The sequence below is a fragment of the Dendrobates tinctorius genome, unplaced genomic scaffold (assembly GCF_039654945.1).
Source record: "Dendrobates tinctorius isolate UK_male_01 unplaced genomic scaffold, ASM3965494v1 ptg000049l, whole genome shotgun sequence".
Taxonomy (NCBI): Eukaryota; Metazoa; Chordata; class Amphibia; order Anura; family Dendrobatidae; genus Dendrobates; species Dendrobates tinctorius.
The window spans coordinates 26,715,696-26,787,784 of record NW_027361717.1 but is presented as its reverse complement, the minus strand read 5'-3'; the positions used below and the strand labels follow the sequence as shown (position 1 = coordinate 26,787,784).

Sequence of the window (72,089 nt, the reverse complement as noted above, 5' to 3'; positions counted from 1 at the left end):
GGCATGGGACTATGAGATGAAGGATGTACGATGGGTATATGGGCACTGGACTATGGGATGGAGGATATGTATGATGGGTATATAGGCACGGGCCTATGGGATCGTGGATATGTATGATGGGTATATGGGCACGGGACTATGGGATGGAGGATAATTATAATTTGCTATAACTAACCACAGTTAGTTACTATGCCCGGGCAGCGCCGGGCTCTTCAGCTAGTACATACATATAGACATACAGTACATACAACATAGAGTACATACTCACCATTACTTGTCACTTTGATCCCGTATGTAGTATATATGTATGTTGTATGTATGTATGTTGTATGAATGTTGTATATATGTAGTATGTATGTAGCATGTATGTAGTATGTATGTAGTATATATGTATGTTGCATGAATGTAGTATATATGTAGTATGTATGTATTATGTATGTAGTATGTATGTAGTATGCATATAGTATGTATGTAGTATGTATATATGTAGCATGTATGTCGTATGTATGTAGTATATATGTATGTTGTATGAATGTAGTATATATGTAGTATGTATGTAGTATGTATGTAGTATGTATATATGTAGCATGTATGTAGCATGTATGTAGCATGTATGTAGTATATATGTATGTTGTATGTATGTTGTATGTATGTTGTATGTATGTAGTTGTATATATATAGTATGTATGTAGCATGTATGTAGTATGTATGTTGTATGTATGTAGTATATATGCATGTTGCATGAATGTAGTATGTATGTAGTATGTATGTAGTATATATGTATGTTGTATGGATGTAGTATGTTTTTTTTTTTCACATTCAACACATTAGCCTGATGATGGGACTACTACTGTCCCATCATTGGCTAATGTGTCAATCACTGTCAGTGTAGCAGGCATCGCCCGATGGGACTTGTAGTCCCATCGGACGATGCCTGCACACACACAAGACCCCCGGCAGGCCCGCACAGACCACCGGCAGCCGGCACAAGCCCCCTGGCAGGCCCGTACAGACCCCCGGCAGGCCCACACAGACCCCCGGCAGGCCCGCACAGACCACTGGCAGCCGGCACAGGCACCCGGCAGTCGGCACAGACCCCCGAGAGGCCCGCACAGACCACCGGCAGCCGGCACAGGCACCCGGCAGGCCCGTACAGACCCACGACAGTCGGCACAGACCCCCCGCAGTCGGCACAGACCGCGCATCATGATGCGCACAGACCGCGCATCATGATGACGTCATTTCAGCAGCCAATCACAGCCATGCCAATAGTTAACATGCCTAACAGGATGTGCCCACACTTCTGAGGATTCCCATTGGCTGAATCAAATCGAGCAGGTTGATAGCTTTATGGGAACTTCCGATTCCGGTATCCGATACAAAAAAAGGATCGGAAGTCAGTATCGGAATTCCGATACAGCTAATATCTGCCGATACCCGATAATTGCGGTATCGGAAAGCTCAACACTACCTGTAAGGTGAAGTTGTGGCATCATAATTCGAACATGTGCCCTGCACTCGTGCTATTATCCGTACCTTTTCCACCCTTCTATGGGTAGTGTCTTCACTCTTCGCCCTTTTTCTGTGCAGGCACATGCAAGTCATTGCTACTGCGCATGTCTAATAATGTGAAACGACACAGGGAAAAGTATTGAAGACTCTTACAGAACATATAATTAAATACTTCATACAAAGGCCTTGTTAATGACAGCTTCAAGACACCTCCTGTATGGAGAAACTAGTTGCACACATTGCTCCGTTGTGATTTTTGCCCATTCTTCCACACAAACACTCTTCAAATCCTGTAGGCCCCATGGGATCATTCTTTGAACTCTGATCTTTAGTTCTTTCCATAAATTGTCTATTGGATACAGGTCAGATGATTGGCTTGGTCATTCTAGACGCTTTATTTTGTTTCTCATAAACCAATTGAGAGTTTCCTTGGCTGTGTGTTTGCGATCAATGTCTTGCTGAAATATCCACCCTTGTTTCATCTTCATCATCCTGGTGGATGGCACAAGATTTTTTTCAAGAATGTCTTGGTACATTTGTTCATTCATCCTTCCTTCAATTATGAAGTTTGCCAGTGCCATACGCTGAAAAACAGTCCCACACCATGATTTTTCCACCTCCAAACTTCACTGTTGGTATGTTGTTTTGGGGGTGATATGCAGTGCTTTTTGACTTCCAAACATGGTGTATATTATGACATCTAGAAAGTTCAATTTTGGTCTCTTCTGACTTCTCTTCTGACCTATTTCACAGGCTTGTCTAAATGTTGTTGAGCAAACTTTAAATGCGTTTGATCATGCTTTTTTTTTCAGAAATTGATTCTTGCTTGGTGAGTGTGCATTTGCTTACAAGCCATATAGCTTGAGTGTATTACTTATTGCTTTCTTTTATTGATTTGAAACAATTGTACCTACAGATTCCAGGCCTTCCTGTAGCTCTCCACAGGTGGTCCTTGGCTCTTGGACAACGCTTCACTTCAGATAATTCTTTTCCCTGCTCTGATATCTTGCAGGGAGCACCAAGTCATGGCCAGATTATGGTATAATGATGTTCTTTCCACTTACAGATTATGGTCCCAACAGTGCCCACTGGAACCTACACTCTTTTAGAAATTCTTCTGTTACCAACGCCATCTGTATGTTCTGCAGCATTAAGGTTGCAAAGGTCTTGAGACAGATCACTGGTTTTACCCATTATGAGATGTTTCTTGTGTGGCACCTTGGTAATGAATTATGAGATGTTTCTTGTGTGGCACCTTGGTAATGAGACACCTTTTTTATAGGCCATCAGTTGAACCAGCTGATATTATTTTTCTCTAAGAGGCAGGATTGCTTTCTAATTACTGATAGATTTCAGCTGATGTATGTCATGACTTTCCATAGATTTTTGCACATCTCTTTTTTCATGTTTTCAATACTTTTTCCCAGTGTTATTTCTCATTATTATACATATCGTGTATATACTCATGTATAAGCTGACCTGAGTATAAGCAGACCCCCTAATTTTGCCACAAAAAACTGGGAAAAGTTATTAACTCGTGTATAAGCCTAGGGTGGAAAATGCAGCAGCTACTGGTAAATTTCTAAAATAAATGTAGATACCAATAAAAGTAAAATTAATTGAGACATCAGTAGGTTAAATGTTTTTGAATATCCATATTGAATTAGGAGCCCCATATAATTCTCCATACAGTTCATGATGGCCCCATAAGATGCTCCATACAAAATACGTCCCATATAATGCTGCAGAAAGGTTAATAATGGCCCCATAAGATGATCCATAGAATAATATGCCCCATATGTTGCTCCATAAAGGTTATGTCCCCATAAGATATTCCATAGATTATGCCCCATATGCTGCTCCATAAGATGCCCCATAGAATAATATGCCAAATATAATGCTCCATAAAGTTCATGATAGCCCCATATGCTGCTCCTTTTAGGTTATGGCCCCATAAAATGCTCCATAGATTTTGCCCCATAAGGTGCTCCATAGAGTATGCCCCATATGCTACCCCATAAGATGCTCCATAGATTATGCCCCCATAAGATGCTCCATAGAATATGTCCCCACATGTCGCTGCTGCTGCAAATAAAAAAAATGACATACTCACCTCTCGTAGCTGGGGGCCAGGTGCCGTGTCACTGCTAGCTCAGGCCCCCGGCACCTGAGATATTCACCTGTCCCCGGTCCCCGGTCCCTGATTGGTTGCGGCCTGGCGGTGCCTGGCGGCCTCGACCAATCAGCGGCCCGCGATTTTGGTTACAGACAGACATGATAAGGCATTTATATATATACAGTTGTGGCCAAAAGTATTGACACCCCTGCAATTTTGTCAGATAATACTCAGTTTCTTCCTGAAAATGATTGCAAACACAAATTCTTTGGTATTATTATCTTCATTTAATTTGTCTTAAATGAAAAAACACAAAAAGAATTGTCCTAAAGCCAAATTGGGTATAATTCCACACCAAACATAAAAAAGAGGGTGGACAAAAGTATTGGCACTGTTCGAAAAATCATGTGATGCTTCTCTAATTTGTGTAATTAACAGCACCTGTAACTTACCTGTGGCATCTAACAGGTGTTGGCAATAACTAAATCACACTTGCAGCAAGTTGACATGGATTAAAGTTGACTCAACCTCTGTCCTGTGTCCTGGTGTGTACCACATTGAGCATGGAGAAAAGAAAGATGACCAAAGAACTGTCTGAGGACTTGAAAAACCAAATTGTGAGGAAGCATGAGCAATCTCAAGGCTACAAGTCCATCTCCAAAGACCTGAATGTTCCTGTGTCTACCATGCGCAGTGTCATCAAGAAGTTTAAAGCCCATGGCACTGTGGCTAACCTCCCTAGATGTGGATGGAAAAGAAAAATTGACAAGAGATTTCAATGCAAGATTGTGCAGATGTTGGATAAAGAACCTCAACTAACATCCAAACAAGTTCAAGCTGCCCTGCAGTCCGAGGGTACAACAGTGTCAACCCGTACTATCCGTCGGCGTCTGAATGAAAAGGGACTGTATGGTAGGAGACCCAGGAAGACCCCACTTCTTACCCCAAGACATAAAAAAGCCAGGCTGGAGTTTGCCAAAACTTACCTGAAAAAGCCTAAAACGTTTTGGAAGAATGTTCTCTGGTCAGATGAGACAAAAGTAGAGCTTTTTGGGCAAAGGCATCAACATAGAGTTTACAGGAGAAAAAAAGAAGCATTCAAAGAAAAAAATACGGTCCCTACAGTCAAACATGGCGGAGGTTCCCTGATGTTTTGGGGTTGCTTTGCTGCCTCTGGCACTGGACTGCTTGACCGTGTGCATGGCATTATGAAGTCTGAAGACTACCAACAAATTTTGCAGCATAATGTAGGGCTCAGTGTGAGAAAGCTGGGTCTCCCTCAGAGGTCATGGGTCTTCCAGCAGGACAATTACCCAAAACACACTTCAAAAAGCACTAGAAAATGGTTTGAGCGAAAGCACTGGAGACTTCTAAGGTGGCCAGCAATGAGTCCAGACCTGAATCCCATAGAACACCTGTGGAGAGATCTAAAAATGGCAGTTTGGAGAAGGCACCCTTCTAATATCAGGAACCTGGAGCATTTTGCCAAAGAAGAATGGTCTAAAATTCCAGCAGAGCATTGTAAGAAACTCATTGATGGTTATCGGAAGCGGTTGGTCGCAGTTATTTTGGCTAAAGGTTGTGCAACCAAGTATTAGGCTGAGGGTGCCAATACTTTTGTCTGGCCCATTTTTGGAGTTTTGTGTGAAATGATCAATGTTTTGCTTTTTGCTTCATTCTATTTTGTGTTTTTTCATTTAAGACAAATTAAATGAAGATAATAATACCAAAGAATTTGTGTTTGCAATCATTTTCAGGAAGAAACTGAGTATTATCTGACAAAATTGCAGGGGTGTCAATACTTTTGGCCACAACTGTACCAGGAAAGAGAGGCGTGAGGACCGTGCATGCCAGGATTGGGGGGTGAGAGGACCATGCATTCCAGGATTGGGGGGTCAGGGGACCATGCATACCAGGATAGGGGGTTGAGGGGTAGCATGCATATCAGGATTGGGGGCTGCATTATTGCATTATTATTAAATCTTCAAAAATAAACTGCATACATATTCTAGAATACCAGATGCGTTAGAATCGGGCCACCATCTAGTTCAAAAATAAAACTCGTCCCGCAAAAAACAAGACATTTTAGTGAAATAATAAAAAAGTTATGGCTCTGGGAAGAAGGGGAGCCAAAAACGAAAACACAAAAATGTTAAATCCCAAGTGAAAGGATTAAAGGGGTTATCCCACAAAAAATTAATTTACTCAACATTTTAATCAATAAATATTTGAATAACAATAAGTTACACACCTGAATGTGTTCAAAAATATGTCCCTGTGCTGAGATAATCTTATAAATGTGTCCTTACTGTGTACTGTGTAATGGCTGTGTCTGACTATTCATGAACATAATCTGATCATACCACCACCTGGGCAGGGGGGATGCAAAAGGGAGTATACAGACAGGACAGCCGTGGATCACAGCTGATTCTTTCTTTCAGGTAAAACTTTGCATAAAAACAGGCAGTGAAATGTTTTGAATCACAAAAAGGATGCTACATAGATGACATCCTCATCCTGTAGGCAGGTGATGGTCAGTCTTTTAAAGAATTTGTGTCACATCTGACTCGTAATACTATTGGTCTCAGATCTACCAGTGAGGTGAGTGGTCAAAATGTCTCTTTCCTAGATGTTAATATGTAAAGGGGTTCCGGGTGGCAGCCATAGGCAAGGTTCTCGTCTATCACGACTTGAATCTCTACAGGAAAATGGGGTCTTGATTTGGTGTGAGTGTGTGTGTGTGTGTGCCATGCTTCTACTATGGACACCTCCCAGTATTGCTATGCCACGCCTTGCATGTTGTCGGTTCCCATCCACTCCAAGATAAGGAAACCACACTGGTTCATAAAAACAGTTCTCTTTACGGATCCTGACCTTTGATATTTCATTTCACCATTTCCCTTAGTGACCTTTGAAAAACTTTGAGATTTGATGTGAGAATTGAGAATGAAATTGTAGAATAGTGATTGTTAAATCGAACATTGTGCACAATGTTCAAACATACAGATAATGTGAAGTGAAGGTGTGTTCAATGTTCAAATCCCATAAGTGATAGCATGTATTTTGACTACATGAATTCATAAAGTATTGAACAAGAAATTTCCAATGATACTTTAGATAGAAATTAAAATCATATTTTCAAAGTGACTCCTCCTTTTTGTTGGTTAAACCACTGAACAAGCAAACAGTCTCCATTTACACAGTTTTTGAGAATTCTTATGCTTATCTAAGTGATTTTATGCATGATGAATGAGCATTTTTGGATACACCTTTTAATCGCTCAATTCCAATTTTTTCAGTTCTGATCTGTGATTCTTAGTGATTCTGGGACTCTTTTCTTGAGACATATTGTACTTCATAATAGTGGTACAATTTGTTCACTAAGACTTGCGTTTGTTTGTGAAAATATTAAAAAGTTTGTAAAAATGTAGCAATTTTCACATTTTTCATATTAATGCCCTCAAACCAGAGACTAATGTCACACCAAATAGTTAATAAATAGCATTTCCCACATGTCTACTTCATATTAGCACAATTTTTGAAAACTCTATTTTTTTTTGTTAGGATGTTATAAGGGTTAAAAGTTGATCAGCAATTTCTCATTTTTGCAACAAAATTAACAAAACCATTTTTTAAGGACCACCTCACATTTGAAGTGACTTTGGGAGGCCTATATGACAGAAAATACAAAATAGTGAATACATTATAAAAAAAAAGTTCTCAAAACCACATTTATGAAGTTTATTAACCCTTCAGGTGCTTCACAGAAATTAATGCAATGTGAAAGAAAAAATTAATATTTTACTTTTTTTCACAAAAATGTTACTTTAGCCCCAATTTTTTTATTTTTACAATGTTAACAAGACAAAATGGACCCCACACTTTGCTGTGTAATTTATCCTGAGTATGTCAATAATCCATATGTGGGGAAAGCAACTGTTTAGGTGCAAGAAAGGCTCGGAAGGGAAGGAGCACCATTTGACTTTTTGAATGCAAAATTGGCTGGAATCGAGGGTAGACATCATGTCGTGTTTGGAGAGCCGCTGATGTGCCTACATACTGGAAATCCCCCACAAGTAACCCCATTTTGGAAAATAGATCCTCAAGGGATTTATTTAGATGCACCTGATGAAGTGGGATTTGGGGTGAAAAAAGTGATGAGCATACAAATTTGTCTAGACCACCATAAGATTTATTATTTCCTTGCTGAAAAATAATTTGAAAAAGCCCATTTCTGTGAGGCCTGTAGCGTCAAATTGGATTCCTGAGCTGCCAATGAAATCTGGAATAACAGGTTGAAAATTTTTAGGGGGTGGAGTCCACATGGGATAGATTACTGTAGGGGCTGCCTTGGTCCTAGGGCGCCTTGCTGGGGGTCCCTCCGCACTAGATGAGGAGCAGAAAGAGAAATAGAGAAATGTGGGCACGTCCTCATTGCCTGAATCCATGTCGTAGGCTAGGAAAATGTATGCCTCCTTGGTGAATAGCGTCTTCTTGACCAATGGACCATTTATAATTTATTCTTCAAAACACTGGGGATGTGTGTGCAAGTGGTGCTTTTACATGTGTATTGTTTGGGGCTTGTGTAATGGGTACTATTTATTGTAAAAAATAGAGTAAAAAAGTAAAAAAGAAAAATTTAGAAGAAACATTTAGAAGAAAAAATGAAAAGGGACTTTTTAATTTTTAGATATAGGTTGTGTGCAGTGTAGTCGCAGTGTGACATCCGATTTTTTTTTAGAAAAAAAATCCTATAGTAGTTAGCTTTATAGTAGGGAGGTAACTCAATAGGGGAGCTGATGTCCCAAGTAAGTGACGACTGATTTTCTTTTAGAAAAAAAATTAATAGCACAGAGTAGCTTTATAGGTAGGGAGGTAGCACAATAGGGGATCGTACGCCGAACGTCGCGAAGGGGATAACATTAGACTGATGGATTATCAACCAGTGTAAATGTAGATTTAAAGAGTTACCTATGATAGAGATTGGCAACATCTCTTTATACCAGAATTCCCAAAGCACGACTTGCAGAGGTGGAGGAAAGAAGAGACTGGTAAGAAATCTCACCTGCCGCTGGTTGTGTCCATCTTGTATGTTTGAGTTGCTTTTTCAGGGAACAAAGGTTGCTAGATATGCTACTTCTCTACCAGATGATATGGAAATTTGCTCTCCTAGGAAAGATATGGTATTCACAGAAAAATAAACTGAATATAATTTTTTCACAATAAACAGTACAATAAAAGGTGATAGAAAAAGCTAATAAATAAAAGATATATGTGCTCGCAGACTCAGTGCCATAGTGGTAAAACTCTGACAATTGCAGTATTTAGGTCAAAATGCTGGCAGAGAGCCATGGAATCTCTGTACGTGATCACGCTAATATAATACTACATACTATGAAGAGACAGTTTTGCATAAATGATTTCCAAGATTTTTATGCCATGAAGGCCAATATGTTGCTCGACATTATTTGTCCTTCAATTACCGACTAGACGTCACTGTTCTAAATTATTGTTTTTCAAAACATCTTTGTAGCTGAAGAGAGAAATGTTCAATTCATTAAACATACCAGTATATACCAATTAAGAAGATAATTATTAATTAGGCTAAGCAAAATCGGCAACAGATTATTATGTTGATTATTTCTTTATCACTACGAGCAAACCCCATTAAATTGCCTTCTTCTCTCTGTCAACTGCAATAAATGTAACTGTCCTGTCAGAGAATCGTCTCTAACAGCTGCTGTGGTGTCCTTTAACCACAGCAGTTGTCTCAAACGGAACCTGTCACCAGGTTTTCCCCATTTAAAGTACGGCGGCCACCATAAAGGTCTCTTTTACAGCATTCTAGATTGCTGTTAAAAGTCCCCAATCCCCTCTGCAGATCTCAAAATAGAGCTCTTATTATACTCACAGATGGAGCGGTCTGGTCCGATGGGCATCTCTAGTCTTGATCTGGCACCTCCTCTCTTCTTGCGATCACATCCTCCGTGTGGATGACGTGTCCTATTTCATACACACAGTGTCCCACAATAACACTCAGGTGCACTTCTCATAGAAAAAGGAGCACAGTACTGTAGTGTGCATGCGCTTGGTAAGGCGAAAAGGCGCTAATCGACCTTAGGTAAAGCCACCGTATGCGCACTCACGTACTTTGCTATGCCTCAGGCAAGGCAGAGAGTAGTGCGCCAAGTCAGGAGGTGGGACACTGTGTAGATAACATAGAATGTGTCATTCACATGATGCAGATAAGGAACACCGCTATCGTAGGAAGAAAGAAGACCAGATCAAGAGCAGACACACCCATCTGACTGCACTGCCTGTGACTATAATAAAAGCTCTTTTTTGGGATCGGTAGAGAGGATTGGGGACTTTTTTACAGCGTTCCAGAATGCTGTAAAAGAGCCCTTAATGGTGGTGGCTAGTGATGAGCGAGTATACTCGTTACTCGAGATTTCCCGAACATGCTCGGGTGATCTCCGAGTGTTTGGATGTGCCTGGAGATTTAGTTTCTGTCGCTATAGCTGCATGATTTGCGGCTGCTAGACAGCCTGAATACATGTGGAGATTTCCTAATAAGATGTCTCTGTGCGTGATTAGTAGATAAAAAATCCTTCAGAAAAGGCTAGCAATAGAAGTCATAGGGAACTCGTGGCGCCCCTGGAAGAAGAGAATTCAAAATGCGCATCGGGGTAATAGACGCGGCATTCCCCTGCTCACCTATAATGTAATGATTGCTTCCACGAGTTCCCTATAATTTTTATTGCTAGCCTTTTCTGAAGGATTTTTGATGCACTGAAGCACTTATGTAAAAAGTTACGTATAGTGAAAAAACTTTTTATGGAGTTGTTGAGGCTTGCTTCCATAGTAACTCTTATTGTGAGTATTACATAGGATTACATGAAGGTTATGGGTACTTACCAATTACTCACAGGCACAGAGACTCCTTATTTATTGTGAGCGTGATATATGAATAAATGAGGATACTTGTTATCTACTAATCACGCATAGAGACATCTTATTAATTTTAAGTGAAGTCTTTTGTTAATGGATAAATGATATCTGATAGCTGATCATGGTTGAGGGCTTCAATTTGAATACGTATGGAGATTTGCTCTAATGACAGTATTGATTATTTAAGGTACAATATCATGTGTCTGTGTTAGCATTCTCTGCATATGTTTATTGAGCAGTGGCGTGTTTTAGTCTTTTCTGGACATGAGGCATCTTTGTTGTGTTTTGTAAATTTGTGATCAATAAATATAATTTTGAAATATACACTCCTTTGCTCTTCATTCTATGATGGCATGGTAGTCTATCTATATATATATAGAGAGAGAGAAAGAGAGAGAGAGAGAGAGAGAGAGAGAGAGAGAGAGAGAAAGAAGAAACAGCACACTACTTATCGTCGGGTGCAAGGCCCCCAGGCAAGGAGTCCAATACTCGCCACAAAATCCAATAATTATTCAAAAATGAAGGCAGCACTCCATAGCATGTCTTGAAAAAAGTGGTGAATTTATTAAACCCACATATCAGGGCCACGTTTCGGCTCTAAGTGAGTGCTTGAGGAAGGCTCACTTAGAGTCGGAACGTGGCCTGTTATGAGTTCATTTTCTACTTCACCTCTGATGTCTGATGAACTCCCTCTGCTGGTGAAAGGAGGTAGTGAAATTGATCTGGATGGGAAGAACCTGTCATCTGAACAGGTGGAGTGTGATTGGACATCCGGAATTTCTGAGTGGATATAAGGCAGCCGACGCCCTGCAGGGTTGCTGGTGATCCTTTCTGCTCTGAGCTCTGGCATCCAGTTTAGTTCCTGTCTACTAAAAGCTAAGTTTTTTTGCTCTGCTATTTTTCCATGAGATTTTGTCTGTTTACTTAGTGTTTGTGTTCAGCCTGCCCTGGTTGGGACGGGCTGAACTCCATTTTTGTCTCTGATCAGTTGATCTCTTTGAATATACCTGATCTTCAGAATATACCTGAGTGCTGATATAGTGATTTTGAAGTCTAGTGACTTCAGGGCCTTTTCTATCAGACGTGTTGGACATTATTTTTGGCAGGGTTTTTTGCATGATTGCAGCCAGCATCTTTTCTGTCCTTTCCTATCTAGTTAGTTGGGCCCCATCATTTGCTCAGCCTGTCTTTCTGTCTGTGTTTGTGTTTTCATCTGTTTTTCACCGACAATACATGTTGGGGGCTGTCTATTGCTTTGGGGGCTGCTCTGGGGCAGTTTAGATTTCCCCTTTCTTTCTTTAGGCTTATTTAGCTCTCCGGCTGTGACGAGGGATCTAGGGCACCGTAGCAACCCCCCACGGCTTGTGGTGAATAGGATCAGGGGTCTGCAATCCACTAGCTACCAACCTCTCCGGTTTTCTGGAATTAGCTTGTGTTTTTGTTTTTTCCTCCTCCGGTGACTCATTCATAACAGTGGCCCTGATATGTGGGTTTAATAAATTCACCACCTTTTTCAAGACATGCTATGGAGTGCTGCTTTCATTTTTGAATGATATATATATATATATATATATATATATATATATATATATATAGTTATTAAACCTTCAAAAATTCCCATAAATCATGGAATGACAATCAATAACAAAACTCTATACAACTATATGAAACACAACACCCTTTAGGCTACTTAAAGCAGAAAGGATCCACAAGTTTTTTGTTAGAATAAGATCAGTATATTTTATTCAATCCAAATAAATTACAATTGTCCGACAGAGCAATTCAATACGCAGGCAAAATATTATGAGGGCTCGATTAAATCCAATATAAGGCCATAATATCCATACAACATATTGACAGGCATAAAGAAAAAATAAATGACTTAGGCAGCATTAATATTCCATGCTCATGTATCCCACCGGTTAAAAAACCTGGTTTCCAATTAATCCAATGTGGTTGATAATAATGAAAAATTAATATTGTGCTATTTTATCAAGTTCCGGCTCTAAGTGAGCGCTTGAGGAAGGCTCACTTAGAGCCGGAACGTGGCCCTGATATGTGGGCTTAATAAATTCACCACCTTTTTCAAGACATGCTATGGAGTGCTGCCTTCATTTTTGAATGATAGATAGATAGATAGTTAGACATAGGATTATTTGCTTCTTAACCCTCCGTCAGGAACAATGGATCTGACAGGCGCAGCTCTTCTACTTTCATTTCTCCCTTCTCACCAGATTTTCAGGAAACCCCCTCCCTATAGATAGTCTCCTGGCTCTAGCTGCTGTGTGAAACCTGATACCACAGTTGGACTGCAGAGCTTCAGGAAGGAAGATATAGCTGTGCTGGCTTCTCAGGCTCATTGGTCCCAAACACATCACACTTTATAAGGTTGGTATGTAATGTTTTTAGTCATTACTATTGTTTATTTAGCTTGTTTTATGAATGGATAGAGAAAGGTTTGTGGATATTTCATATAAAAAAGGCAGATTTTCTTACAAATGAAAATGTACTGCTCAGGAGTTTTGAAATTTGTGTATATCAAAGTTATTACTTTTATGTTGAGTAAATGGGTTTGTTTTGCACCTGATAATGTGTAGTCTCTTTTATTACATCCCTATGAAGGTCTCTGATCACTTTTAGATCACTGAAATTGAGAAAATTAGATATTCTAGGCATTTTTCTAGCCTGCGCTTGACAGGCACATTGTTCCATTACGCGTTAGTGCGAATATTGTTCCTGACGGAGGGTTAAACGTTGTGTACAGTTCTTTTTTACAATGCTATTTTAACATGAGTTTTTACATAGAGAGAACTGCTCTATGTAAAAGCTCATGTTAAAATCGCATTGCATACAGATTGCATACGCATGTCATATGGATGTTCCGTGGAAAAATCGCATGACACTCGCACAGCACTCGTCCGCTTTTTCAGTCCAGAAATCGGACTTTTTTTTTCTCAGAAATGGCTATGAGCCCTGAGTGGCCGCTGCTCACTGTTGGCAGGCGTACAATGCCAGGCCCTCATAGTATAGCAGCTAAGAATTCATATATATTTATATATTGTAATAAGAATTTATGAGCCACTGTTTATTGACAATCCATTAACCCCTTACCTACAATTGACGTAATATTCCGTCCATGTGTCCATGGACCTAATTACCATGGACGGAATATTACGTCATCGCGATCAGCGGCGCCCACGTGGTGAGCGCCGCTGATCGCGGCCGAGTGTCAGCTAATTATCATAGCTGACACCCGGCACAATGTGTCAGGGGCGGTCACGGACCGCCCCCCCGACACGTTAACCCCTTGCACACCGCGATCAAACGCGATCGCGGTGTACCGGGGGTTAAAGGGAAGCATCGGCAGGGAGGGGGCTCCCTCCGTGCTTCCCTGAGCCCCCCACGGCAGCGCAATGTGCAGCGCTGCTGCGGGGGGCTCTTTCCCTACAGGCCCCCGGATCCAAGATGGCGACGGGGGCCTGCAGGGAGCTGACTTCCTCACTGCCTGCAAAGCGCAGGCATGAGGAAGTCTGCAGCAGTGCCTGTGACAGATCGCTGATCTGTCACAGTGATCTGTGATGTGACAGATCAGCGATCTGTCACAGGACAGTGATGTCCCACCTGGGACAAGGTAATAAAGTAAAAAAAAAAAAAAAAAAAAAAAGTGTTAAAAATAATTTAAAAAAAATCGCTAAATAAATCAGTAAAAAAAAAAAAAATATTCCCCAATAAATCCATTTTTTCAAAATAAAAAAAAACAAAAACAATAAAAGTACACATATTTGGTATCGCCGCGTCCGTAATGACCTGCCCTATAAAACTGTCTCATTAGTTAACCCCTTTAGCGAACCCCTTAAAAAATAAAAATAAAAAACGAAGCAAAAAATAATGATTTATTATCATACCACCGAACAAAAAGTGAATAACGCGCGATCAAAAAGACGCATATAAATATGCATGGTACCGCTGAAAACGTCATCTTGTCCCGCAAAAAACGATCCACCATACAGCATCATCCGCAAAAAAATAAAAAAGTTATAGCTCGCAGAATAAAGCGATACAAAAATAATTATTTTTTATATAAAATAGTTTTCATTGCAAAAAACCGACAAAACATAAAAAAACGACCTAAATGAGGTATCGCTGTAACCGTACTGACCCGAAGAATAAAACCGCTTTATCAATTTTACCGCACGCGGAACGGTGTAAACGCACCCCCCCAAAAGAAATTCATGAAACGCTGGTTTTTGTTCATTCTGCGTCCCAAAAATCGGAATAAAAAGCGATCAAAAAAGTCACGTGCCCGAAAATGGTACCAATAAAAACGTCAACTCGTCCCGCAAAAAATAAGACCTCACATGACTCGGTGGGTCAAAATACGGAAAAATTATAGCTCACAATATGTGGTGATGCAAAAACTATTTTTACAATAAAAAGCGTCTTTTAGCGTGCGATAGCCGCCAAACATAAAAACCGCCATAAATCGTAAATCAAACCCCCCGTTATCACCCCCTTAGTTAGGGAAAAATAATAAAACTAAAAGAAAATGTATTTATTTCCATTTTCCCGCTAGGGTTAGGGTTAGGGTAGGGTTAGGGCTAGGGTTAGGGCTAGGGTTAGGGTTAGGGTTAGGGTTAGGGTTAGGGCTAGGGTTAGGGCTAGGGTTAGGGCTAGGGCTCAGATTAGGGTTAGGGGTGTGTTGAGGTTCGGGTTGGAGTTATAATTGGGGGTTTCCACTGTTTGGGCACATCAGGTGCTCTCCAAAGGCAACATGGCGTCTGATCTCAATTCCAGCCAATTCTGCGTTGAAAAAGTCAAATGGTGCTCCTTCCCTTCCAAGCTCTGCCATGTGCCCAAACAGTGTTTTACCCCCACATGTAGGGTATCAGCCTACTCAGGACAAATTACAAAACAACTTTTGGGGTCCAATTTCTCCTGTTACCCTTAGGAAAATAAAAAATTGGGGGCAAAAATATAATTTTGCGGAAAAAAATGTTTTTTTTATTTTCACGCCCAGGCGTTATAAACTTCTGTGAAGCACTTGGGGGTTCAAAGTGCTCTCCACATATCTAGATAAGCTCGGTGGGGGGTCTAGTTTCCAAAATGGGGTCACTTGTGGGGAGTTTCAATAGTTTAGGTACATTAGGGGCTCTCCAAACGCATATGACACCCGCATACCAATCCATCAAAGTCTGCATTCCAAAACGTCACTACTTCCCTTCCGAGCCCCGACGTGTGCCCATACAGTAGTTTTCTCCCACATATGAGGTATCAGCGTACTCAGGACAAATTGGACAACAACTTTTGGGGTCCAATTTCTCCTGTTACCCTTGGGAAAATAAAAAAAAATGGGGACTAAAAGATGATGTTTGTTGAAAAAATACGATATTTTTATTTTCACGCCCGGTCGTTATAAACTTCTGTGAAGCACTGGGGGGTTCAAAGTGCTCACCACACATCTAGATAAGTTCATTAGGGGGTCTAGTTTCCAAAATGGGGTCACTTGTGGGGGGTTTCCACTGTTTAGGTACATCAGGGGCTCTCCAAACGCAACATGACACCCGCAGACCATTCCATCAAAGTCTGCATTCCAAAACGTCACTACTTCCCTTCCGAGCCCCGACGTGTGCCCATACAGTAGTTTTCTCCCACATATGAGGTATCAGCATACTCAGGACAAATTGGACAACAACTTTTGGGGTCCAATTTCTCCTGTTACCCTTGGGAAAATAAAAAATGGGGACTAAAAGATGATGTTTGTTGAAAAAATACGATATTTTTATTTTCACGCCCGGTCGTTATAAACTTCTGTGAAGCACTGGGGGGTTCAAAGTGCTCACCACACATCTAGATAAGTTCATTAGGGGGTCTAGTTTCCAAAATGGGGTCACTTGTGGGGGGTTTCCACTATTTAGGTACATCAGGGGCTCTCCAAACGCAACATGACACCCGCAGACCATTCCATCAAAGTCTGCATTCCAAAACGTCACTACTTCCCTTCCGAGCCCCGACGTGTGCCCATACAGTAGTTTTCTCCCACATATGAGGTATCAGCGTACTCAGGACAAATTGGACAACAACTTTTGGGGTCCAATTTCTCCTGTTACCCTTGGGAAAATAAAAAAATGGGGACTAAAAGATCATGTTTGTGGAAAAAATACGATTTTTTTATTTTCACGCCCGGACGTTATAAACTTCAGTGAAGCACTGGGGGGTTCAAAGTGCTCACCACACATCTAGATAAGTTCCTTGGGGGGTCTAGTTTCCAAAATGGTGTCATTTGTGGGGGGTTTCTACTGTTTTGGTACATCAGGGGCTTTCCTAACGCGACATGGTGTCCGATCTCAATTCCAGCCAAAAACGTCAAATGGCGCTGCTTCCCTTCCGAGCTCTGCCATACGCCCAAATAGTGGTTTACCCCCACATGTGGGGTATCAGCGTACTCAGGATAAATTGCACAATATCTTTTAGGGTCCTGTTACTTTTGGAAAAATAAGAATTGAGGGTGAAAAGATCATTTTTGTGGAAAAAATATGATTTTTTAATTGTACTGCTGTACGTTATAAACTTCTGTGAAGCCCTTGGGGGTTCAAAGTTCTCACCACACATCTAGATAAGTTCCTTGGGGGGTCTAGATTCCAAAATGGTGTCATTTGTGGGGGGTTTCCACTGTTTTGGTACATCAGGGGTTTTCCAATCGCGACATGGTGTCCAATCTCAATTCTAGCCAAAAACGTCAAATGGCGCTGCTTCCCTTCCGAGCTCTGCTATGCGCCCAAATAGTCATTTACACCCACATATGGAGTATCAGCGTACTCAGGACAAATTGCACAATAACTTTTAGGGTCCTGTTACCCTTGGAAAAATAAAAATTGGGGGTGAAAAGAACATTTTTGTGGAAACAATATGATTTTTTAATTGTACCGCTGTACGTTATAAACTTCTGTGAAGCCCTTGTGGGTTCAAAGTTCTCACCACATATCTAGATAAGTTCCTTGGGGGGTCTAGTTTCCAAAATGGGGTCACTTGGGGGGGTTTCCACTGTTTAGGTACATCAGGGGCTCGCCAAACGTGACATGGCGTCCGATCTGAATTCCAGCCAATTTTGCATTGAAAAAGTCAAACGGCGCTCCTTCCATTCTGAGCTCTGCCATGCGCCGAAACAGTGGTTCCCCCCCACATATCAGGTATCAGCGTACTCAGGACAAATTGCACAATAAGTCTTGCAGTCCAATTTCTCCTGTTACCCTTGGTAAAATAAAGAAAATTGAACCTGAAGTATTTTTTTTGTGAAAAAAAGTTAAATGTTCATTTTTTTTTAATATTCAAAAAATTCCTGTGACGCACCTAAAGGGTTAATAAACTTCTTGAATGTGGTTTTAAGCACCTTAAGGGGTGCAGTTTTTAGAATGGTGTCACTTTTGGGTATTTTCTATCATATAGACCCCTCAAAGTGGCTTCAAATGTGAAGTGGTCCCTAAAAATAAAATGGTGTTGCAAAAATGAGAAATCGCTGGTCAATTTTTAACCCTTATAACTTCCTAACAAAAAAAAATTTTGGTTCCAAAACTGTGCTGATGTAAAGTAAACATGTGGGAAATGTTATGTATTAAGTTTTTTGTGTGCCGTATTGCTGTGATTTAAGGGCATAAAAATTCAAAGTTGGAAAATTGCGAAATTTTCAAAATTTTCGCCAAATTTCCGTTTTTTTCACAAATAAACGCAAGTTATTTGAATGCAATTTTACCACTAACATGAAGTACAATATGTCACGAGAAAACAATGTCAGAATCACCGGGATCCATAGAAGCGTTCCAGAGTTATGACCTCATAAAGGTACAGTGGTCAGAATTGTAAAAATTGGCCCGGTAGTTAACGTGCAAACCACCCTTGGTAGTGAAGGGGTTAACAGTGAAATATTCAATATAGGTGTATATTACATTTCAACTGCTGGTCCATGTAGAGAAGTTACTCATTAATTTTAATATTGACGTCTTGGTTGGTCAATGATAATGGCATTATGACAAGGAGTAATCTTCTAGCTGACAGTAAATTAAAGGGTGGAGTGGTTCCCTGGAAGGTACACGGAGATATAACAATAAAGTTCAAAAGATAACATAAAGGTCACTCGATTTTTCTGAGAGACAACGACAGCATAAGAGGAACTGAAATTTTCTAAGGATACTGTAATGGCGCATGGCTGGAAAACAAGACTCAGGTAAATGTATTTAATTCTTATCATTTGATCATACAGCAGAATTGTTACATCGGTATCTACAGCATTAATCGGAATGACATTTTCAGAGATCCATGCACTTATTGCAGAAACAACACAATTAAGATTTCTGGAAAAGATATATATGATGCGGTAGGATTCACTTCTGGGAGAAATTCTGGGGTTTAAATAGATGTCCATATACATGTCATAAAGCCAGCTGTACTGACAAACATCTATAAAAACACATAAAACACCCACTTTACCAAGGCAGTTCTCATGATTATAGCTTGAGAGCCAATGTTTTAAAGGGAACCTGTCACCGGCTTTGGCTGCTATAAGATGCAGCCACTGCCTTTCAGGGCTTATCTACAGCATTCTATAATGCTGTAGATAAGCCCCCGGTCCGACCTTCAAGAGAAGAAAAATAACTTTTAATATACTCACCCGGGGGGCGTTATGGTCCGATGGGTGTCGCAGGTCCGGGTCCTCCCATCTTCTTGCAATGCCGCCCTCCTGTTGCTTCATCGATCCCCAGCATTGCGCTTCTGCGCAGGCATACTTATCTGCCCTGTTGAGGGCAGAGCACAGTACTGCAGTGCGCAGGCGCAGGGAAAGGTCAGAGAGGCCCAGCACCTGCACACTGCAGTACTTTGCTCTGCCCTCAACAGGGCAGATAAGTATGCCTGCGCAGGAGTGCAATACCAGGGAGCAATGAAGCAACAGGAGGGCGACATCGCAAGAAGTGGGAGGCGCCAGACCCAGATCTGCGACACCCATCCGACCGGACCGCCCCCCGGGTGAGTATAATAAAACTTATTTTTCTGATCTTGCAGGTCGGACTGGGGGCTTATCTACAGCATTATAGCATGCTGTAGATACGGCAACTGCCTTTCAGGGCTTATCTTGTAGCGGCCAAAACAGGTGACAGGTTCCCTTTAAACAAAACGTGATATAAATTTGCTTCAGTTTTTAAAAGTGCAATGAAATAGAATGTGTGAACAGCTCTGCAGACTCGCCCACTTGTAGTTCCCCATAGTCAGTTGGGTGGTTGGAGAGTTGTGAAATTGGGGGAAACAATGGTATTTGGGGTGCCGCTTCTGAGGATTGTACTGTGTGTGATGTTAAGGTGGAGGAAGAGGAGGAAAAGTCACTTGATACAGCGCTTGCCATCCACTGGAGCACATGCTCTTTCTGAACCTCATCTACAAGGCGTACTGCTGTATGGCTGCCAAAGAAAGGGAGTCGAGTAACAGATGTTGTCAGTTGTCTTTGGATAGCACGAGATGCTATTTGTTCAGTAGAGCTTTCAGTAACAGTACCACCCAACCCACATACAGCTTGAACACCAAGTCTATTAGCCTCCCTCCACGACCTCGCTGTTTCCCACTTAAGTTGGATGAACCCTTCTCCTCTTTTAAATAGCTGTTTTACAACCCTAGGCCCAGACCTGCCAGTCACCTGTCACTAAATTAGCAATCAGTACTTATTGTTAGGAATCAGGGTCATTCTATGCTTATGCAGCAACCCAGATTCTCGCATTTGTCTCCAGAGGCTAAGTCCTTTTTCCCTGCTTCTGAGCATGCTCACGGGACTAGCTCTCATTGGAGTTCAGGAGTCAGGTGCTCTGGTCCTGCTCCTGATTTGATTGGTTATGCTCGGGGCTTTGGTGATTTCCGGCAGGTCCCGTACGCTATAAAAAGTGCGCATGGCCGCTATGCCATGCGCTAGTATTTTCCATACTTGCTGCTGTGTGTTTGGTGATGGATGCTTGGACTGGTGAATGACTTATTAAGAAACCCCTTCCCTCTGATAATACGAATGTGTGAGTGATTGGGATACAGCCAGTGTGCGCTCTAGCACCAGCGCGCTCAAGCTTCACCTTTTACAGCTGCCAGCATCTTGCATTGCGCCTGCTAATTGCGCTTGCAGCCGTTTTGGGCGTCCACAGTTGCGACGCTGTGCACACGTCCAGTCACGGTAAGTCCATTTGGTGGTAGTGACGTCTCTAACTACCCCAATCTCTGGCTACCGCACGTGTGCCGCTGATTATCTGTGCAGTATATACAGACTCAGCGTTTTTGTGTTTGTGTTCTTGTGTGCAGCTCTGTGAGTTCCAACAGAGCTTGCTTTTGTGCATCAGGTGCAGTCCTTCCCTGTGCACATTACCGCCTGGTGCTCTGCCTTTTCAGCAGCGGTTATTACATCTGCCGCACGGTGGATCCCGGGCGGCGAACACACTTTATTCATATTTTTTTAAGCGTGTTCCGCCGCCGTAACCTAATACTAGCGCCAGGGTCTGGCTAAAAATGGCAGATCTGCAGCAACTGTTGCAATGCGTGCGACAGCTCGAGGCTCACTTGACCACCCTTGAGAGGGCGCTCGCAGCTTCGCAGGCCACGGATGCTGCTGTCCAGGCACTTACGGATGCAGTGGGACGTATGTCCATGTCCGCCCTTGCGCCGACAGTTACCCGCCTCCCGTTACCTGAGAAATATTCTGGGGATGGCGCCTCCTGCAGGGGTTTTATCAGCCAGTGCTCGATCCATCTGGAGCTGCTGGCTGCACAATTCCCTACAGAACGGGCCAAGGTGGCCTTTATTATCTCCCTACTGTCGGGCAAGGCGCTGGAATGGGCAACGCCACTTTGGGAGCGTGGTGACCCGGATGTTTGGACCGCGGCTAATCTGCTTACCGCTATCAAGCAGGTGTTTCTTGGTCCACGGGTTACCCACGATACCTCACTCCAATTGCTTGCCTTGTCTCAAGGATCACTCTCAGTAAGTCAATACGCCGTCCGTTTTCGGACACTAGCGTCTGAGTTAGAGTGGTCTGACAAGGCACTCATCCCAGTTTTTTGGCGAGGACTAGCTGAGCACGTGAAGGATGCTCTCTCCACTAGAGAGATCCCTACCACTCTGGAGGAGCTAATCTCCATCTCCTCCCGTATCGATCTCCGTTTTTCGGAGCGTGGTTTGGAGCGTGCTCACAACAAAAGTAGAGGTACTCCGGCTCCCAAATTTTTTGAGCCTTTGGATCTGCCCGAGCCAGAGGTTCTACCCCCCGAGCCCATGGAGGTGTCTTGCGCTATTTCAGAGACATGTCCGGCACAAGAGACCATGTGCGGTTGTCACCATCTGCCTGCTGCTTCTCAGGAAGACAGCGCCCCGCAATGGTCTGATTGCGAATCGGTAGGCGAGACTTTTGTCCCTCCTCGCCAGCGGCCTAAAGTTCTCGAGTGGGCACACGCGCCCAATGCGGACGGCCATCGTGGCTATATGCAGACCACGAAGTCACTGGCCGGTTCGTATTGGTGGCAGAACAGGGCTCGGGATGTAAAAAAATTCATTCGGGCATGCACCCTATGTGCTCGGGATAGCCTTCCCGAACGGAGAGTGGCTACGCCCGCCGATACACGGCGGCCTTCTCCTAAAACTCCCATTGTTTCCCTTGTGTCCCTCCTGAGACCTGGTGATCTGGTCTCCCCCGATACCGTCCGAATCTCCCGGTTTTCGGTTTCACCTACTGGGAGATCAGGCTCGCCTTTTGACGAGTCTGAGACCTGTGCTGCTGTCAGGCACAGGCTGGTGGATCGGAGGGTTCAGGGAGGAGGGGGCCCTAGGAGGGGGTAATGTTAGGAATCTGGGTCATTCTATGCTTATGCAGCAACCCAGATTCTCACATTTGTCTCCAGAGGCTAAGTCCTTTTTCCCTGCTTCTGAGCATGCTCACGGGACTAGCTCTCATTGGAGTTCAGGAGTCTGGTGCTCAGGTCCTGCTCCTGATTTGATTGGTTATGCTCGGGGCTCTGGAGGTTTCTGGCAGGTCCCGTACGCTATAAAAAGTGCGCATGGCCGCTATGCCATGCGCTAGTATTTTCCATACTTGCTGCTGTGTGTTTGGTGATGGATGCTTGGACTGGTGAATGACTTATTAAGAAACCCCTTCCCTCTGATAATACGAATGTGAGAGTGATTGGGATACAGCCAGTGTGCGCACTAGTGCCAGCGCGCTCAAGCTCCACCTTTTACAGCAGCCAGCGTCTTGCATTGCGCCTGCTAATTGCGCTTGAAGCCGTTTTGGGCGTCCGCAGTTGCGACGCTGTGCACACGTCCAGTCACGGTAAGTCCATTTGGTGGTAGTGATGTCTCTAACTACCCCAATCTCTGGCTACCGCACGTGTGCCGCTGATTATCTGTGCAGTTTATACAGACTCAGCATTTTTGTGTTTGTGTTCTTGTGTGCAGCTCTGTGAGTTCCAACAGAGCTTGCTTTTGTGCATCAGGTGCAGTCCTTCCCTGTGCACATTACCGTCCTGGTGCTCTGCCTTTTCAGCAGCGGTTATTACATCTGCCGCACGGTGGACCCTGGGCGGCGAACACGCTTTATTTATATTTTTTTAAGCGTGTTCCACCGCCGTAACACTTATTTGCTGAGATAGTGTGTCTGGACCACACTACACCATGTGCAAATTGGTTTTAAGTGTCATAGTGTTTTTTTTTAATAAAACCCATTGATGTTATTGTGTCTCAGGGTTCTTTGGATCACTGAAATCAATCTCAGATACCTGTGATAATTAGTTTGCCATGTAAGTCCAATAAAAGGAAAACTGGATGTTCCACACTATTGAGCAGGCCACAGTTTTCAATTAACATGGGAAAGAAAAAGGATCTCTCTGCTGCCAAAAAGCATCAAATAGTGCAATGTCTTGGTCAAGGGTTAAAAACATTAGATATTTCCCGAAAACTTAAGCGTAATTATCGTACTGTTAAGAGATTTGTGGCTGATTCTGAGCACAGACGTGTTCGTGCAGATGAAGGCAGAATAAGGAAGGTTTCTGCCAGGCAAGTTCATCAGATTAAGAAAGCAGCTGCTAAAAAGCCATTACAAACCAGCAAACAGATATTTGAAGCTGCTGGTGCCTCTGGAGTCCCCCGAACCTCGTAGGATCCTTCAAAGGCTTGCTGTGGTGCATAAACCTACTATTCGGCCACCCCTAAACAGTGCTCAAAAGCAGAATCAGTTGCAGTGGGCCCAGACATACATGAAGACTAATTTTTGAAACAGTCTTGTTTACTGATGAGTGTCGAGCAACCCTGGATGGTCCAGATGAATGGAGCAGTGGATGGCTGGTGGATGGCCACCATGTCCCAACAAGGCTGCGACGTCAGCAAGGAGGTGGAGGAGTCATGTTTTGGGCCGGAATCATGGGGAAACAGCTTGTAGGGCTCTTTAAGGATCCTGAAGGTGTGAAAATGACCTCTGCAAAGTATATAGAGTTTCTGACTGACAACTTTCCTCCATGGTATAAACAGCAGAAACGTGCCTTCAGGAGCAAAATCATCTTCATGCATGACAGTGCACCATCTCATGCTGCAAAGAATACCTCTGAGTCATTGGCTGCTATGGGCATAAAAGTAGATAAACTCATGGTGTGGCCACCATCTTCCCCTGACCTCAACCCTATAGAGAACTTTTGGAGTATCATCAAGCAAAAGATCTATGAGGGTGGGAGGCAGTTCACATCAAAACAGCAGCTGTGGGAAGCTATTCTGACTTCATGCAAAGAAATACAAGCATAAACTCTCCAAAAACTCACAAGTTCAATGGATGCAAGAATTGTGAAGGTGATATCAAAGAAGGGTTCCTATGTTAACATGTAACTTGGCCTGTTAGGATGTTTTGGAGTTAAATAGCTTTTTTGTTCAGTGAATGTGACCTCCTAATGCAGCAAATTCCACAAATGAGCATTTTCAGTTCTTTAAAACATATCAAATGTTTAGAAATTCTAATGTGCGTAATAATTTGGAACAGTGCAATTTGAGTTTTTTTTCATTTTGGAGATTATACTGTTATTATTGGGAGGTTTCTTCAATAAAATTCGATGTATACTCTAACGGGTGATGACTTTTATTAGACTGACTGTCATTTGCACCGACACCTAAGGAAAATCAGAGCAAAATATAATTTGCATAATAATTTGGAAAATGGTGTATTAGTAGAAAGGATGTAGATTCTGAAATGTGGCCTTGTGTCTGGCCCACACTATTAGGCTGGTTTCACACTAGCGTTTTTTTGCACTGCGCTGCGTTCGCATACATGTGCATGCGCAATGTGCCCCTATGTTTAACATGGGTGCGCATTGTCTAGCGTTTGTATGCGTTTTTGTGCACATGCGTTTTTTTGCTGTGTGCACCTATGCGTGCCGGACGCACCCTGTTGCATTTTCTGTGCACCCAGCCTGTGTCAAAAAAACGCATGCGCACAGATGTGCAAAAAAAACACATTACAGTCTATGGAAACGCTGACGTGCACATGGACGTGCGCATGGACATGCGCACGTCAGCGTTTAAAGACGCATATGTTTTTAGAGTAAAATTGCTAAACGCTTATGCATTTGCAATGCGCACGCAGCGCAAACAAACGCTAGTGTGATACCAGCCTTACCACAAACCATTTAAATCCTATCCATCTGAAGTATCTGACTACTTGCAGCAGCAGGAGCAGCCTCTCTGAGCTGTTACACTGACAAAATGGTGCAAAAATAATATACTGAGATAGGTGGCTTAGGTATTCATGGTTACGACCAATAAGAGCTGTCTAACTAACTAACTGTCACTATATGAATGGTCATAACCATGGACACCTAAGCTACTGCAATCCCTTGCACATGATGTAAGTGACATAGCGAATCAGAAGAACTATACTAAAATTCTAAATGGAGGTATTTGCTAATATAATTAATATTCCACTTACTACATATTGAGGTAGGATATTGGAGATGGGTATACCCCTTTAACAGAGAAGCTTTGTTATAAATGTGGGATAAAATGGGCTTAATACAAACAAACATTTACTGTATATTGCACTTTTCTAACAATGGACTCAGCAAGCAGTCGGGAGAATCAATTAGTTTTGATAATGTCCGATGTAATGGGCAGGTTTTATATTTGGCTTTGGTCTCTTTGATTGATCCAGGTAAGGAATGGCAAAGAGTTGGGTCTGCCTCCAATTGTTGTAAGCTGGATCCTGGGCACGCACACTGTGGTCATTAATACATTTTGGTTTGTCTTTCAGGTTTGTCCATAGTAACATTCAGTGTTTGAAAATCTTCGGTGTCCTTTTGCTAATAACAATAGTATTATTTTTGGCCTTGCAAGTGTTGAAAACCAGCGAGTCAGAAAGGTGAGAGAACAATTGTATATAAAAGTCTAATATTAAGATAAATATCACAAATATAATAGAATTATTAATACATAATAGTTACCATATACTTATGAAGAGATGTAGGGTGAAGCTATTAGACAAAAATCTGGGGTAGTGGATTAACAACTGTTAATGTGGAGAATTATTGAATAATTACAAGTAACAGGAAGCACAAACATTTACAATGTAAAGTAGCAGGTACAACAAATATAATAGAGCTATTAGTGATTGTCTACAAATGTTCTGCAAAGCTGAATGCAGTGGGGCAAATCATCACGGCCCACTGCTGGCAGTTCTCTATGCTATTCTAGACTGATAACATCCTAATATATTCAAGCAAACCCTAATATATATGTTGGGAAGAAAAAAGATATATGACCAAGTAAATAAATGTTATATAAATACTGACAACAATCACAGAGTTATATATTAGATGACAAGACCCCAAAATACTCCATTCAGTCTGTTTTATCCACGTTAGGGTATGTGCACACGTAAGCGTTTTTTTCACATTTTTACCAAATAAAACGCTTTAGAAAAAGCTTAAAAGAAGCTTCCCTTTCATTTTAATGAGTTTTGCACTTTTTGTGCATATTGATGAGTTTTTTTCCGCAAAAAAAACACATCGCGGAACAAAACGCAGCAGGCTCATTAATTTCACGGAAAATTCCGCATTTCTAGCTATTTTCTATGAGGCTGAGGACGCTCCGGATAAAAACGCATAAAAAACACGCGGTTTTTGTGCAAAAAAACATGCAGAAAACGTGCAGAGACCACGCGGAAAATAACGTACGTTATCTGGGATGGAGTCCAATTTTCAGTCAGGAATTTTCCGCATTCAAATGTAGCAAATAAAGTGCCAAAAAATCATATGTAGATATACAGTAGAGTTCCACACAATTAATTTGTAAAGTGCAAATGCGTAAATTATAAAGTGGGGACCTAATCCACATAGGCAGGGTTGATAGTCTAGATAAGATAGCGTAAATAGACCCTATAGCGGTACAGTTCATGTTCAATAAAGTCCCCGTTCAGTGAATCCAAAGGGCACATGAAAAGTCAGTAAACACATGGAGCAAAGGAGACATATGGACTTAGTACTTACAAAATGACTGTTGCCTTGTGCGGCGCACTACCCACCAGCCCTAGCGTACCTCTAACTACTGGCTTTACTGGCTTTTTTCTGTTTTTTCTTGCTGTATTCTTTGCTGTGTTTTTCAGGATCCCAAAGATTAGCTTTGCTTCCACCATTAGCGATGGGCAACCTGAACACCTACACTGTGTCCAGAATTATTAGGCAAATGAGTATTTTGATCACATCATCCTTTTTATACATGTTGTCCTACTCCAAGCTGTATAGGCTTGAAAGCCAACTGCCAATTATGTAAATCATGTGATTTGCATCTCTGTAATGAGGAGGGGTGTGGTCTAATGACATCAACACCCTATATAAGGTGTGTTTAATTATTAGGCAACTTCCTTTCCTTTGGCAAAATGGGTCAGAAGAGAGATTTGACGAACTCTGAAAAGTCAAAAATTGTGAGATGTCTTGCAGAGGGATGCAGCAGTCTTGAAATTGCCAAACTTTTGAAGCGTGATCACCGAACAATCAAGCATTTCATGGCAAATATCCAACAGGGTCGCAAGAACGTGTTGATAAAAAAAAGGCGCAAAATAACTGCCCAAGAATTGAGGAAAATCAAGCGTGAAGCTGCCAAGATGCCATTTGCCACCAGTTTTGCCATATTTCAAAGCTGCAACGTTACTGGAGTATCAAAAAGCACGAGGTGTGCCATACTCAGGGACATGGCCAAGGTAAGGAAGGCTGAAAAACGACCACCTTTCAACAAGAAACATAAGATAAAACATCAAGACTGGGCCAAGAAATATCTTAAGACTGATTTTTGTAAGGTTTTATGGACTGATGAAATGAGAGCGACTCTTCATGGGCCAGATGGATGGGCCCGAGGCTGGATCAGTAAAGGGGAGAGAGCTCCACTCTGACTCAGACGCCAGCAAGGTGGAGGTGGGGTACTGGTGTGGGCTGGTATCATCAAAGAGGAACTTGTGGGACCTTTTCGGGTTGAGGATGAGTGAAGCTCAACACCCAGACCTACTGCCAGTTTCTGGAAGACACCTTCTTCAAGCAGTGGTACAGGAAGAAGTCGGTATCGTTCAAGAAAAACATGATTTTCATGCAGGACAATGTCCATCACCTGCATCCAAATACTCCACAGCGTGGCTGGCCAGTAAAGGTCTAAAAGAAGAAAAAAATAATGACATGACCCCCTTGTTCACCTGATCTGAACCCCATAGAGAACCTGTGGTCCCTCATAAAATGTGAGATCTACAGGGAGGGAAAACATTAAACCTCTCAGAACAGTGTCTGGGAGGCTGTGGTGGCTGCTGCATGCAATGTTGATCGTAAACAGATCAAGCAACTGACAGAATCTATGGATGGAAGGCTTTTGAGTGTCATCATAAAGAAAGGTGGCTATATTGGTCACTGATTTTTAATTTTTTTTTTTGAATGTCAGAAATGTTTATTTCTAAATTTTGTGTTATATTGGTTTACCTGGTGAAAATAAACAAGTGAGATTGGTATATATTTGGTTTTTATTAAGTTGCCTAATAAATCTGCACAGTAATAGTTACCTGAAAAAACAGATATCCTCCTAAGATAGCCAAATCTAAAAAAAAACCATTCCAACTTCCAAAAATATTAAGCTTTGATATTTATAAGTCTTTTGGGTTGATTGAGCATATAGTTGTTGTTCAATAATAAAAAGAATCCTCTCAAATACAACTTGCCTAATAATTCTGCACGCTGCACGCAGTGCATGGACCCCGAACACTGACTCTATAAAGATGTAATACCCTATGGCAGGGCCGGTTTTAGACAAAGTGAGGCCCTGGGCAAAAAGTTTAGAGTGGGATCCCAAATTCTCACACCATCACACAGAAACATTTCTGTTGTATTTACATGCCCTGAGTTCAGGCCGCTAAACGAGCACGATCGACAATATTAAAGTCGTTCAAAGCTTGATTCCTGTCCTCTTTACTCTGGCTGAGGAAGAATGATGGGGACAGATAGTCTTTGATACAGTATAATGCATGTCCCATATAGTACATATAGTAGAATGCACTCCTCTTGGTCCTTGATAGAGTATATTACAGCCCCCTTCAGAGTATAATACAGCCCCCCTCAGAGTATAATGCAGACCCCTCATAGATTATAATGCATCCCCCTCACAGTATAATGCAGCACTCCTCAGAGTATAATGCAGCCCCCTCAGAGAATAATGCAGCCTTTTGGCGCCAAAGTCCTCCATATTTATGGCTGTCATCTTGTCACTCACTTCATCAGACTCAATCAATCCCAGTCTTTTTCACATTTAGTTCTTCAATCACATCCGGTAATTTACTCACAATTGTAGTAACTTCATCCCACACTCTTCGGGTCAAACTTGTCACATCCAATTTCTTCTCAGCATTTCTTTTTATCTCCTTACTGGTCACACTTGAATCTCCATCTCTTCCTGCGGTTTCTCTGCACTGTAAGGTGTCGGCATCCTGCCAGCTACGCCAATTGTAAAGGTCGACCAGGGCAGTACTCATGTCCAAGTATCTCGGGCACTGTATACCCTGGCCTCCCAGAGCATTGCCTAACCTGACCATAACCCAAACTGCACTGTCTCTACCAAGTACATGGTGCAGAAGCATAACAACACATAATATATAAATAATACAGCAACATGAAATATACGATAGTACGCTACAACGGTATAAAATATATAAATATATGTGTATATCTAATATATAAAGCTCAAAGTGTGTATGTATGTATGTATGTATGTGTGTGTGTGTGTGTGTGTATAGGCATCCGCACCGTCGCAGCTACAGCCACAAAATTTGGCACAGTCACACGTCTGGACCCCGAGAGCGTCCTAAGTTATGTTGTGAGGTGAAATTTTAACCCCGCGCGTTCCAATTTACCAAACAATTTTGCCCCTATCTACATAATGGGGAAAAAGTGTGTGCGTGTCAAGCCCCGCCCCTCATTATGATGTCATAAAGCCCCTATCTACATAATGGGGAAACAGTGTGTGTGTATCAAGCCCCGCCCCTCATTATGATGTCATAATGGTTGCCATGGCAACGCTGATGTCATCATAGGTTGCAAGCCTCAACGCTCATTATGATGTCATAATGGTTGACTATGGGATGGAGGATGTGTGATGGGTATATGGGCACTGGACTATGGGATGGAGGATATGTATGACGGATATATGGGCATGGGACTATGGGATGGAGGATGTGTGATGGGTATATGGGCACTGGACTATGGGATGGAGGATGTATAATGGGTATATGGGCATGGGACTATGGGATCGTGGATATGTATGATGGGTATATGGGCATGGGACTATGAGATGAAGGATGTGTGATGGGTATATGGGCACTGGACTATGGGATGGAGGATGTATGATGGGTATATGGGCACTCTACTATGGGATGGAGGATATGTATGATGGGTATATATGGGCACGGGACTATGGGATGAGGATGTGTATGATGGGTATATAGGCACTCTACTATGGGATGGAGGATATGTATGATGGGTATATGGGCACTGGACTATGAGATGGAGGATGTGTGATGGGTATTTGGGCATGGGACTATGGGATGGATGATGTGTGATGGGTATATGGGCACGGGACTATGGGATGGAGGATATGTATAATGGGTATATGGGCATGGGACTATGGGATCGTGGATATGTATGATGGGTATATGGGCATGGGACTATGAGATGAAGGATGTGTGATGGGTATATGGGCACTCGACTATGGGATGGCGAATATGTATGATGGGTATATGGGCACGGCACTACGAGATGAAGGATGTGTGATGGGTATATGGGCACTCGACTATGGGATGGCAAATATGTATGATGGGTATATGGGCACGGCACTATGAGATGAAGGATGTGTGATGGGTATATGGGCACTCGACTATGGGATTGCGAATATGTATGATGGGTATATGGGCACGGGACTATGGGATGGAGAATATGTATGATGGGTATATGGGCATGGGCCTATAGGATGGTGGATATGTATGATGGGTATATGGGCACGGGACTATGGGATGGCGGATAATTATAATTTGTTATAACTAATCACAGTTAGTTACTATGCCCGGGCAGCGCCGGGCTCTTCAGCTAGTATATATATATATATATATATATATATAAACATACATAATAACAACATGGAGGTTTAATGGGGTAAGATCCTCAACCCCTTACACATTTTGTAGGACAAAGACTGTTTACTGTCACACATTGGTCAGGGACATTGCATTTATCAGGCATTGTTCAATTTCACAACTTAGTCTAAGGTCTAAGAGGTAAGGTTTCTCCTTGTGGAGAGTGACATACCAGCTCTGACTTGTCAAGGTAAGGAGGATTATTAGCCGTGCAATGCTCCTCTGGGAAATTTAATATGCAAATTGCCTCTTCAGAGAGAAAGAGGACTTGAACTGAGCTGGTATGTCAGAATCGGTCTCTTCTTCTCTATAAGTAAAAGACACCATCATCAAATCTGACCAAACTCAATATCTGATTCTAGTTATCTATCAACTGAGAAACGTGGATAAAGTTTTAACAGTATTCTTCATTTAAAGTGTAAATGTATCAAAATTATTAACTTACATGACTAGAATTGTTTTAATAACTAGCCTCAAAAGTTATCTTATTCTCATGCAGGTATACTATACATGAGATTCCTTTCATCTCAAATCTATTACCTTTCAATAATGGAGACGGAGTTACTTATGGATTCGAAAGGAGTGACAATAATTATGTCAGAGAACAAGATATTGCATCTGAACTTTTACATTATTTGCAAAAAGATCAATTGTCTGAGAGATTAAAAGGGCCGAGGTGGAAGGAAATGTTAATGACTTTAAAATCAAGAATAAGAAGCAAAACAGTCTTAACTGAGGAATCAGATGCCAGGAGCGAACAAGACACAAAATCTTGTCAACCCAAGAAAAACATCTTCTTCCTAAAAACTCACAAGACGGCTAGCAGCTCAATTATGAACATTCTGTTCCGCTATGGAGAATTTCACAACTTAACCTTTGCCTTCCCTTCTCGCTCTTCTCAGTTCTCCTATCCTAGTTTTTTCAGAGCCTCGTATGTGAATGGATTCTCTGCAAAAACAAAAAAGATTTTTCATATTATGTGTCATCATATGCGCTTCAAGTTTACAGAGGTGAGTAATGAATGATTCAATAGTAATTTAAATGAACAAAAATAAGTAGACAATTTATTATTTCAACTTTTAGCTCCAGTTGCTTGTTGACTAGCAGAGCAAATTGCATTAAAGTGAGTGTACGAAGTTGGAAGTTATGCCCTATCCATCTGATAAGGGACAACTTCCCAATTGCTAGGACTCATAATGCTGGGCCTCCCACTAGTTCCAATAATATAGGCTTTGAAGATCCTCGTGTGAAAGAATTGGTGATTGATCATTCTCACCTCTGCTTCATTTTTTCTAAATCGGACCACTGGAGATAAGAGAGCACATCCTTTGGCTGATGATCAGCATTCCCATAAACAATATAATGAGTGGCAGTACGAATGGTTGACCACCGCTCCATTTACAAGGGGCTCTTCAGAGCCCAAGTTCCCAGTATCGATGGACGTTTTAATGGTCAGACTCCTAGCGATCAGGGAGTTATCCCCTTTTCAAAGGACAGGGGACAACTTCCCAACTTGATAGAACCTCTTTAAGGTTGATGTTTCCAATTTTCTTTAGCTCATTTAGAAGCTTTGCTATATACAGGGGGCTAAAATAAAGAAAGTCATTAAATTATTAAGAATGATAAAAAAATAGCTCTTTTAGAATCATAGAACGGTAGAGTTGGAAGGGACCTCCTGGGTTGTCTGGTCATCTTTCGATGCTGGAGACCTAGCTAAAGTCCCAACCTTCTGGAATAGTAGCTTAAAGCTATTTCAAACAAAAACTATATCTCCAATACACATTGTTCTGCCTTCATACACGTTGACACGGTGTGCACTCTAGCATAAAGCATAAACCACAGCTCTGTCTTCCAAAATAAGCAGACTGTTCTCTGTAGTCTAACTTGTTTATTTGTGAAGAGTATAGAGCATGTGAGCGAGCGGTAAAACTATAAAGAATACAAACGGCATGCGTAAGTATTGGGCAGATGATCACACAGCTAACACAATTACATGAAGTATTCAGTGTGATGCAACATACATAGAAAAATCACAGGTGTCTAATTACATCTACTGAGCACTGACTGCTATACAGCTAATAACATCTCTGTAACACTGCATTGTAAGAAAGATATTAAGCTTACCAGATACGCTTTACCCAGTTAACAAACTCAAGTTGGAGAGTTAAAAAGAGGACAGATAAACAGCGTGCATCCTATGATATACACAGAAGAAAATGGCACCTTCTTTATCCCAGAATACATTGCTTCCTTCCCACAAAGCATTGCTTCAATCCCATAGTGCATTGCTTCTGTTAAAGTCACAGACTGTAAATGCTATTTCAGACACAGCTATAAATTCAACCACCACTAGATGGTGCTATAAATAACCCAACACATAATACAAAACACATTTGCCCTATTCAGAGGGCAGAACACAAATAATCTCTCGGCTTGGCCTTTACAGTGAACCTGTTGACTGATACTTGTTGCCGTATCCATGGGCAGCATGGCCCTGGCCATGACACTGGCTGTATGGATGTTGATCTCCATGAGTTCATTCATCCTCATTTTTCACTGGCTGTATGATGTCAGCCAGGTATGTCTGACTCTGAAACGCTGCATAGTTTCAGAGAAAACTATAGTTTAAAAGCCTGTAGACTAGTCGGATAGGTGAATCCTCACCGACTTCACCTCACCTGCTGCCCTGGATTGACAGACCTCTGCCTGTCCACCTGGGCAGCATGTATCAGCTGACAGGTTCACTTTAATATGTTTCAGGCAGCGTTCGCTTAGTCGAAAGTGCAAGATCTCACAATAACATGGGATATCTCAAGTTTTGACACTTAAGCTTCCATGGAGGGCTGTGGAATGTCGCTTAGCATGTTAGTACGGCAGGCTTCCACATCCCATAATTGTGGACCAGACTTCTTCTGTAGAATTTGGTCTTTTATGAGTTGCTCAGGGCCAGTTTTCTTAATTTTTAATCAGTTACTTTTTTATATTTAGTATATGACTAGTAAGTGTGTTCTTACATGAAAAAGTCAAATATTCAGGATTGAGAGTCCTCAGTAGTTGATACCTTTTAATGGCTAACTGAAAAGATGGTAATACATTGCAAGCTTTCGAGACTACTCAGGTCTCTTCATCAGGCTAGCCATTAAAAGGTATCAACTACTGAGGACTCTCAATCCTGAATATTTTTCTATCCACTGGCTAACACGGTACAAAGATATACATCTTTCCTGTATGAAAAAAGTCAGTGACCGGCACATTTTAACCTCCCTACAGACATAATATTTTGACATATTTAGTTGGAATTTATTAACACTCATTTTTTTTATTTGACTTTAAATGGACAGTATACAGCTTTGGCAAAAATTAAGAGACCACTGCACAGTTTTATAAAAATCAGCTTCTCTACATGTCTGACAGCCATTCCATTCCAGTGTCAGTTGAATTCCAACCAGAGTACACCTCATTCTACTTAATGTGCTTCTGATTAGGTGATCACCTGAACCAAATCTTATTTAACGAAGGAAAGTATAAAAAAACCCTGCTGTGGTGTTCACAATCCTCTTGCAACAGGACAAGCTGGATGGCAAAACAAGTGCTAGTAATATCCCAAAAGTAATAGGAATGAAAAAATAACTTTCAACCATGTCAAAGGAGTTGAAAAGAAAAGTCTTGAGTGAGGAAAAGAAGGGCTCAATTCTTGCTTTACTAGCAGAAACACAGTGAGCGTCATTTTGCCTCCAACCTTAAAATTTCTAAGACAGCAGTCCATTATAACAAGGGCAAGCAGCAGACATTGGGAACAACAAATCTACTGACCGGCAAAGGGCGAAAATGACTCTCCAATGACCGGGATGACCATCATCTTATTCGAATAAAAGTCAGTAGGCAATATGTTGCTCACCAGTAAGTCCTCTGACCTGACCGATCCATGTAAGCAGGAAACACAGCCACCCGTCGGCTGGGTGCATATGTTAATCCAAAGAAAAAAAGAGAATTTTGCTGGATCCTTGAATTAAAAATATCCTTGTTTTTATTAGAAAATCATTTAAAAAAATCACATCAGGGTAGACAGTAACTGGTTGACGCGTTTCAGCGGAAGCCTTAGTCGTAACAAATTACATAATCTGGTGCAATCGCTTAAAAACACAATACCACTCCCATTTAGTGAGATCATACATATAATTATTTACAAAGAACATATGTGAGAAGCCATGCAATTGAGAGGAAACAGTCTTAAGCCACAATGGCATAACAAATTAAACAGAATAAATATAAAAATATATACATCGGAATTTCATGAATGGAGGGTACAATTTTTTTGCAAGGAAAAAAAAATAATACAATGAGGGAGTTGATCAAGGCATTATTTAAATATTGATGATTTAGGTTAATCAAAAAAGGGGCTATGGAATATTAGCCTATATTGCATTTTTTGGAAAAACAAGAATAGACAGACCAAAAAGGGGAGGTAATTGGAGAAAAATATTATTAAAACATGAAGCATTATGGATTATGAAACTTAAAATCAGAATTCCTTTTGGATTGAATTTTCGCAATGACCCTATCAATTTATATTGAAAAAATAGGGAAAGGAAAGAAGTGCTTTACAATCTTGATTAATAGGCTAATATCCCATAGACCCCTTTTTTTGATTAACTTAAATCATCAATGTTTAAATAATGCCTTGATGAACTCCCTCATTCTATTGTTTTATTTTTTTTCCTTGCAAAATAATTGTACTCTCCATTCATGAAATTCCAATGTACCGTATATATTTTTATATTTATTCTGTTTGAGGTCTGCAAGCACTGCATCTTTTTGTTTTTTTGACCATTTCTCATTTTCTGAAAATAAATACAAAATTTAGTACTTGGAAATTCGAAGACATGTTGTCAGTAGTTTATAGAATAAAAGAACAATTTACATTTTACTCAAAAAAATACATATAAAGAGAAAAATCAGACAAACTGAAAATGTTGCAGTCGTCTCTTAATTTTTGCCATAGCTGTATATTTCATTATGCATCTAAAAAATATCAAAACAATGCAATAGGGTCTTTGAAAAATTAAAATATGTGGATTTATTATCACCACATACTGTAGTGTACAACATTTCAGCTCAGCTATTAGCCTTTCTCAAGCTTGTGATTTGTGGAAAGCTATTTGTTGAGCAGAAAAATTGTACACTACGTGGTGCTAATAAATCCACACTTTTTCAAAGATGCTGTTACTGTTGTCTTTTTTCATATTTTTTGGATTACTGTCAAGGTGGTGGTACATCTGTTACAGAACCCCCCAGCACACTGAATAGGAGATGTATGCCCTTAATGCAGAAACTGACCAGCTTCGACCTCCGTGGGGAGACGTAAACAAGATGTCCCACTTCTGACCTCCCCCCACCTTTGTAAATCCCACGGCTATTGTAATGTACGTCTGGCGTCTTAATTGGAGCCTGTTATCTATTGGCAGGACACTCATTGATTGTCCTGCCCTCTGTATATATATATTGTGAGACCGATGAGTAAAATGTTGTCACACTGGAAATACATGGAGTAGCAGGGATCTTTTATATGTTCCCATGTTACAAAGCCTTTCGAGCCAGCGTGCTTCATCCAGAAGTGAGGAAAAGCAGAGTGAACCTCCTGAGAAAATGGGTGGTAATGTAAGAGGTATTACAACACAGAAGACCCCGTTACAACATCCTTATGCCAACGTGCAGACGGCATTCTGGTTTATACGAGATGTTGATCATTATGATTTAAATGTACAGAAATGTCTTTCTGCCAACAATTAACTCACTGTATGCAGTAATCATTTTTGAGAGCTACACTAAGGGCCCCGTCACACATAGCAATCTCGCTAGCGAGATCGCTGCTGAGTCACAACTTTTGTGACACAACAGCGATCTCACCAGTGAGATCGCTGTGTGTGACAGTGATCAGCGACCGGCCCCCCTGCCGGTATCGCTGATCGCTGCAAGAAACCTCTGGACATTTTTTTCGTCACTGATCTCCCGCTGGCCAGCACGCATTGCTGCATGTGACAGGCGGGAGACCAGCGATCAGCTGTAAAATAATAAAAAAAATAAAAAATATTGTTATTCTTACCTTCCGGCGTCCCGCGCAGTCTTCCCGCCTCTCTCCACGCTCCCGGTCCCAGTAATCCTTTGCAAGAATGACCGCGAGACTTTGCGATCCCGCGAGAACGGACGTCATCGCGGTAATTCCCGCAAAGGATTACTGGGACCGGAATGTGGAGAGAGGCGGGAATGCTAAGCGGGACGTCGGAAGGTGAGAATTACAATATTTTTTATTTTAATTCTATTTTTGACATGAATATTTCATCAGCGCTAACGAACACAGCGATGCCGCGCGCGCGGCGTCGCTGTGCTGATCGCTGGTGAAGCTGTCTGTTTGACAGCTCACCAGCGATCACATAGCGACTTACTAGCGATCCTGACACGTTGATATCGTTGTCTGGATCGCTGGTAAGTCGCTATGTGTGACTCCAGCTTAACAGGACCATGTTGCTAGCTATACCTTTTTTACATCCTGGGAAAACAATAGAGGGAAAATAATGGGGAAAAATGTCAGCTCACCATCTGTTGCAGCATCTTGCTGGATGAAGTAACATCTCCCGGAGCCGTCTTGGACCTCAGCTAACAGAAAAGGGTGGGGGAAGAAAACCTCCAGCGATGAAATCAAAAAGGAAAGTAATCTTTTTGTAAAAAAATGAAGAACTTTTATTCTGTACAATAGTACATTAAAAAAGACATGGATCCTGGTCACCACATCCTGGGATGAACAACCAACGTGTTTCAGCTAAGAGCCTTAATCATGGTATTTCCTTTTTGATTTCATCGCTGGAGGTTTTCTTCCCACACCATTTTCTTTTATACATCCTGTACCAACCCTTTCAGATAAAGTCCTGTGTTATATAATTTTTACATTCTTACTTTGAAAATCTTGAGCGTGGCCTAAAAAAGTAGTCACATTTTAAGCTTGCACTTAGCTATATACTCCACTCAACACAGAAATTGCAACACAAAAAAAGAAAAGTCATGGAATTATGGAAATCACAGGATGGATAGGCATGTTAATGGTATGTGAATGCTGAAAAAATGGAAATAAAATATTCAAATCAGAGTGTGAGCTCGAAATCTCAAAATACATGTACTTACAAGTGGGTAGAATAAGTATCTGACAGCCTGCCAATTTTGCAAGTTTTCCCACCGATAAGAATGGAGAGGTCTGTAATTTTTGTCGTAGGTACACTTCAACTGGGAGAGACAGAATCTTAAAAAAAATCCAGAAAATCACATTTTATGATTTTTACATAACTAATGAGCATTTTATTGCATGAAATAAGTATTTGATACAATAGAAAATCAGAACTTAATATTTGGTACAGAAACCTTTGTTTGCACTTACAGAGGTCTGACATTTTCTGTAGTTCTTGACCAAGTGTACACACTGCAGCAGGAATTTTGGCCCACTGCTCCATACAGATCTTCTCCAGATCTTTCAGGTTTCGGGGTGGATGCTGGACAACATTGAGTTTCAGCTCCCTCCAAAGATTTGAGTTCAGGTCTAGAGACTGGCTAGGCTACTCCAGGACCTTGAAATGCTTCTTACGGAGCTACTCCTTAGTTATCCTGGCTGTGTGTTTCGGGTTATTGTCATGCTGGAAGGCCCAGCAATGACCCATCTTCAATGCTCTTACTGAGGTAAGGAGGTTGTTGTCCAAAATCTCGCGATACATGACCCCATCCATCCTCCCTTCAATACTGTACAGTCTTCCTGTCTCCTTTGCAGAAAGGCACGCCCAAAGTATGGTTTCTATTTTTTCATAATTTGCAGATCATTAACATGTCTAACAATCCTGTGATTGCTATAATTCCATGACTTTTCCTAGTATTGCCATTTCATTGTTAAGAAAGGTATATGCTGATCTACAGGAGCTCAGCGCTTACACCAGAATTCAGTGACTTACTGCTGAGTCCATAGTTTCCATTGGATGTATACAAATACAGTAGGCAGAAAATCAGAACTGATCAGTGATCGTTGTTACTGTAACCAGAAATTTTATTTGAAATAAACCTATTGGTACAAAAAAAAGACAACAAAGTTAGAAACATTAGACGTAGCGCAGTCAAAATGTCCATGGATCTTTTTAAGTGAAAATGTATTTTCTGTGCTGTTTATTTTATTAGTTATTTAAGCTATTTCCTTCCTTTTTCTCACCCCATTTGTATTCCCTCACACCCTCTTAGGAAGAACAACAAATGACATCTTCTCCTTCCTGATTGATATTTAAATTACGGTTTAATGGCCTTGATGACTGTAACTCTTGTGCGCCACATTATGGTGCACAAGCTGTGTTACCCATGGACACGTTGTGTGACAGCTGCATGACTTTTTATTTTAGAACACAACCACAACACACATGACTTGTGTTAGGTTTTCAGGATCCACAATGATAAAATCCAAAGCAAATTGTACATTTTTTTATTTTGGAAATGTTTTGAATATATGGTTACTAAGAATTAATAATTACCTAATTTATAAATTTTAAACAGGTAGAAAAAGTGATGCCAGAGGACACGTTCTACTTCACCATCCTGCGAAATCCAATCTCTCAGATGGAATCATCTTTTTCCTACTACAAGGGCTATGGAGATTTCAAAAAGGCTAAAAATCTGGAAGATTTTTTGAACAATTCTAAAATATTTTACACAAATACAGACAGACTGACCAACCTCGCTAAGAATTATATGACTTTTGATTTAGGTTTTGAGCTTAATGGTTCCCCTGAGCAATCAGTATTAGCATGGCACGCAATGGATAACATATTTGATCTGGTGCTGATCACAGAATATTATGATGAGTCTCTTATTCTCCTGAAGGACGCTCTCTGCTGGTCTTTTTATGATGTTCTGTCTATCCCTCTCAATAGTAGGAGCAACAATAGTAGGAAAACACTAACTCTAGTAACTCAAGAAAAGATAAAATCTTGGAATAATTTGGACTGGGAGATGTATGTCTACTTCAATAATTCTTTCTGGAAACGTATACAGACATTTGGAGTGGAACGTATGGAACATGAGGTTAAAGAGCTACAAAAAATAAGGACTTTGATGTCCGAGAAATGTCTGGAGGACGAGGTTGACCCCAAAAAAATAAAGGACAAGTCAATGAAGCCATATCAATCTGGGATGGCCAAGATCCTTGGTTACAACTTAAAGGTTGGACTATCAGAGGACGATGAGCTGCTGTGCAAAAGACTCATCACTCCAGAACTTCAGTACAATAGAATTCTACAAAATAAGCAGAAGAATAAGCTCATAACAAGGACAACAACTGCGCAAATTTCAGGAATGCCAGTGGAAAATGTTACTACGTCAACATTGAAGATATGAACCATTGTCAACATGTAACCTTGCTATAAAAACTGTGACATTCACTGTGCCCACCCAACAACCCTCATTCCACAAGCTCTAATAAATGTTCACTTACAGCAGTAAAGGTTTGCTTGGAAACACTGACAGGCCTAAAAATACAGGACATGCAATTTTAGCCCATAAAATGATAGAAAACAAATGCACCTAATTATAATCAAACAGTCCATCTGGTGCTGCTGGTATCCTATTTGCAGGGGGATCAGCGCTCGATATTTTTTTTCCTTTTGCTCCTATACAGGATCATAAATAAGAATGCAGATATGATCACAGCCTTAAACAATAACATTTCAACAATATCATCCTTATTGCCACTTTCTATCACTCCAGAAATGTGCATAAGGCCGCAGGGCGGGTTTTAGACAAAGTGGGACCCTGAGCAAAAGTTTAAAGTGGGGCCCTAAATGCTCACATATTGCACGATCACACAGTCACATTTCTGTTGTATTTACATGCGCAGAGTTCAGGCCGTTAAACGCTCATGATCAACAATATTGATGTCATTTGATGCTTGTTTCCCGGCCTCTTTACTCCGGCTGGGGAAGAATGATGAGGACATTAACCCTCATACAATTTCAGATTCCCTACACTCATCACTATCCCCAATCTCCTCTTTTTCATGTCCTGATCTGGCTGTACACCACTACAATGACACTCTCAGAAGCACCCTGGACCAGCTCCCCCACCCTCAGAACCTCCAAACACAGAGTAAAACAGCCCTGGCCCACATTGCAAATTCGATTTCTCCAGCAATGCTCTAGGAGTGCAGCACGCCTATGAAAGAAAACTCGATCACCAGAAAACTTTATCCACTACAAATTTATGTTACGGACCTATAACGCTGCCCTTAACCTCGCCAAACAGACTTCACCACCCTGATCTCCTCACTGTCTAACAACCCAAAAAAAATTTGACACCTTTCACTCCCTCTTCAGTCCAAAAACACAGGCCCCTATCACAGACATCTGTGCTGATGAACTGACCTCACACTTTATAGAGAAAATAGTGTGAGGTCGTCAAGTGTCACAACTCCAATCCCTCCCCACATCTCCTCTGGCTCAATCTTCACATTTGATCTCATCACAGAAGCAGAAGTCTCAAGGCTCCTTTCTTCTTCTTGTCCGACTATATGCACTACTGACCCCATTCCCTCACATGTCCTCCAGTCTCTCTCTCTCCTGTCGTCACTACCCATCTAACTACAATCTTCAATTTCTCCCTCTCTTCTGATATTTTCCCCTCCTCCTTCAAACACTACCTTTACTCCATTATTAAAATAACGCGCTCTCAACCCATCCTGCACAAATAGCTACAGACCAGTCTCCTACCTCCCATTCATCTCTAAACTCTTGGAGTGCCTGGTCCACTTCTGCCTTACCAGTTACCTCTCCACTCACTCTCTCCTAGATCCATTACAGTCCGGCTTCCGCCCCCTACATTCTACATAAACTGCACTCATCAAACTGACTAATGACCTTCTGACAGCAAAATGTAACGGTGACCACTCTCTGCTTATTCTTCTCGACCTCTCTGCAGCTTTCAACACTATTGACCACCATCTCCTTCTCTCTATGCTCCAGTCAAAAGGCATAAATGGCACTGCTCTCTCCTGCTTCTTTTCCTATCTTTCTGACTGCTCCTTCAGTTTTTCGTTCGCTGGCTCCGCTTCCTTTCCTCTTCTGCAGATTTGGCTTTCAGTACCATCTTTATGCTGATGACACACAGCTATACATGTCATCCCCTGACCTTACCCCCCCCCGCTGTACTACAGAACACCAGTGACTGTCTGGCCGCAGTCCGTAGTCTCCAACATCATGTCCGCTCTCTATCTGAAACTCAACCTCTTCAAAATTGAACTTCTTCTGCGCCCTCTGTCAACTAACCTCCCTAAATCTGACATCTCCCTCTCTGTGGATGGCACCCCAATAATGCCCCAGCAGCAGGCAGCACTGTCTGGGTGTTACGTTTGACACCAATCTTTCCTTCACCTCCCATATGCAATCTCTTGCTCGCTCTTGCGGCTTACACCTAAAGAACATCTCTAGAATACACTCCTTTCTCACCATGGAAACAACAAAGTCCCTCACTGTTGCCCTGATCCACTCCAGCCTGGACTACTGTAATGCTCTATTAACTGGCCTCCCCCTCACTTGACTTCCCCCTCGCCAGTCCATCCTTACTGCAGCAGCCAGGGTCGTACATCTGGCTAATCGGTACGCAGATGCGTACACTTTTTGCTAGTCATTGCATCGGCTGCCCATTCATTATAGAATCCAGTTCAAACTGCTTTTCCTCACACACAGTGAGGCATCCCGCTACATCTCCTCCCTCATTTTTATTTATCAGCCTACCCACTCGTTATGCTCTGCAAGCGACTTTCGACTAACCTCTGCAATAATCCGTACCTCCCTCTCCCGGCTCCAAGACTTAACCCGGGTCACGCCAATCCTATGGAATGCTCTACCCCAAGAACTTAGGATTATTCACAACTTACAAAGTTTTAGGCACTCCCTAAAAACACTTCTGTTTAGGGCAGGCTAACACATTCCCTAATCAAAGTGTGTGTGTGTGTGTGTGTGTGTGTGTGTGTGTGTGTAAATGAACCCCTGTACTTTGTCTCCCCCACTTCATTGTAGATTGTAAGCTTTCACAAGCAAGGTTGTCATAATTATTCTATTATTTTTAATGTTGAAACTTATGACTTGTGTATGAACTGTTAAACTGTAAAGCGCTGTGGAATATGTTGGCACTATACAAATAAAGATTATTATGTATTTATTTATATAGTCCTTGATACAGTATAATACAGGTTCTATAAAGTACATATAGTTTAATCCACTGACCTTGGTTCTTGATAGAGTAAAATGCAGCCTTCATATAGTATAGTGCAGCCCCCCTCAGAGTATAATGCAGCCTCCTCAGAGTATAATGCAGTCCCCTCATAGAGTATAATGTAGCCCCCTCATAGAGTATAATAAAGCCCCCTCATAGAGCATATTGTTGCCCCCTCATAGAGTAAAATGCAGCCACCATCATAGAGAATAATGTAGCCCCCCACAGTATAATGCAGCCCCATAAACACAGTATAATGTAGCCCCCTCATAGAGCATAATGTAGCTCCCTCATAGAGCATAATGCAGCCACACACAGTATAATGTAGCCCCCTCATAGAGCATAATGCAGCCCCCTCAGAGTATAGTGAAGCCTCCACAGAGTATAATGCAGCCCCTTCAGATTATAATGCAGCACCCTCAGAATATAATGCTGCCCCCACACACAGTATAATGCAGCCCCACACACATTATAATTCAGCCCCCCATAAACACACACAATATAGTGCAGCCCCCCATACACAGTATACAGTGGGTACAGAAAGTATTCAGACCCCTTTAAATTTTTCACACTTTGTTTCATTGTAGCTATTTGGTAAATTCAAAAAAGTTCATTTTTTTCTTATTAATGTACACTCGGCACCCCATCTTGACTGAATAAAAAACAGAAACGTAGAAATTTTTGCAAATTTATTTGAAAAGAAAAACTGAAATATCACATGGTCATAAGTATTCAGACCCTTTGCCCAGTATTGCTAAGTATTGCTTGATCACTGCTATACAGTCATAAAAGGGGCCTACAGGGCAGTGAGGAGAGCAGCAGTGGGCTTTTCAGATCATTGTCTAATTCATTTAATTCCAGCCTACAGGCAAAGGTTGAAAACATCCAAACCTACAGTTTATACAAAGAAGACATGGTCTGAGGAGGCAAAATTGCAACTACAAGCATGCTTTGAATGCACGGACTGGGAGGTATTCCAGGAAACATGCTCGGGTCTGGATGAATGGGTTGATGCAGTGTCCTCATATATCCGTTTTTGTGAAGACACGTTTATTCCATCCAAATCTGTCCACTTTCGGGGAAACAACAAGCCGTGGTTTACAAATAAAGTCAGGTTGATCCGTTAGAGAAAAGAGGAGGCTTATAAAGCAGGCGATATTACTGAATTCAAGAAACTTAGGAACTCGCTATCTAAAGAGATCAAGTTAGCCAAACACGAGTATGCAAAGATTCTGGAAGAAAGGTTCTCATCAAAAGATACTAGATCTGCATGGAGAGGATTAAGAGAGGTCACCAATTATAAAAGCCACCCCACTATAGTGAACCCCAGCAGAAGTCTGGCAGCAGAGTTAAATGAATTCTACTGCAGATTTGAGGCAAGCTCTACACACAGTGGCTATTCATCTCTAAGCTCCTCAGTCTGTTCATATAAAGATCATTCATTGTGCAACACCCAAGTAGTGATCTCCGAGGCAGAGGTGATACGCATCCTGAAGGGACTTAAGGTCAAAAAGGCACCTGGCCCTGATGGTGTATCTCCAATGTGTCTGAAAGTATGTGCTACCCAGCTTGCCCCTATACTGACAAATATATACAATGTGTCACTGATAGAGTGCGTTGTACCTCAGTGTTGGAAAAATTCCACAATTATCCCTTTCCCCAAGAAAGTGGGATCCTCTGAGTTGAACGACTATAGACCAGTAGCACTCACATCTGTAGCTATGAAAGTCTTCGAAAGAATTATGATGTCCCACCTGATAAAATTCACGCAGAAGCTATGGGACCCGCTTCAGTTTGCCTATAAGGAGAATCGTTCGGCAAACGACACTGTTAATGTGGCACTGAAGTACATTTTGGATCATACAGATGAACTGCACTCATATGTCCAGATTCTTTTCATGGACTTTAGCTCAGCGTTCAATACCATTGATCCGAATTTACTTCATAAGAAAATGGTAGCTCTTGGAGTCCCTCTCAACTTATGCTTGTGGATTTATAACTTCCTGACAGCCAGGATACAGAGTGTAAAAGTTGGACCATTCACTTCGGACACCTTGGTCGCAAACATCGGGTCACCTCAGGGGTGTGTTTTGTCCCCGTCACTGTTTTCTCTCTATACAAATGATTGCATCTCTTCAGCAGACTCAGTAAAAATCTTGAAACTTGCCGATGATATGACACTGATTGGTCTCATCAGGGGAAATGCTGAAGACTTGTATCGGAGTGAGGTGGAAAGAATATGTGACTGGTGTAAAGCCAATAATCTTGTACTCAACACTAAAAAAACTGCTGAGATGGTTGTGGATTTTAGGAAAGATCAACATGAGATACTTCCAATCTACATCCATGATGAAGTGGTTCTTAGGGTCACAGAGACCAAATTCCTTTGTGTTATCATCTCTCATGATCTTAAATGGGGGAAAAACGTGGATGCTGTTATAGGAAAAGCACAACAGAGGATGTTCTTCCTGCGTCAGCTGAAAAGATATGGTTTGTCTAAGAATCTGCTGATCTTATTCTTTAATGCTGTCATCAGATCTGTGATTTGTTCCTCTCTGATAGTCTGGTATGGGGGAGCCACTGCGCATGACAAACTCCACTTACAAAGGACTTTCAGAACAGCAGAGAGAATTATAGGTTCCCCCCTGCCTAAAATCCAGGATCTTTATGATAAGAGTATTCGATCCCACGCATTGAAAATTTCATCCGATCCCTCTCACCCGGGACACTCCTCATTCCAACTACTCCCTTCGGGACGTCGCTTCAGAGTCTCCAAATGCAGCACCAACCGCCATATGAACATCTTCTATCCACTCTCTGTTCAACAATTAAATCGTCATGTGTAGACTACAGTTGTGGCCAAAAGTATTGACACCCCTGCAATTCTGTCAGATAATACTCAGTTTCTTCCAGAAAATTATTGCAAACACAAATTCTTTGGTATCATTATCTTCATTTAATTTGTCTTAAATGAAAAAACACAAAAAGAATTGTCCTAAAGCCAAATTGGATATAATTCCACACCAAACATAAAAAAGAGGGTGGACAAAAGTATTGGCACTGTTCGAAAAATCATGTGATGCTTCTCTAATTTGTGTAATTAACAGCACCTGTAACTTACCTGTGGCACCTAACAGGTGTTGGCAATAACTAAATCACACTTGAAGCCAGTTGACATGGATTAAAGTTGACTCAACCTCTGTCCTGTGTCCTTGTGTGTACCACATTGAGCATGGAGAAAAGAAAGAAGACCAAAGAACTGTCTGAGGACTTGAGAAACCAATTTGCGAGGAAGCATGAGCAATCTCAAGGCTACAAGTCCATCTCCAAAGACCTGAATGTTCCTGTGTCTACCGTGCGCAGTGTCATCAAGAAGTTTAAAGCCCATGGCACTGTGGCTAACCTCCCTAGATGTGGACGGAAAAGAAAAATTGACAAGAGATTTCAACGCAAGATTGTGCGGATGTTGGATAAAGAACCTCGACTAACATCCAAACAAGTTCAAGCTGCCCTGCAGTCCGAGGGTACAACAGTGTCAACCCATACTATCCGTTGGCGTCTGAATGAAAAGGGACTGTATGGTAGGAGACCCAGGAAGACCCCACTTCTTACCCCGAGACATAAAAAAGCCAGGCTGGAGTTTGCCAAAACTTACCTGAAAAAGCCTAAAACGTTTTGGAAGAATGTTCTGTAGTCAGATGAGACAAAAGTAGAGCTTTTTGGGCAAAGGCATCAACATAGAGTTTACAGGAGATAAAAAGAGGCATTCAAAGAAAAGAACACGGTCCCTACAGTCAAACATGGCGGAGGGTCCCTGATGTTTTGGGGTTGCTTTGCTGCCTCTGACACAGGACTGCTTGACCGTGTGCATGGCATTATGAAGTCAGAAGACTACCCACAAATTTTGCAGCATAATGTAGGGCCCAGTATGAGAAAGCTGGGTCTCCCTCAGAGGTCATGGGTCTTCCAGCAGGACAATGACCCAAAACACACTTCAAAAAGCACTAGAAAATGGTTTGAGAGAAAGCACTGGAGACTTGTAAGGTGGTCAGCAATGAGTCCAGACCTGAATCCCACAGAACACCTGTGGAGAGATCTAAAAATGGCAGTTTGGAGAAGGCACCCTTCAAATATCAGGGACCTGGAGCAGTTTGCCAAAGAAGAATGATCTAAAATTCCAGCAGAGCCTTGTAAGAAACTCATTGATGGTTACCGGAAGCGGTTGGTCGCAGTTATTTTGGCTAAAAGTTGTGCAACCAAGTATTAGGCTGAAGTTGCCAATACTTTAGTCTTGCCCATTTTTGGAGTTTTGTGTGAAATGATCAATGTTTTGCTTTTTGCTTCATTCTCTTTTGTATTTTTTTCATTTAAGACAAATTAAATGAAGATAATAATACCAAAGATTTTGTGTTTGCAATCATTTTCAGGAAGAAACTGAGTATTATCTGACAGAATTGCAGGGGTGTCAATACTTTTGGCCACAACTGTATATACTGTATCTGTCTTGTTAGATGTTACTTGTTGTATCTGTTGTTATATATTATGTTGCCTCTTTGCCACAAAGAATTCCTTGTATATATGTAATATGTACTTGGCGATAATAAATTTGATTGATTGATTGATTGTATTGAGTAAAAGCACCCTTTTGAGCTAGTACAACCATGAGTCTTCATGGGAATGATGCAACCAGTTTTTTACACCTGGATTTGGGGATCCTCTGCCATTCTCCTTGCAGATCCTCTCCAGTTCCGTCAGGTTGGATAGTGAATGTTGGTGGACAGCCATTTTCAGATGTCTCCAGAGATGATCAATCGGGTTTAGGTCAGGGCTCTGGCTGGGCCAGTCTAGAATGGTCACAGAGTTGTTCCGAAGCCACTCCTTTGTTATTTAACCTGTGTGCTTAGGGTCATTGTCTTGTTGAAAGGTGAACCTTCGGCCAAGTCTGAGGTCCAGAGCACTCTGGAAGAGGTTTTCATCCATGATGTCTCTGTTCTTACTGCATTCATGTTTCTTTCAATGTAACCAGTCATCCTGTCCCTGCAGCTGAAAAACACCCCCATGGCAAGAACATGCCACCACCATGTTTTCTTTGTTGGGATTATTTTCGGTAGGTGATGAGCAGTGCCCGGTTTTCTCCACACATACCGCTTAGAACTATCACCAAAAAGTTCTATCTTTGTTTCATCAGACCAGAGAATCTTATTTCTCATAGTCTGAGAGTCCTTCGTGTGTTTTTAGCAAACTCTATGCAGGCTTTGATATGTCTGGTACTGAGGAGAGGTTTCTGTCAGGCCACTCTGCCATAAAGGCCCAACTGGTGAAGGGCTACAGTGATAGTTGACTTTGTGGAACTTTCTCCCATCTCCCTACTGCATCTGTGGAGCTCAGCCACAGTGATCTTGGGGTTCTTCTTTACCTCTCTCACCAAGGCTCTTCTCCCACGATTGTTCGGTTTGGCTGGCCTGCCAGGTCTAGGAAGAGTTCTGGTTTTCCCAAACTTCTTCCATTTATGGATTATGGAGGTCATTTTGTTCTTAGGAACCTTGAGTACTGCAGAAATTCTTTTGTAATATGGGCCAGATGTGTGCCTTGTCACAATTCTGTCTCTGAGCTCCTTGGACAGTTCCTTTGACCTCATGATTCTCATTTGGTCTGACATGCACTGTGAGGTCTTATATAGACAGGTGTGCGCCTTTACAAATCAAGTCCTATCAGTTTAATTAAACACAGCTGGACTCCAATGAAGGAGTAGAACCATCTCAAGGAGGATCACAAGGATATGGACAGCATGTGACTTATATGAGAATGTCTGAGCAAAGGGTCTCAATACTTATGAATATGTGATATTTCAGTTTTTCTTTTTTAATAAATTTAAAAAAATTCTACATTTTTGGGTTTTTCAGTCAAGAAGGGGTGCAGAGTGTACATTAATGAGAAAAAAATGAACTTTTTTGAATTTACCAAATGGCTGAAATGAAACAAAGAGTGAAAAATTTAAAGGGGTCTGAATGCTTTACATACCCACTGTAATGCATCCCCCCTACACAAAGTGTAATGCAGCTCCCCCCACACACAGTATAATGTAGCCCCCACACACAGTCTAACAGCCCCCCATGCACAGTATAACAGCCCCCCCCACACAGACAGTATAATGCGTCCCCTTCACACACACACAGTATAATGCAGCCCCCCACACACAGTATATTGCAACCCTCCACACACAGTATAATGCAGCCCGCACACAGTATAGTGCAGCCCCCACACAGTATAATGCAGCCCACACACACACTCACACACTATAATGCACACACGTACACACACACAATCCTTACCTCTCCTCCTTGTTCCCCCGCTGCTCTGGCTTCTGCAGCGTGTCTCATCAGCTCCACTACTGGCACACGCTGCTGAGTTAGAGTGATAAGAGAGGCAGTGTCATGTGACGCTTCCTCCTCCATCACTGCTTTCAACTGTATTGGCATCTATGATGCCGATAGGTTGAATGTGCGATGCAGGGGGGCGGTGCTGGGCTCCTCTTACTCACAGGCCCTATAGCGGCCACGTGGTGTGCAGCCATTAGCGCCACATCACTCGCTGGAGGCCCCTGGAGGAGTGATGACTGGTCTGCCTGCCCCTAACACCGGCCCTGACTGGAACACGATTTTCCTGTAATGTGCCAGTGTGCAATGGAACAGCAGCTCGACCATGGCTACCACCCGTGGTCACTTTCCATCAGCAGGTAGTAAATTCTTTGCAAAAGTATAATTCAATTTCTTGCCACCTAGACAAACTGACAGCTCCTCAATTTCCCTTCTGCCTTTTAATATCTTGCTGAATACAAGTTGCAGCTGTCATTCATGCTGGGTCAGCAGGTTTTTTTTTCGCATGATAAAAAAAGTTCTCATCTGAACAGCTCTATTGAATGACATTGGCTAGTGTGATACATAATTTAAACATGGAAAGCTCACCTAAGCATATTATGCTCAAATGAACGAGCCATTAAAAGTTAATATCTTGTAAAGCAAAAATTATTGTTTATGTTTATATGAATATAAAACCCCTCAGCATGTTTGCACCTTCATGACCAGGCCATATTTTACAATTATGACCAGCCTCAATTTATGTGCTAATAACTTTGAAATGCTTCAACAAACCTCAGTAATTCTGAGACTGTTTTTTTCATGACACATTGCACTATATGTTAGTGGTAAATTTATCTTGATATTTTTGCATTTATTTGTAAAAATATTGGAATCTTGGCAAAAATTTAGCAATTTTCAAACTTTTAGTTTTTAGGCCCTAAAACTAGATAGTTATATCACACAAAATAAAAAAAACATTTCCCACATGTCTACTTTACATAAGCATAATTTTTAAAACAATTTGTTTTTGTTAGGAAGTTAGAAAGGTTAAAACTGATGGGTAATTTTTACCTTTTCCACCAAAATTTAGAAAATCAATTTTTTTAGGGACCACATGCCATTTGAAGTGACTTCGGGGAGTATATGTGACAGAAAATACCCAAAAGTGACAACATTCTAAAAACTGCACCCCAAAAAGTGCTTGAAACCACACTCAAGAAGTTTATTAACCCTTCAAATGTTTCACAGGGTTGCATTTTCACAAGGGTAACAGGAGAAAATTTATCATACAATTTGTTTTGCAATTTCTCTTCAGTGTGCCAACATGCCAGATGTGGTGGAAAACCATTGTTTGGCACCATTTCACTTTTGGAGCACAAAATTGGCTGGAACAGATAGCAGACACTATGTCATGTTTACAGAGCCTTTGATGTGCCTAAATAGTGGCAACCCCCCACAAGTGACTCCATCTTGGATACTACTCTCCTTAAGGAATTTATCTAGCTGTGCGGTGAGCACCTTGAACCTGCAGGTGCTTCGCAGAGATTTATAACGTTGAGCCGTGAAATAAAAAAAATTGCATTTTCCCACAAAAAAAGTTGTCCCAAATTTTCCATTTTCATAAGGGTAACAGACAATAATAGACCATATAATTTGTTGCGCAATTTCTCCTGAGTAAACAGACACCCCATATATTGTTTGGGCGCACGGCAGGACTTGGAAGGGAAAGGGCCCCATTTGACTTTTGGAGTGCAAAATTGGCTAGAATAGATAGCAGACTTCATGTTGCGTTTGCAGAGCCGATGATGTGCCTAAACAGTGAGCATGGCACCACATTTGCCTCACATAATTTTATACCATTGCGCGGTGAAGAAAGAATAATTCCGTTTATGCCATTAAAATGTTGTGTGAGCCCCAAGTTGTTCATTTTTATAAGGGCTAATGGGAAAAAAATGGACCTCTCAGTTTGATGTGCAATTTCTCCTGATTGCGCCAATACCTTACATGTAATTGGGAAATACTTTTCAGGCACAGTGGAACGCTCAGAAGGGAAGGAGCGCCATATTATAGGACAGATTTTGTTGTTATGGTTTGCGGGTACCATGTCACATTGGCAGAGCCCCTGAGGTGTCAGAACAGCAGAACCCCCTATAAATGACCCAATTTTACATACTACACCTCTCAGTTAATTAATCTAAGGGTGCAATGATCATATTGACATCATGGGGGGGTCACAGAATTTTATACAATCAGGCGATGAAGAAAAAATAACTACATTTTTACCACAAAAATGTTGTTTTAGCCAAAGATTTTACGTTTTCACATGGTGAAATGGGTAAACATGGCACCAAAAATTTGTCACACTTGACTCTTGGTAAACAACATTTCGTAGAATACATTGCAGACTCCATATACAGAACTCCTAAGTGCCAGAAGAGCAGAATCCCTCCTCGAGTGACCCCATTCAAGATATTGCACCCCTCTGGGAATTTATCTACAGGTATAGTGATGATTTGACACTAGGGGTGTTTTCCAGAAACAAGCCGCAGTGGATGTTGCTGAGTGAAAATTGCAAAGCTGCTGTTGTATTCACCGGTACATTGCATTGCCCAGTATATTATGACCAGATTGTGCTTCTGCAGACACTCATCCTGTAAATTAAGCGAGCTCTCATCGCTACAGAAATGCTAACTGCAGTTTAGGCACACTGTGTTATCGATCGCAGCATTTAGGGGGTTAAATGGCTCCTGACAGTGACTACCGGATCTCAGCTATTAGGCTAAAGAGAGAAAACAGGCATACTATAGGCTGGGGATCACGCATAATTATAAAAGTACAACATTTTTATTAGAATCCAAAGAACACCATATTAAAACATTTAAAAATGAACAAATACCCCAAAAGAGGGGATTGAACCCCCTGGACAGAAGCACATGTGATATTGGTAACACAATAGCCCAATCAATATAGTCTGGAAATGTGGTAAATATTCTATAAGTGCTAAATATGAGCGAAACACAATAATTTGCATGTACAAAAGGAATTAAGCCATGAAGGACACATAAAAACCCACAAATATTTGTGTGTATGAATCACCTGAATACTAGCAAGGAATAACTAGCAAAGAACACAGCAAGGTGCTGTTAATATTTAGTACAGGTACAAAAATACTAATTGAAAAATCCTAAAGGCCCCAATGAAAATGTATACCTTAGACATGCTAATTGATCTATACTTAAATAGGAAGCCATATGATGCAGCATAAGTAAACAGACATAGCAATGAAATTATACATAAAATATACGGGCAAATTTTAGGCCACGCCCCGACCACACCCATTTCACACTAGTCACACCCATGTCCATGCCCCAACCACACCCATTTAGCACTGCTGATCACACTGACAAGTACTGATGGAACAGTGGATGGCGTTATGGGCACAGTGGCTGGCATTATGGGCACACTGACTGGTACTGAGGAAAAGAAAGAACAGAAAAAGAGAAAAAGAAAACAGAGAGAGAGAAAGAAAGAAAAAAGGAGAGAGAACGAACAGAGAGAGAAAGAATGAACAGAGAGAGAAAGAACGAACAGACACAGAAAGAAAGAATGAACAGAGAGAAAGAAAGAACAGAGAGAGAGAAAGGAAGAACAGAGAGAGAAAGAAAGAGGGGAAAGAAAGAAAGAACAGAGAGAGAAAGAAAGAGGGAAAGAAAGAACAGAGAGGGAGAGAGAAAGAAAGAGGGGAAAGAAAGAACAGAAAGAAAGAAAGAAAGAAAGAGGGGAAGAAAGAAAGAACAGAGAGAGAAAGAAACAAAGAGGGGAAAGAAAGAGCAGAGAGAGAAAGAAAGAGAAAGAAAGAGTGGAAAGAAAGAACAGAGAGGGAGAGAGAAAGAAAGAGGGGAAAGAAAGAACAGAGAGAAAGAAAGAAAGAAAGAGCGGAAGAAAGAAAGAACAGAGAGAGAGAGAAAAAAAAAGAAAGAACAGAGAGAGAGAAAGAAAGGGGACAGAAAGAACAGAGAGAGAAAGAAAGAACAGAGAGAGAGAAAGAAAAAAGAAAGATTAGAGAGGGAAAGAAAGAACAGAGAGAGAGAAAGAAACAGAGAGAAAGAAAGAACAGAGAAAGAAAGATTAGAGAGGGAAAGAAAGAACAGAGAGAGTGAAAGAAACAGAGAGAGAAAGAAAGAAAGATTCTATAAAGATACTATAGCAGCCCCACTCCCATTGCAGTGCCCACCTGAGCCTCTCGATGCAGGACATATCATGATCCGCTCACATGGCAGGCATCCCCGATTCCAAGGCAATCCCGCTGTCCATGCTGTCGAAGGAGGACACAGTGATGGATCTGAAGCATTCGCTGAAGTGCCAATGTGGCGCCCCTGAGGCTTCAGTCACCACAGAGGTACAGCACCTCCTTTTGAGGTGTGGTGCCCCACCATCCAGGTAAGGTGGGAACTCCTAACCATGCTCCAACACCTGTACCCCTCACCACAAAGTAGTGTAGCAAAGCCATACTGCGGCTCCTTGCTTAGAGAGTAGCAGAGCACCTTTGGTGGTTCCCTGCTTGGAAACACGAAACGTGCTGGGAGGTGGGTGGAGTTTAGAATACATAAAAGAGTGGGAAGGTTTAGAATTTCAGTTAGTTAGTTAGTTAGTCAGTCGGAGAGAGTCACTCAGAGAGGAGTGAGGAGAGAAGATCCCTAATAGAGGGATGGAGGAAGGAGTGCTGCAGCTGCCTCAGTGATCTGAGCCAGCTGGCACGGGAAAGGAACGAAGGAGAAAGACATTGAACTGAAGCCTGAGCTTCCATAAGAAGGAAAGACAAGTACAGAATGTAGGAGTAAAAGGGAACACAGAGGACGTGGGTTAGAGGAAGAACCCTGCCTAGAAGTTCTAAGCACAAGGCCGGGGCCCGGTCCCCGAGGTTGTATGGATACTAAAGGTCCTGCAGCAGACACCGGTGGAGTAGTGGGCTGTAAATGCACTACTCCCATCTAAGACTTGGGGGCACAACAGCAACGTGAATAGTGAGCCAGGACTCAGGAGAGAGGAGTCCCCGAAGCAGGCTACAGCTGTCTGCCATACAAGTAGAGTTCTTGGGAACATCTGTCAGGAGGCACTCCAGTGTAACTCAGTACTAGGAGTACTTCACACTTAAAGGCGCTATAAGAGGAGACGTTCAGAAAGGCACATGTTGGTGGAGTGCTGGAAGGGAGCATTCCATCTGATCTGGAGGTTGACTGAGTCCCTGACCCGGAGGACACAGCACGGAGGCAGGCATCTGTGTGTGCTACAGACTGTGAGTAAAGCTTTGGAACTACATGCCCTGGTGTCCTCCACTTATTCCCACACCACTACACCCCGCACTACTACATCTGGGCACCAGCCTCTACACCGCCTGTGCCTCTCCTCCATTGCTACATCTACACTGCCCTGGGACTACAGCTCCACCTGTAGGGAGCTTCACCATCTTGGCTGCAACCCACTACCAGTCCCAGAGGATCTGCATGCAGCGTCGGCCTAACACCTCACTTGCCAAACACCACAGGTGGCATCACGAACTATTCATAAACTTTATTTCATTGCTCATTCATCCCCCTTTTGCCATGGAGCCCCAGGGCCACGGACCGGGTCACAGCTTCCGTGACAACTCCCATTGAGATCAACGGGCCCGGTACCAAGTACCCCGCTAGGCCCTGGTGGGGCGCTCCACCTCCATGGTTCCGTCACAATCTCTTCCCGAAATTACCTCATTTCCAGTCAGCTTCCAGCACATCACTTCGGGTGGCACGTCACGTGTGCGTTTTAAAGTGCTCCTCGGGGCTCGTCGTGTACTCCTCTGCTCCATACACCTCGCACACACACGGCTCCACTTAGTACACACATGGCTCCACCCCATAAACCTCGTACACATGCGGCTCTGTTCGGCTCCGTACACACACGGCTCAGCTCCGTACACTTCGAACACACAGGGCTCAGCTTCGTACACTTCGTACACACAGGGCTCCATTTTGTACATCTCGTACACATGCGGCTCCACTCCATACACCTTGTACACGCGCGGCTCCGCTCCGCACACCTCGTACATGCGCGGCTCCGCTCCGCACACCTCGTACATGCGCGGCTCCGCTCCGCACACCTCGTACATGCGCGGCTCCGCTCCGCACACCTCGTACACGTGCGGCTCCTGTTGTGAGTTCATTTTCCCCTTCGTCACTGAGGTCTGGTGAACTCCCTATTCTGGTAAAGGAAGATAATGAGCCTGATTATCAGCCACCTGAGTCTAATGATGATGACTGGCTGAGTGGAGTCACGGACTGGATATAAGGCTGCCGACGCCCTTCTGCCCTGCGGGTGATTTCTCTGTGGACTTCTAGGAAACCAGTCTGATTCCTGCTCCTCTAAAGATAAGTTTTCTGCTTTGCCTTTTAGCATTTGTGTTTTGTTTTTGTTTGCCTTGCTTTTCTGGATTCTGCCATTCCCTGCTGGGGTGAGCTGATTCTTCTTTTGCCTGTTGCTCTGTCTTCAGAATATTCCTGAGTACTGACATAGTCTTTTTGAAGCCTAGCGTCTTCAGGGCCTTTTTTACTGTCAGTCTGTTGGCTCTTATTTTCATAGGGTTTTTCACGGATTGCAGACAGCAGCCTTCCTGTCCTTTCCTATCTAGTTAGCTTGGGCCCCGTCTTTGCTCAGTCTATCTTTCTGTCTGTGTTGTGTTCTTTCTTCTTGCTTCACCGTCATTATATGTGGGGGGCTGCCTTTTGCTTTGGGGTCTGCTCTGGGGCAGTTTAGATTTCCCTTTCTGTCTTTAGGCTATTTAATTCTCCGGCTGTGATTGAAGGGTCTAGGGCATCGTAGGAACCCCTCACGGCTACTGCTAGTTGTGTTGATAGGTTCAGGGGTCTGCAATCCGATAGCTGCCAACCTCTCTGGTTTTCTGGACTTAGCTAGCATTTCTGTTTTTGCCTCCTACGGTGACTCAATCATAACAGGCTCCGCTCCGTACACCTCGCACATGCGTGGCTCCGCTCCGCACACCTCGTACACGCGCTGCTCCACTCCGTACACCCCGTACACACGCGGTGCCCACCGCACACCCTGTACACGTGCAGCTCCGCTCCGCACACCTCGTACATGCGCGGCTCCGCTCCGCACACCTCGTACACGTGCGGCTTCGCTCCTTACACCACGTACACGCGCGGCTCCGCTCCGCACACCTCGTACACACGCGGCTCCGCTCCGCACACCACGTACACGCGCGGCTCCGCTCCGCACACCTCGTACATGCGCGGCTCCGCTCCGCACACCTCATACACGCGCGGCTCCACTCCGCACATCTCGTACATGCGCGGCTCTGCTCCGCACACCTCGCACATGCGCGGCTCTGCTCCGCACACCTTGTACACGCGCAGCTCCGCTCCGCACACCTCGTACACCTTGTACACACGCAGCTCCGCTCCACACACCTCGTACACGCGTGGCTCCGCTCCATACACCTCGCACATGCACGGTTCCACTCCGTACACCTCATACACGCGCGGCTCCGCTCTGTACACCAAGTACACACAAAGCTCTGCTACATCCACCCTGTAAACCCCTCCTAACCCCACACATAAACTTCCCCTCATCCAGCAGACTGTGCCCTTCTACACCAGCCACATCGACAATGTGTTACTGCACTAGGACGTGGACCTGGTGCTCATCAACCTGCCCCCTCCTCTCACCAAGCAGATCGCAGAAAAGACCTTAGGTGAGTGGCCATATACTACCTCTCAGTCTTGAGGCATACACATACCACAGCCAAGTGAGAAACTGATGGTTTACAGCCAGAGACGCAGGCAGGGCTTAGGCACTGCACTGTGCCAGCCATTTGTTTCCACATCATCCTCAGCACTGAGCAGAGAAGCTGAAGTGTGCCGGCTCCCAGGGATCATTGGGATCACAGGTGGGATGTTATAGGAGACAGTATGAGACGGGAAGGGAATAGTGTGAGGTGACAGTATATTGCAGATATTTTTATTTAGGAGCATTATAATGACACTTCTATCTTTAAGGGGATCGTGTGGAGATTTGCTGCAGAAGACCAGAAAAGATGGAAGTCTGCAGAGACAAGATGTGGATAAGAAAACTTATCATGGGGTCTGGACAAGAAGAAGAAAAGAAGGAGAACAACTCCAGAGACAACGTCATCTATAATGTACCTGGATGTAAATATTATTTGTGAAACTGACTTTATTCTCATGTTTTTATTTATGTTAGGAACATTAAAGGGGTTGTCCAGGTTTGTGATGAGTCTGCACTCATTCCTTGTGACTGCAGACTTCTGAATTCTCAGAGTGCTCACTAAAAGCTGTTAGGATTCTCTCATGCTGGTAATTTACATACATGCAGTCATATGCTGACTAGACATGTGTGACCTCACTCAATGAAAATGAACGGAGCGAGGCCGGGCAAGTCTAGTCGGAATGTGGCCAAAAGTATATAAATCACATGCTTGTGCTGACATAACCGTGTACTCTTGCCACCGGTGCGGGAGAACCCTAAAAGTGTGCAGTGCATTAATAGTGAGAATTCAGAAGCCTGCAATGTCAGGATTCAGTGCTGCAGGTTCCAGTAGTCATCACATGGACACTTCACCCATATGCGATTTTCATACTTATGATCCTGTGACAACGAGCTTCTCTTCCTGCTTCTTTCAGTTTTTCACTGAACATTGACAGCATTAGGAAGAGCAGCTCATCGGTACATGACTAAGTGTGCAAATCGCAAGTGTGCTTTGGAGGGGGGGCGCCGAACCAAATTCTTGCCCCGGGTGCCAGAAAGCCTAGATACACCTCTGCATCTGATGGTTTTTGTGCCTGTCATGCGACATATGCAGCTTGCACATTATCAGCTTTAAAAGTCACACCATCCTATACCATGGCTGTCCAATCTCTAATTTTCTATTACACTTTCTATATCTCTACACTGTCCCCCCATCATGCTAACCCCTCTCCATATTTTGCCTCCATTTCACGCTGTCGCCTCTCCATATCCATTCTGTGCCCCTTTTTACGCTATGCCCTCTTACTGCTCACCACTCTGTCCTCTTCAAACTTCAAATGATGGTGGTCACCACAGCTGCCCATATGGTATTATATCCACCGCAATCCCCCAATATATAGTGTTCACCACCACAGCCACCATATACAGTATGATGTCCACCACAGACCCCCATAAATAGTATGATGTTCTAAACAGCTCTCATGTACACTAAGATGATCCCCACAACACTCCGTACAGTATAATGGCCCAAAAACAACACCCCAAACCTTACGATATTCCCCACATCCCCCTATCCAGTATGGTCCCCACAGCCCCCTGTATGATGACCTCCACAGCCCCATATACAGTATGGTCACCACAGGTATTCATATATACTTTGCTGTCCCACATTCACAGTCCCTCATTTCATGGCCAAACTGCGCATCCCCTCATTTCATGACCCAATTGGACAGCCCTCATTTTATGCCCCCCCACGCAAAGCCGTTCATTTCATGTCATAACATAAATTTAATTGCAGACTGCTACAGTTCTCCATTGTCAGCTCTCTTGGTCCTGTTGGATCAGGGGTTACCGCGAACTCATGGTTTATCATGATCAGGAACTGCAGTATGGCGTCCTGTGTTTTCCTTTAGTTCATAGAAAAGTAGGTGATACAGATTAGAATAAATGGGTGCAAAAGCTTAGGTTTTAATATGCGTCATGACTCAATAAAAAATGAGGCTGGTGGTTATTTGCGGCTTGTGATTTTGTTTTATTAATTCTACTCTTGATGTTGGAAACTTGATACATAACACACCAGTGGCAGTTATGACGACAGGACACATTACATCACAGGGCACATGACATCACAGGGCACATCACATCATACATATCACAATTGGTACAGAATGTATAAAGTTATTATACTGAACCACCTTGTGTTCCCAGAGAAGCATCTTGAGGAAGACAAGTCCAAGTAGGTAGCTGCTCAATTAACACTAAAGCCCCATTCACACATTGTGTAGCTGTGGGGTGTTTGTGGTGAAGTTTAGAACTGAACCATTTACCCCTAAAAAATGGTGGCGCAGCAGGATGGCTGAGCAGAAACAACTTAGAACGTAGTAGCACAATGGAAGCAGGAGGACCAGAACTGGAACCACAGGATATCATAGGTAGAATGGACTTAACGGCAACTGCGGTAAGAGTTGCAGACTCCGATGAGGCACAGATCAGAGTTGAATCGGTTTTTCTCGGGCACGAAGAGGGGGAAAAAAGGTTTCTCCACCTTCTGCATTATGTCAGTCTGTGAGAATCAGACACACTTAGATGTCATCCAAGTGGGGTCCAATTTTTTCATGGGCCCATAGACTTGCATGGCCGTTTTTGATCTGACATGGAGCACTGGGTCCGAGCAAAATATCTGACATTTCCACAGCCCCATAGAATATCAAAGGTATATAATATCAAGTGTAGGTCTATGCCTGTTGCAGAGTGTACGTCTATACCTGTTGCAGAGTATACGTCTATGCCTGCTGCAGCTTGTACGTATATGCCTGTTGCAGAGTGTGCGTTTATGTCTGTTACAGAGTGTGCGTATATGCCTGTTGCAGAGTGTAGGTCAATGCCTGTTGCAGAGTGTAGGTCAATGCCTGTTGCAGAGTGTAGGTCTATGCCTGTTGCAGCGTGTGCGTATATGCATGTTGCAGAGTGTGCGTTTATGCCTGTTGCAGAGTGTGCGCATATGCCTGTTGCAGAGTGTGTGCATATGCCTGTTGCAGAGTGTAGGTCAATGCCTGTTGCAGAGTGTAGGTCTATGCCTGTTGAAAGTGTAGGTCTTTGCCTGTTGCAGAAGATAGGTCTTTGCCTGTTGCAGAGTGTAGGTCTTTGCCTGTTGCAGAGTTAGGTCTATGCCTTTTGCAAAGTGTAGGTCTATGCCTGTTGCAGAGTGTACGTCTATGCCTGTTGCAGCTTGTGCGTATATGCCTGTTGCAGAGTGTGCGTTTATGCCTGTTACAGAGTGTGCGCATATGCCTGTTGCAGAGTGTAGGTCTATGCCTGTTGCAGAGTGTAGGTCAATGCCTGTTGCAGTGTGTAGGTCTATGCCTGTTGCAGAGTGTGGGTCTTTGCCTGTTGCAAAGTGTAGGTCTATGCCTGTTGCAGAGTGCCGTGATTTCCAAAAAAATAAAGGAAGCATTACTACCTGAATATCCAGTTATTCCAACTTTTTATTTGCTCCCCAAAATTCACAAAGACCCCCTCTGCCTGCCAGGCAGACCGATTGTGTCGGGCATTGGGGGCCTTTGTGACTCAGCCTGTAAATTTATTGATTTTTATTTTAAAAAATGCGTGGAAACTCTTCCATCATTTCTTCAAGACACCACAGATGTCCTTAGAAGACTTAACGGTCTTACTTTGGATAGTGATATCTGGTTGGTTACTTGCGACGTGGAGTCTCTGCATACATTGATAGACCACAGCCACGGGGTGAAGGCCGCCAAATTTTTTCTTCAAATGACCAATTTGGAACCTAATCTGATTCAATTTATTCTAGATTTATTACTTTTTATTTTGACGCATAACTTTTTTGTGTTCAAGGACCGCCCCTTTCCACAGCTCCAGGGCACGGCCATGGGGGCGGCTTGCGCACCCTCTTATGCTAATTTGTTCCTGGGGCTGTGGTAGAGGGACACGGTCCTTGACACACCTGGCCATTGTCGGATCACCTCGTGCCTGCGTTATATCGATGATATTCTTTTTATCTGGCAGGGTTCCACGTCTCAATTAGACACCTTTCTGAACCTTCTTAATGTCAATGAATCCAATATCAAGTTGACATGGAAATACAGTCAAAAATGTATTGACTTTTTGGACCTCCTCATCTCTAAAACCCCTGATGGGACTATTTGTACGGATATTTTCCGTAAAAATATGGCAACGAATGCACTTTTGCATTACACGTCTTCCCATCCCCCACAACTAAAAAATTTGATTCCAATTGGACAATTCCTACGAGCACGTCGTATCTGCTCTGATGACAAAATCTTTTTTAACCAAGCAAAGGAATTGTCCCGCCATTTTCAAGATAGGGGTTATAGGAAAAAAGACATCCATAGAGGTCTTATGCGAGCAGCCCATTGAGATAGGGAATCCCTATTGAATAAACCCTTCAAAGTTACACAAAAAATCAACTACTCTAAACCGCGCTTTATTACCAAATGTAACTCTAATTGGGCCAAAATTAATAACATCTTTAAGAAACACTGGTCAGTGTTGCTGACGGACAGAGATTTAAATCATCAGTTAACTCCATATCCCTCGATTACTTGGCGAAAATCACATTCGCTGGGAGTTATTCTCTGTCATAGTCATTATGTTCCACCTCAAGTTAAATCACCATTTACATCAAGTAAAGGTCCGCCTCGGGGCTGCTTCCCCTGTGGGGATTGTTCGGCATGTCCTCAAATATTACGGACTAAAGAATTTTGGGACTCCTCCAAGATAAAAAAAATTTAAAATAGTCCATCACATTACATGTAACATAGAAGCAGTGATATATCACACCAGTTGTCCCTGCGAATATATTTATATTGGCATGACTACGAGGTCTCTCAAAACTCGCAAACAAGAACATATCAGAGACATCAAAAATGCGTCAGATTGTTCCGAACCACATCTTTTAAAAACTATCCCCAAACATTTTTTTGAGACTCATAAATGTAACCCTAAGGGATTTAAAGTACGCGGCATTGATCATATATATATGGGGATTCGTGGAGGGAACCTCAGACAGAGATTGCTCCAAAAAGAAACACGTTGGATTACAATTCTTGACACAATGGCCCCTAAAGGTCTCAATGAGACTATTAGCTTCAAATCCTTTTATAAAGTATTTTATTTTTTTAGGCATTTGTATTTGTTTTGTTTTTAATCTTGTTGTTACTTATATTGTGTTTTGTGATCACATTGTAGATGGGATGATTCGCTTTCACTCCTGTCCCTATCACTTATTCCTTTCCTTGGATCTCCTCAGTGGCATCGTATATGGAGCATACTCTGAAGAATAACGAAGATCTGTTCATCTATACCATGGATAGATGCTGAACTCGTGGTTGTCTGTTATAATATACATCTCTATTTATAATTATAATATTTACTTTTTGTTATTCTCTTGAATATTGCCTTTTTTGTTTAAGGAATATGTGTTACGAGTCTATACCATGTTCAGCATCCCCTAATGTTTATATTTAATATCGGGGGTCCTTACATCTACCCCATACAGGCCCTGCTGTATGAATGATTATTAATTTTTTCTTCCATTATGCACTTATTTGGTATATTTAGGGTTGCAGGTAAAGGTTTATGTTCAAATATTAGGTATACTTTTGTATAGATAGACCTAGGAATTGATATTCTTTATATGCCTGTATACCATATCTTCGTTATTACCTCCTAAATTGTATGAGATCTTTTAAATTGTCAATATGCTCTATTTATACTATATTCCATAGCGGACAATCAGGATGCTACTCATTTGTAACTTCCCTCTTTCAGGGATTATTTTGCGAGTAGTTTTTTCTACTTTATTCTTTATCATACGACAGGCTGAACTATCTGCACAGACGCGCTCTATGTGTGTGCTGCGCCCACCCTGTGGTGTTCGGGGGGGCGTGTGCGTTGCCGGGGTGATGGATGGTGATGACGTTTGTCCTTCCCTTCATCGCTCCGGCGCGCGACCGCTCCTCCCAGCTACAGGAAGCACGCCGATGCGCAGAGTCTCGCTCCATATGTGTGCCGCTCCGGTGCAGCATGCCCATGCCGTTGTTTCGGGGGGGGTGTGCGCGTTGTTGGGGTGACGGATAGTGATGACACGAGTCCTCCTCTTCGTCAGCTCCGGTGCGCGCTAGCTCCTCTTTACTGTGGGCGGCATTCGCGCGGAGAGGGCACTGATTCGCTGAGGATCCTTATCACACACTATAAATGCTTATGCCTCTTTTAAACTGGCCACGCCTCCTGACGAAGCCATAGGCGAAACACGCGTCGAGGCTCACGGTGTTCCACACGCGCTCTCTGTGTTGAGACCCAGCTGCACCATGACTGAAGGTAACGACCTTACCAACACCTCTACCTCTCCTTTTTGATTATGTATTGATGGATGGCCCAGCGGTTATTATATCTCACTGTGGAACTTTTTATCTTGGCCATCTCTGGCTATATAGGATAAGTTAGAGGTGTGCACTGAACTTTTTTCTGAGAGCAGCTGAGAATATGTTATCATGGGCATTGTGAGACTGCCATTTCCCTGTCAGATGTCTGTATTTATATCTGTTTAGACAGAATATGCATATCTGTTATATATTTTGATATTTGTGCTCAGTTACACTATTTATATTTTTGAGAATAGCCATTGTACTACTCTTTATTTATTAGTGGTAACTGAACTTGTGTATACAATAATTTTATGAGAGATGCTCTAAATTCCCTCTATTTGACACGATACGACATCTTATATTCACCCTTTTATTACCACCCCTTGTCTTTCTAGTGCTATGCATATTGTCACTATTATATGTATTATTATCAATAAAATTTCTACATTATATTTTCAATATTTTGTATGGAGCCTCTATTATGTATCAAGGAGTATTATTGAAATATATTTATATTTTTTGATGGTATTATGGTGAAGGATTTAATCCACAAGATATTATATTCTTTCATTCACCTGAGGAAATTTTCTCGTCCTTGATCCTTTTTCAAAAGGTTTTTTTCGGTTTTTATGTCTTTGGTCTAGAAGCTCTTTCCACTTGACCATGTGGAATTTTGTTTTGGTTGTAGAATGTAGGTCTTTGCCTGTTGCAGAGCGTAGGTCTATGCCTGTTGCAGAGTGTACGTCTATGCCTGTCGCAGAGTGTGTGCATATGCCTGTTGCAGAGTGTAGGTCTTTGCCTGTTGCAGAGTGTAGGTCTTTGCCTGTTGCAGAGTGTAGGTCTTTGCCTGTTGCAGAGTGTAGGTCTTTGCCTGTTGCAGAGTGTAGGTCTTTGCCTGTTGCAGAGTGTAGGTCTTTGCCTGTTGCAGAGTGTAGGTCTTTGCCTGTTGCAGAGTGTAGGTCATTGCCTGTTGCAGAGTGTAGGTCTTTGCCTGTTGCAGAGTGTAGGTCTCTGCCTGGGATGCAGAGTGTAGGTCTCTGCCTGGGATGCAGAGTGTAGGTCTCTGCCTGGGATGCAGAGTGTAGGTCTCTGCCTGGGATGCAGAGTGTAGGTCTCTGCCTGGGATCCAGAGTGTAGGTGTCTGCCTGGGATCCAGAGTGTAGGTCTCTGCCTGGGATCCAGAGTGTAGGTCTCTGCCTGGGATGCAGAGTGTAGGTCTATGCCTGTTGCAGAGTGTAGGTCTCTGCCTGGGATGCAGAGTGTAGGTCTATGCCTGTGTAGGGAGGAGGACCCCCATAGAGTGTCCGGGCCGGAACCAAGGGGACCGCCATCTGAGTTCCTAAGGAAACAGTACCCGGGGGACAGAGGAAGAGAGAGGACTGTTGAGAGTGACAGGACAGCAAGGGGAAGGGCTAGTAAAAAAGGGGCAGGGAGCGCGCAGAGGAGGCAGTTGGTGATATATCAGACACGGAGCAGGAGACGGAGGAGGAGTGAAAAAGTGGGAAGGACACTGACAGTTCAGAGAAGAGACCAGCAGAGGGTAGATACGCAGTGGCCCTCAGGAAAAAGGTGCCGAGCTTACTGACTGGGGACTGTCTCTTCACTCCAGTCCCGGGTTACGATCTGCCCCCGGTCATCCTCGGCCGTTACCGCTGAGCTCGAGCCCTCCACAGCCTGTCCGCTCCCTCTCCCGGCTGCTGCCATTCCCCTTCAGCCCGCGGTTGCGGCCTGCCCGCTGCCACCCTCGGACGCTGCCGGTTCACATCAGCCCGTGGTTGCGGCCTGTCTATCACCGCACACAGCCGCCTTCACCCCGCTGCGGTCGGCAGTTGGGGCCTGTTTCTCGTCAACAGAGACACTCTGCACACAGCCCCAGGCTGTGCACGTGGCCAGTAAACCACCAATCTTGAGCACTGCGACACAACCCTGCTTGGGGACAGGAGTCCCATTGAATTCGCTAAAAAGGGCAACCCCGCTGTTACAACAGGGGGTTACTCCATCTCAGGACTCCATCAGGGCCTGTTGTGCCCCAACTCCTCCTGGGCGCTGGAGCGCCCGAAAACTATTCCAAATCTTCAGCAGCTGGGCCCAGCGGCTGCTACGCCAAGGCAGCCTCATCAAAGACGCCACAGCAGCCTCATCAAAGACGCCAAAGCAGCTTCATCAACAACGCAGCTTCCACAAAGGCGCCGAGGGACGTCAGGACGGATAAGTGACATTATAGAGTATAAGGACCCGTAGACGGCCATACCGTGGCCCCATAGTAACCGGCCTCGGCCGGGTTAGTTGTGTTCTTCTCAAATAGTGTTTGGTTGTACTGAGTCCCTGCGAGGACAACTGTTGTTACCCCTTTTTGGTTGCTTAGTATAGCCCTAGCGGCTTTAAATTATAAAAAGTTTGCTTTTCAAAATTCAACCAGTCTCGCGTCTCGTCACCGTATCCTGCGAACCTGCTGTTACCTACACCTGTTGCAGAGGCTCCCAGCAGACCTGAAATACAGCGGATGCTCCACCACTTCTACAACTACGAGTACCAGCCTAACCCAAAGGGAGTGAGTCAGGCTGCAAAAGACCTCAACAATATATTCTATGCAATGGCCAGACTGTCCGACCCTAAAAAAGTCAACTACAAGAGACCAAAAGAAAAACAGACCAATGGATAGTTTGACAGAGAATGTAAAGCCATATGGAAGACCCTGAGAACAGCCTCAAACAAGAAACAGAGACCCCAACCACCCGGGTCTGAGGGTAGCCTATGAAACCATACAAAGGCAGTACAAAACCATCCTCAGGAGGAAGAAGCAGAGCTACATCTCTATCAAGCTTAACCAACTCCAAGATGCCCTCCAAGACAACTCTTTCTGGGAACTATGGGACCACATGGGCACAAAAGACAAGAAAAACAACTTCCATATCCAAAATGGCAACATCTGGCTCCAGTACTTCAGAGACCTCTATAAAGACATTCCAAAGGAAGAACTAAGCCAAGAACAGGAAAGCATAATGGCAAAACTAAAAGCAATGGAGGAAAAAGTAAAAAATTTCCAAAACCCCGTGGATGCACCTATTACATTACAGGAAGTAGCAGAGAGAATCTCTTCCTTAAGGTGTAGAAAAGCTGGTGGCCTGGATGGAATCCTACCAGAAATGCTGAAGTACAGCGCACCAGAAATACAGGCTGCAATGGTTAAACTCTTCAATATTGTGCTAAGTGCCGGCTACTTCCCTCGTACCTGGAATCAAGGCCTCATCACAGGTATGACCCTGCCAACTACAGAGGAATATGTGTCAGCAGCAACCTGGGAAAACTTCAACAGCATCCTGAACAAGAGGATCCTCAGTTTCCTCACCGAGCACAACGTCCTCAGCAAGAGCCATGCAGGGTTCATGCCAAACCACCGCACTACTGACCACATCTACACCCTGCACAGCGTCATTCAGAGACACGTCCACAATACAAAGAACGGGAAGATATATGCCTGTTTCGTGGACTTTAAAAAGGCCTTTGATTCGGTGTGGTTATTCCTGAAGCTGCTGGAAAGCGGAATAGGAGGAAAGACCTACGATGTTATCAAAAGCTCCTACACCAAGGGGGCGTGGCTTGCGACTGGAGGAGAAGGACGTGCCGGCTCGAGCTCCCTTCAGGGCTGAAATAATCCGCCCAATTCTACAACTTCTGTGGCCCATCTAGCCTCATCTGAGGCTGTGAGGATCTAGTGGGCACCCGACAGGTGACTCCTGCTGTCTGCAGGCCCGCCCGGAGTCCCGGGGCGAGGCGGACGTTTGCAGCCTACCTTCGGGCCTGAAGCCTGCTAGAGGCGCCCCGCGCTCATCGCTGGATTGCAGACGCGGTGGCCTCTTTGTGACCGGGACGCCGGGGATGGAGAGGATGGGATACTCACCCCTTCCCGCTGTTCGGCTGGGGCGCATGGTGAACCCTCTGTGGACCGCTGAGTGAACCAGGAGAGGCTGCGGTACCTCCTGAGGCCTGGACCTCTGGTGAGGCCATGGCTTGGAGCGGGCGGATGGCGCGGCCAGCGGAGGACATAGTGGAGGTGCCGGAGAGGTAATACAGAAGGGGACATTGATAAACTATACCCTGAAAGTGGGTGATTTGCTGGGGCTATAAGAGTTCCTGGAACAGCTGCAGGAGTATAGCAGGAACTGTTGTCCAGTGCATCGAGATACTGAGAGGATTGTAGCAGCCTTATTGTTTGCCGGTTCCCAGAGTCAGAGAGTCATCTGTGTTTTTTTTTGTTTGTTTGTTTTTTGTTTTTCTCTTCTCTTATCTGCCTCTCTCTTTTTTGCCTTGTCCCCAGTTAGATCTCATAGCTGCCTCACATTGCATATACATGATTGGGGCTCCATCTTCTGGTCGCTTGGTGTAGTGCTCGTATCAACTTTTATTTTTTCTTCTCTTTTTGTGCTATAACACCTCCGGTTGCTCTGACTTGCTGGACTAATCACCTCCCCACTCCCAGAATACTACAGGGGTACACGGACCATAGCACATGCAGTAGAGACTCTTTGGAAACGTGTTATGTCCTGTAGGATTTACCCTGTACCCTGCTAAAATCCCACACGGAGGGCATGGACAGCCCTGGTTAACTATGACTATGGCACACTAGGTCTGTCACCATGGGCACTAATACACGCTCAACTATTTAAGTGACCGTCATGAACTGATCTAGAGAACGCAGGAGGTCTCTGAGCAATACGTCCCAAGAAAAACATTTCATCTGAAATCAATACCCGATCGATCACACAACTGTTGTCTCAACGTACAAAACAATCAAGCCAGGTTATGTCAGCTTCTCAATCAGCCGCAACGAGCTCCAAGAGCCCCCCTCTCGAGGGCACAGCTATCCAATGCGGTCATTTCAACAAACATGATTCCAATGATGATGGAGGATCTACTGGCTACCATTCAGAAAACATTCAGAGCTGAATTATCATCCGCTGTGGACAATTTCACACATCAAATCCAAGATATTGCAGAAAGGACCAATGATTTAGAGAAAACAATGGATGACACCGCTGACACCATTGACTTTGATAGAGAACAACTACAGGAGCAAGATGCTAGAATTGAGTTTCTAGAGCTTAAGTGTGAAGATTTGGAAAACCGCTCTCGCCGAGGTAACATTAGAATTAAAGGACTGCCAGAAAGTAGCACCAACTTAATGGAGGTGGCCTCGGGCCTCTTCTGTACCCTTGTACCACATGCAGATCCTAATTCTTTAAGAATAATCAGAATTCACAGAGCTCTGGGAGGTCCCAAACCTGATGCCTCACCAAGGGACGTTGTACTTAAAAGAATCCAGAGACTTGATCTTGTCGGCAGCTCGTAAAATAAATAAGCTACCAGGAGTTCCAGACTCTGTCACCTTGTTCCAGGACATCTGCCCAGCAGCACTACAGAGGAGTGGCCTGGCCTTAACACTGGCCTTAATTAAAGCAAACATCAAATATAGGTGGGGATTTCCGCATGCTCTAATCTTTTCACATGGCAACTCCACCTACTCTCCAAAAAATCAAGAGGAAGGTAGAAAGGCATTGGAAAAAGCTGACATCCCGATCTTAGATTCGGGAGCACTGCCTCAGAGACAGAGGCCTCGCAGAGAATGATCGGAAGCACACCGTACAAGACCCAATAAGTTACAGCACAATAAGCAGCCGGCTCCGTGAGATCTCCGCTACCAAATGGTTTGGAACAGATCCAAAGAACAAACATAATGCTAAGACATTCCTTTGATAGTATCATTACTTGATGTCTGTCATAATGAGTTACGAATGTTAATATTTCTTTTTTTTTCCAGTTATAGAGTGTTGTGCCCCTGGAGTAAGAATGCCACTCCATTTTGGGCTACTGTTGTTTCTGGTCCCACTGATATTGGGCCGACATAGTCTAGCCCGCATTCTGGTCAATGGTTGTGACTAGAGTTGAGCGACTTTTGGTTTTTTAGGGTCGCGTTTCGTTTCGTGAAACCCGACTTTTCCAAAAGTCGGGTCGAGCAAGATCGTCCGATTATAGGGAAAAGTCGGGGTCGTCCCAAAACACGAAACCCAATGTAAGTCAATGGGGAATAAAAGTCGGCAGTGAGAGGAGGACAGGAAACACACCTACAGTGCCCATTTGAATGCCAAAAGCATCAATTCTTCTTACTTAAGCTTGTCAACCTTAATTAACTTCATAATACAAGTTACGCACTGAAAAATGGGGGTTATTTGGCTAAAGTTGTGGGGGGGAGGGCTGGCTGCAGGTTTTCATGTGCCCTGGGCGAAAGAGCGCCCCTTTAACACATACCACAACTCATCATGCTCCGATACGGCAGAGAAATAGCGGTATAGTACAATGAAAAATACCTCACTTTTTACATCTCATGACGAGGCCCATCTATTTCTCCATACAGAATCATTGGTCCCATATAATGTTTGAAACAGTATATGATGAGCTCCACATAATGCTACAGTATATGTTGGTCCCCATTGATGAAGCTCCACTGTCTTATGGGCCCAAATAATGCTCCAAACATAATGGGCCCCATTTCTAATGCTCTAGTGTATAATGGGCCCTGTAAATGCTGCTCCAGTGTCTGATGTCCACCTTTGGAATGTTCCAGTGTATGGTGGGCCCCATCTATCATTCTCCAGAGTATAGTGCTCCCCAAAAATTGCTGTCCCAACATTGAAAACAATCAAATAAGTCTCCTCGCTAGGGAATCCCTGTACTTGTCTGGACTCCTCGTCGTCCCCATCTTCCATCTCACTGCACAGTATTTCAACTTTGCAAGTGCTGTGATCCTGGGCAAGCAGGGGGGGCCCACTCATTGGCGACGGCACTGGCACAGGGCCCCTGATAGTACGGTGGTGTGTCTGATGGCGGGTGGGCCGAACCTGCACTTTCATCTGCAGCTTCCTCTTTGTCACCGTCTAAGATGGAACTGTATATGGGAAGGGTAACCTGAGTTTCATCAGGGTCAGATTCAGGTCGTGTAGCGTGCGAGGGGAATGTAGTGGTCTGGGTCAATGTACCAGCAGATTCATCGAGCAGTGGCTGGGCATCAGTGCACTTGTGTCGCCCCCAGGAGTACGGTCGCCACAGTGGCATTACCTTCTTCCTAGGGAGTGTGATGTCATGCTTGGGAGCAACGAATGATCTCTCTAGCAGGTTAACTGATTGGGCGGCGTTATTCCCACAAGTCATGACCCTCCAAACAGCGTTCATGAAGGCAAAGTGTTTGTTTTACGTGGGCAGTATGGTTGCAAAGCTGAACCTTAAAGGAATGTCCAGAAGGGCACCACCAGGAGTGGAGCCTACGGTTAAATTCGACTCCACCTGGGAAACCTCAACCATGCCAGCTACAGAACAGATGCACACATTGCAAGCTTAATTCCGTTAACGAACGAGACTCCGTCATGCCCCGCGGTCCGAGTCCGGCTTACTAGAGGGACACGTGAGGCTCTGGCACATGAGATTGGCCAATAACTGGTGTGTCATGCCCTTACATGTCCGTGGCTGCATGTGCGCTACACTGAAAAGGCCAGCGTTTGTCGCTTTCAGGTGCAGATAACCCGCTGAACAACGTTAGTGATGGGGATCACTGATTACAATTATTACCCGCGAACAATGATTTCCCAGTAAGTGCAGGTCAACCGCAGTTCCGGAATTAGGCCTAACCGTCATTCCTGAAAAAATGAAAAACTTACGTGTGCAAACCACAGGTGCTGTAGCTTGCTTAACAGCTCGCCAGCCGTTCTCACGCCCAGTATGGATTACACGTGATTGCACAAAGGTGAGAAAGGGTACCGTATCCCCAGATAACATGTATGGATAGCGTACACATTCAAAATATATGTCTATACATCAGGAGGCAGGCTCAGACGGTGTTAAGCCCAGTATGGATTGCACGTGATTGCACAAAGGTTAGAAAGGGTATCGTTTCCCCGGATAACATGTATGGATAGCGTACACATTCAAAATATATGTCTCAGGAGGCAGGCTCA

At 43.1% G+C, this 72,089-nt stretch overlaps 1 protein-coding gene across 1 annotated transcript; it reads left to right on the top strand.

Annotated features, from left to right (window-relative positions):
* The first annotated feature begins 18,709 nt into the window (after positions 1-18,709).
* LOC141091170 (galactose-3-O-sulfotransferase 2-like) lies at positions 18,710-43,502 on the top strand. The gene is made up of 4 exons (XM_073576587.1): positions 18,710-18,797; positions 25,872-25,979; positions 31,771-32,281; positions 39,846-43,502. Exons 1-4 carry the CDS (start codon positions 18,769-18,771, stop codon positions 40,683-40,685), a joined length of 1,488 nt encoding a protein of 495 aa, XP_073432688.1. The 5' UTR covers positions 18,710-18,768; the 3' UTR covers positions 40,686-43,502.
* Positions 43,503-72,089: the final 28,587 nt, after the last annotated feature.

Excerpts from the sequence above, each read along its gene's own strand:
- LOC141091170 (XM_073576587.1), top strand. The coding sequence starts at position 18,769 with ATGGCGCATGGCTGGAAAACAAGACTCAG. Across the intron at positions 18,798-25,871 it reads GGCTGGAAAACAAGACTCAG|GTTTGTCCATAGTAACATTC; the intron begins GTAAATGTATTT and ends TTTGTCTTTCAG. Across the intron at positions 25,980-31,770 it reads AAAACCAGCGAGTCAGAAAG|GTATACTATACATGAGATTC; the intron begins GTGAGAGAACAA and ends ATTCTCATGCAG.